Source organism: Aplidium turbinatum, chromosome 3 (genome assembly GCF_918807975.1).
Source record: "Aplidium turbinatum chromosome 3, kaAplTurb1.1, whole genome shotgun sequence".
Classification (NCBI taxonomy): Eukaryota; Metazoa; Chordata; class Ascidiacea; order Aplousobranchia; family Polyclinidae; genus Aplidium; species Aplidium turbinatum.
In genome coordinates this window covers 3,049,391-3,121,479 of record NC_137474.1, presented here as the reverse complement: position 1 = coordinate 3,121,479, position 72,089 = coordinate 3,049,391, and the positions used below count along the sequence as shown (strand labels likewise).

Genomic DNA, 72,089 nt, shown 5'->3' with positions numbered 1-72,089 from the left:
TACAACTATCCTCACTGTGGCGAAAAAAGGCTTGGCTAATCGTAGACCCAACGTTGATGCACTGTTGGCCAACCCTTTCCCGACCATTTGCCACCTGCGACCAACCTGACGACCAAACGCTTTCGTCGGTTCGACGTGGAATCCACGACGCAATTTACAACTATCCTCACTGTGGCGAAAAAAGGCTTGGCTAATCGTAGACCCAACGTTGATGCACTGTTGGCCAATCCTTTCCCGACCATTTGCCACCTATGATCAAACGCTTTCGTCGGTTCGACGTGGAATCCATGACGCAATTTACAACTATCCTCACTGTGGCAAAAAAAATGCTTGGCTAATCGTAGACCCAACTTTGGTGCACTGTTGGCCAACCTGACGACCAAACGCTTTCGTTGGTTCGACGTGGGATCCACGACGCAATTTAGCCTACAACTATCCTCACTGTGGCAAAAAAGAGTTGTTTAATCGTAGAACCAACGTTAGTGCACTGTTGGCCAACCTACGACAAAACGCTTTCGTTGGGTCGACGTGGAAGACGCAATTTACAATCATCCTCTCTGTGGCGAAAACAATTTGGTTACTCGTGGGCCTAGCGTTGGCCATCATTTGCTCACCAAACCGAAAACGTTTCTTAACTTTGACCACATGATGGCGTGTTGTTAACTCACTTTTTTCGAGTTAATCTATGCTGAAAATGATGACCACGAAGACGTGGGATCGAGGCCTCAATTCGCAGTAAACCTTATCACCTACCATACTAGCATTCCACTCGGTACAACATTGCTAGAAAAGGCACTTATACAAGCAAAAAGTAGGACAGATGGCAGTTAAGTTTGTTTTTATTTCTAACCATCACAGCAAAAACAAAAAAACATGCTAAATATAACAGCGGTCTAGAAAAGGGCATGAGGCAAATTAAATCAAATTTCCTGTCTTCCTCTTCTCAAACTTCTCAATCCCTATCTCTTGCGTATTTCAGCCAGTCTGAAATAGCGGCATGGATATTTCAATTTGTTGCTGTGGACAAGTTATGCGTTCTTCGTACTCCATCTAAAAATAATAATGTCATTGGGATAAATTGCCAATAGCTGGTCCAAACCAATATGTCTAGTGGAAAAGGTTGGTTGCTGAAGCCACGTAACTAACTCTAACAAGCAACTTTTTCCCATAAACAATGAACTAATCACACAGAAAAAGCTCTGAAAGTATCTCTCATGGATAAACTCAGAATTACATTGATTACAACAGTCTGGAAAAAGAAAATGAGAATTATCCTGCTACAAATAAACTTTGAAACCATTTCTTCAAAGATTTTGCGAATTACTTCTATTACAAATACAAAATTATGATTTTTCGTCTGTAGTTATTATTCATTAAAAACTGAGAGTTTGTTGAAAAAGAAACATAAGGTAAAGGGGTAAATGCTTAAGCTGACCATGCTTGTGCTTGGAGTGAAAAAGGATTATCGAAATCTGATGTAGCCTCATCATCATCCGCATCACCATCATCCATCATCATCAGCCTATTTCTCACAAATAGAGCAAGTTTTCATCGACCTGAATATTCAAAACAATTTACTTTAAAATGTGAAAATGACCTTAATGACCTAACAAAAACTTGACCAAATAATTTAGTGTTTTTTTAGATTTTATGTTAAAACTAATTGCTTTTAATCAATTAGATCGTACCAAAATTGCAAAATTGCGATACAACACAGTGGTCTGAGCCACACAACTGGCGACATAAAAATAAACAAATTATTGAGGGTTAGATTTTTTTATCAATGTAGGAGGAAACACTTTGCTTTACCAGTGTCCATTTAAAACAAACTGACTTGAAATAAGTAATGGTATTGAATTGACTTTTCATTGATCTATTAAATAAGCATCTGGAACCTTTTCCTTACTTTCAGAATCCTTACAAAAAACGCACCGCGCAAGCTTGCTACAAAAAGTTGACTTCATTGAAAAAACAGGAGATAAGCTATTTAGTATAATCAAAACTAACACAAAAATCAATGCACTGCACAGTACACACCCACGTGTGTCCTAAAATTTAAATTTATGAATAATTATGTATCGGTATTGCATTATAATTAATTATAGTAGGCTACTACATTAAACTGATTGAACCATCTCATGCTTTATCAAAAATGCTAACAACAATAAAAACAGCGATATGCAGCACCTAGTAGGCTATACACTCACCAATGCTTTTCCAGGCGACTAATGATATTATTCGAGGCTGGAGCTTGTAGGCTTAAAATCTTTCGCAATTTCATTGGTTGGACCTTGCTGACATACCAAAGCACCGCAATATTATCTTTGTAATTCGTACAAGCCCTCAAGCCGTCACAACTCACTGTGAATAAATTTAAAAGCGGGGCAGCATGGGAAAAAAATAAAAAAAGAAGAGGATGACCTAATTAACACCAATGCATGACCTAATTAACAAAGAGCTGTTTATTGCCAGCCAGCAAAGCATGCTTTTGTATCAACATCTGTGAACGTTGAATCAATGAAAATCAATTTCTGCTCTGTTGTCCGGGTGAATCTAGTAGTTAAACTTAATTCAATTCAATCAAACTTTGGATTTAATTAAACCACAATTCTATTTGGGTTAAATCACTGGCGAAGAAAATCAGGCATTTTACATTGATTCAACATCTTCAAACATTGGATGAATGTGAAAAAATTGGACTTTGCTTTTCAAAAGAAACTTTTAGGTCGAAACGAAATACTTCGAAAATTCGAAGCAAACGAGATGAGAACAACAAGTTTTGTGGCTAAAGGAAGTAATTTGTATTGAACGCTCGAAAGTCTGAATGGTTGAGAAATAGTTTTTGCCCACCACAAACATTTATATGATCATTTGTAGGCTACTTTATGGGGGATATTTGCAGTTATTGTAAAAACATGATGAAATCATTTTTTTGGTCCAAATTAAATTATTTTATTTTGATGTAGTTAATTCTAGTCAAACGTTAAATACGGCAGATGTAGGCTAATGAAAATCCTTATCCTCAAACAAGACAAAATTTTTGCATTTTGAGTTTTCTTGGTTATATTTTCAACAAAATATTATTTTTATATGAATTTTTGGCGACGGCTTATATTTCATTTCCAAAAATTTCCGATATCCAACCGATTTACTGACTTTTAAACTATTGAAAAGCTGTAAAAACGTTTATCAAAAGAAGATGAATTTCTTTAATCAAATTTATGCAGCATTTGGTCATGCAACATTTTAATATAGGCTATTTGTATGAGTGATTGTAACACTTTGTTTCGTGAGACTTGTGTTTTCTCTAATTGAAAACTATTTGATTTAATTGCATAGGCTAAGCATTTTGAATTCTATGGACTTTGAGTCTGATTGCAAATAAATAAATAAAATTAAGATTTTTTGGCAAAAGGTTTGCTCACAACCGAATGCCCACGACGACGAACGCGCTGTGGGGCCCACCATTGGCTCAACGTCGCTTCAACAAACTATTTTTATATAGCGTTTTTGTTAGAATAAACCTTTGTTCACTTTAATTTCGTCAAATTGTAAAATATACTGGCCAATGCTTTGAATTATTTTGTTGTGAATACGAAAAATGATATTTGTTGTAGAAAGGTTGATTCACAACCGAATGCCCACGGCGACGAACGCGCTGTGGGGCCCACCATTGGCTCAACGTCGCTTCAACAAACTATTTTTTATATAGCGTTTTTGTTAGAATAAACCTTTGTTCACTTTAATTTCGTCAAATTGTAAAATATACTGGCCAATGCTTCGAATTATTTTGTTGTGAATACGAAAAATGATATTTGTTGTAGAAAGGTTGATTCACAACCGAATGCCCACGGCGACGAACGCGCTGTGGGGCCCACCATTGGCTCAACGTCGCTTCAACAAACTATTTTTTATATAGCGTTTTTGTTAGAATAAACCTTTGTTCACTTTAATTTTGTCAAATTGTAACATATACTGGCCAATGCTTCGAATTATTTTGTTGTGAATACGAAAAATGATATTTGTTGTAGAAAGGTTGGTTCACAACCGAATGCCCAAGGCGACGAACGCGCTGTGGGGCCCACCATTGGCTCAACGTCGCTTCAACAAACTATTTTTTATATAGCGTTTTTGTTAGAATAAACCTTTGTTCACTTTAATTTCGTCAAATTGTAAAATATACTGGCCAATGCTTCGAATTATTTTGTTGTGAATACGAAAAATGATATTTGTTGTAGAAAGGTTGATTCACAACCGAATGCCCACGGCGACGAACGCGCTGTGGGGCCCACCATTGGCTCAACGTCGCTTCAACAAACTATTTTTTATATAGCGTTTTTGTTAGAATAAACCTTTGTTCACTTTAATTTTGTCAAATTGTAACATATACTGGCCAATGCTTCGAATTATTTTGTTGTGAATACGAAAAATGATATTTGTTGTAGAAAGGTTGATTCACAACCGAATGCCCACGGCGACGAACGCGCTGTGGGGCCCACCATTGGCTCAACGTCGCTTCAACAAACTATTTTTTATACAGCGTTTTTGTTAGAATAAACCTTTGTGCACTTTAATTTCGTCAAATTGTAACATATACTGGCCAATGCTTTGAATTATTTTGTTGTGAATACGAAAAATGATATTTGTTGTAGAAAGGTTGGTTCACAACCGAATGCCCAAGGCGACGAACGCGCTGTGAGGCCCACCATTGGCTCAACGTCGCTTCAACAAACTATTTTTTATATAGCGTTTTTGTTAGAATAAACCTTTGTTCACTTTAATTTTGTCAAATTGTAACATATACTGGCCAATGCTTTGAATTATTTTGTTGTGAATACGAAAAATGATATTTGTTGTAGAAAGGTTGATTCACAACCGAATGCCCACGGCGACGAACGCGCTGTGGGGCCCACCATTGGCTCAACGTCGCTTCAACAAACTATTTTTTATATAGCGTTTTTGTTAGAATAAACCTTTGTTCACTTTAATTTTGTCAAATTGTAACATATACTGGCCAATGCTTCGAATTATTTTGTTGTGAATACGAAAAATGATATTTGTTGTAGAAAGGCCGAATGCCCAAGGCGACGAACGCGCTGTGGGGCCCACCATTGGCTCAACGTCGCTTCAACAAACTATTTTTTACATAGCGTTTTTGTTAGAATAAACCTTTGTTCACTTTAATTTCGTCAAATTGTAACATATACTGGCCAATGCTTCGAATTATTTTGTTGTGAATACGAAAAATGATATTTGTTGTAGAAAGGTTGGTTCATAACCGAATGCCCACGGCGACGAACGCGCTGTGGGGTCCACCATTGGCACAACGTCGCGTCAACAACTATATTAGTCATATTAAATTTTTGTTGAAATAAACTTTAAAAATTCTTCATTTCACAGAATTATAATACATACTTGCCATATTTCTTAATTCGTTTGTCAGAAACACCAAAATTGAGATTTATTCTCAAAAGGTTGGCTGACAACCGAATGCCCACGGTGACGTACGTGACGTTGGTTCTTCGTTGGTTCAACGTTGTGTTAACAACCTATTTATGATATTGACGTTTGTTGAAATAAAAATTTATAAAAGCTTCAATTCACAGAATTGTAATGGGTACTTTTCATTATGTAAGATTATTTCACCCGGAATATCAAAATAAACAATCGGTGGCTGGAGGTTGGTTTTCAACTGAATGCCCACGACGACAAATGCGACGTTGGCCCACCATTGTCTTAGCATTGTGTCCACAACCAAGTTTTACACAATATATATTTGGTAAAAAAAATGTTTTATGTGGTTTATATCACCAAATTATAACATGTTGTACCCTTTTTTACTGATTCTTTGTTCAGTTAAAGAAATAATGTTAGTTGGCAAATGGTTGTTTGGCGGCAAAAAGCCGACCGCGACGTTCGCGACCGTTGGCCAACCATCAGGCGACATTGTTTGCTGTGCGGGTAGTACAATGCCCCTATTATAGTGACGTCCACGAAACAACTGCAACAACAATGGCGAATTGCATTCCTTTTGGTTCTGTTGCTTACACTTGTAGGCCTACTACTGGTACCGTACCAGGGCCAGCTTCAATTGTGTCTGTTACAACTTGCTTTGCTCAACATCATTTGACGTTTTCTTATTCGAAATAAACTTTTCAGTTAACAATGTAAAACGATTAATTTGAAATCTAAATAGCCTTTCTACAATGGACTTTCTCAACAAACATTGCAAGATAAATTCTTTGTTTGAATGAAGAAGTAATTCTAAATTTTTTACACTCAAGGCTCACCCACTGGTACAATAGAATAAGTTTCAGGGAATGCTGGAGTAGCTGACATTGTATAGGTTCCTGTATTTTTACTGATAATATCATATTAAATAATTCAAAAAGAAGAAAATATTGAAATATTTGAACTGCAACATGACTACTGAGGACAAGGCAAAGATGGATGAGATACTGAAAGGAATGGCAGAGATTATGGAAAGTCAAAAAAGGTATGAGAAAAAGTATGATAATGTCCAAACCACTGCTGCACCCCCTGCTGCTGCTGTGTCTTCATCTTTTACAGATGGACTTCAGCAGGCCCAACGCTCGGAGCTGACGGAGCTATCAAAACAAGTTTATGCTCTGCAAGAACAAGTTTGGGAACTCCAGCACTCTGTATACAGAACAGAGCGCAAGCTGGATGACTTGGAGCAGTATGGGCGAAGCAATTGCCTCATACTTCATGGATGTACTGACAGCCCAAACAAGGGAAGTAATGTTGATTACTCTAAATATGTGGTAAATAAAATTAATCAAGTAGTTAAACCAACTAACTGCCTTGCTTTGAGTGACATAGATGCATGCCACCCCCTGCCATCTAAAAAACTAAACAAACCAATAATTATTAAATTTGTTAGAAGGATGACAAGGGATGAAATTTTTTATTCAAAAAGCAAGTTAAAAACTGATGATGGTCCTAAACTATCGATTACAGAGTCCTTGACCAAACGACGTCTGTCATTACTTCGTCAAGCGAGAGATGCTTTTGGTTTCAAGGACGTCTGGACATCCAAAGGAATAGTGTGGTGCTTCTGGAATAACAAAAGGCAAGTGATAGATGATTTTTCAGATATTCCAAAAATTTTAAACCATAAGGCATAAAAATTTTAAACCTAACTGCTTAACTTATTTTGTTAGGCTGTAACATTATGCAGTTTTCATTTATCCTTTTGAAGCTAAACAAACCATCTCACATGATATATTATTACCGATGACAAAAAAAAAAAAAAACTCAGGAACCTTTTTACTTTATCCATTCTCTTAATCCTTAGCTTAGCTTTCAACCAACCCTATTTTATACATACCTTTTTGTTTTTCAATTCTACGTTTAAATAATACATGTTATTAAAACCAAAATGTAACTATTGCATGAAAACAATCAGAAAAAATCAAAAATTTATTAAATGTTTAACTTGTCCCATTGAAGTTCATGTTAAATGTTGTAAAAAAAGTGCAAATTATCATGACACACAAAATTGGACATGTACCTTGTGCAGTGACTGGATTCCCCCTTTTGTCCATCTATCCAACACCGAATTAGCTACACTGGTTGGAAGCCACAGTGTATCAAATCTTACCTTCAAGCCTGACTATCTGAATGATATGTTTGCTAGCACATCTTACACAAGCAACAATGACATAGATGACCTTTTTATGCCTAATATATCTGAAACATATGTAGACTCAACAACTGTCAATAAACTAAAAATGGACTGCTCACTAGGGCCAGTCTTCACTTCATTATGTATCAATGCTCGGTCTATTGTTAATGTAAAAAATTTCACCAAACTTGAGGCCCTGTTGATGTCTATAAATATCAGTCCTGATTTAATTTCTGTAGTTGAAACATGGGTTCAGCCTAATTCAAAAGGTCCTTACTTAAACCTACCGGGCTATACATTCATATCAAATGCTCGAATTAACAGTCGCGGTGGAGGAGTAGGAATATACTTAAAAAGTGATATTATGTATACCAAGCGTGATGACCTAACCATTATGAAAGAAAAAGTATTTGAGTCTATTTTTATTGATATTTTTGTTGGTGGTAAACAAGTGACCTGTGGTAGCATTTATCGAGCACCTGCATTGGATGCTAAGTCAAATTTGGAATTTCTTGATATGCTTAGTGAGTGCATGAATAACATAGGTACATCAAAACAATGCTACATAATGGGAGATTTTAATTATAATTTATTGGATTATGAAAACATCAATGTAGGCAATTTTACAGACTTGATGTTCTCAAATTCTTTTTACCCACTAATTAATAAACCTACTAGAATAACTGACACCAGTGCAACAGTCTTAGATCAAATATGGTCCAATGTGCAAACAGGTAATGAAAGTCGGTGTGGAATTCTAATTAATGCAATCTCAGACCACTTTCCAGTTATGCATTGTACAAATATTGGAAAACCCTCAGTTACATGTCATCAATATACCAGATCATTTAATCTCTCAAACATACAAAATTTCTCAAATGCTCTGGAAAATATGGACATCACTTGTTGCTTAAATCAAACTGATGCTGATGAAGCTTATGAGTCATTCATAGGAGAATATACTAGTCAATTTAATAAGCATTTTCCTTTACAAAAAACACCTTTAAAAAAGAATAATTCTTGGTTTGATAGAGAACTACTACATCTATTACGAAGAAAAGAGCGTTTGTTTAAAAAGTACATAGCAAATAAAACTGTTCACTCCAAAAAGAACTACACCTCTGCAAGAAACTTATACTTCCATACAGTTCAACAAAAAAAGAAGGAATTTTATAAATCTAAATTTGAAAAGCAAAAGTTTAATATGAAAGCTACTTGGCAAACAATCAACAATCTATTAGGTAAATCCCAGTCTAAGACTAACCATGGCATTAAAATAAATGATAGTACAGTCATTGACAGATTAACTATTGCAAATCACTTTAATGATCACTTTTCCTGTGCTGCCCATTCCCTTACAAAAAAAATTCCCAAATCAAATACAATATTTTCAACATATCTCGATTCTCCATGCTCTGAGACAATTTATATTTATCAAACTACTTTGAATGAAATTAACAATATTATTCATGCTATGCCAGCAAAAACTAGCAGTGGCATCGATGAAATACCATCCATAGTTGTAAAGTCAACCCCAAACAATATACTGCATGCTTTAACTCATATATTTAACTTATCTTTAACGAGTGGAAAATTCATAAATACATTTAAGTTGGGGAAGGTGATACCTATCTTTAAAAAGGGTAGCTGCAAAGATTCAAACAACTACAGACCAGTCAGCCTACTTCCTGTCTTTTCAAAGATATTAGAAAGAATCATGTACAACAGATTATACTCGTTTTTAATTAGACATAAATTTTTCTATAACAATCAATTTGGTTTCAGAAAAAATCATTCCACAAGCCATGCTGCTTCAATGCTAATAGAAAGTATCACCAGTATACTAAACGACAACCATCTTGCATTAGGAATCTTTCTTGATTTATCTAAAGCATTTGACACCATCGACCATAAAATATTGCTAGCTAAATTATATCATTTCGGAATAAGAGGCGTGGCCTATGATTGGTTCATGAGTTACCTGAGTAATAGAAAACAAAGAGTTGTTTTCAATGGCACACTATCTTCTAACGTTAACAACATATCTTTGGGTGTCCCACAAGGGTCTATCTTAGGCCCTCTTCTATTCCTGATTTATGTAAATGACTTCCCTAACTGCCTTCAACACGGAACTGCAATTATGTTTGCAGATGACACCACCATTATATATAAAAATAAAACCGTTTCTGCTGTATATGATATTGCAAATCAAGAGCTGTGTATGATATTGCAAATCAAGAGCAATGTCACCAAAACCAAACATATATTATTTTCAAGTCAAGGAAGCAAGACACTATCAAACAACCCACCCTTAAATATTCGAAAAAACAACATAGAACAAGTTGCCTCAATAAAGTTTCTGGGAATAATTGTAAACGAGCATTTGTCATGGAAATCTCATATGGAAATCTTGCTTCAAAAAATAAGATCAACACTCTGCGTGACAAAAAAAATTAAGCCTTTCCTAAACAAACAAGCACTTCTCTCCATTTACCATTCCTTAGTTGAGAGCCAGATATTATATTGTATCTCAACATGGTGTCATGAAAACAAAACTACATTGCAAAAGCTACAACGTACATGCAATAACTTTCTTCGTACTGTATTTAACATTGACCGCAGAGAAAGCGTAAAAGGTGTGATGGAACTCAATAATTTAAAATCAATTAACCACATGAAAACTACAGAGATTGCAACTTTCATGTTTAAATATTCAAAAAGGCTACTTCCCACAACATTCAATGATATACTTATGTGTAAACAATCAAGTAGCCTAACAACAAGAAGTAATTCTCCTTATATTCCGATATATTGTAGAATTAACACTTGCAAACAATCAATACGGTACATGGGGCCAACAGTTTGGAACAAGCTTCCCCCCACTATAAGAAATGAATGTAAAACTGTAAAAGGCTTTAAATCAAAAATGAACAAGTTAAATCTTTCTTAAAATGATCCTATCTAAGTATTACTTGCACCAAACATACTAATATTTTTTTTTGCCCAGAAATGATAGGCCAATGTGTGTAGATTCATTAGCAAAATAGTATGGTTGTAAGTACTCCTACTGGCCTTCTGGTTCTTGTGTTTTTTGTCCACAGAAGTTCTACAGAGTCTTCAGAAGTTTTTCCATCCTCTTCGACCAATCGCCATCTTTCGGTGAAGCGGTGGCCATGTGCTCCAACCAGTTGCTTTTATATATATCAATATCTTGGACTGGATCGTCATGCTATTGTCTGATTATTTATCTATTTTTCTAACATGCCAAATTGGATTTCTTTATCACTTTTGTTATGGTTTAACGTGTAAAACATATACACGGTAACCCAAATTTATCATATTACTGTGACATGCCACTACTACATCCCAGCTGGCGATCCCTGACGTTTTTGCATTAATTCAACGTTTGCTAACGTTGGATCAGTGTGGAAGTGACGAGTTTAGCTGACTGGGGTTTAAAATTATCGCTTTATCAACGCAACTTTTATCAAAGCACGCTTGATATCTGCAAGACATAACTTCCTTGGGTAAAATTGAATTTCCGCAAGATGATGATGTTGTTTTTGCTAGTTTGTTTTATTTGTTTTTGTCATTGTTTTCAGTGTCGTCAAGTTATAGCCTATCTATTTTGTGAGTCGTGCAAGGCCTATGGTGCGTTGCGCTTGAAATGGCTTTGCCCGTGGTAGGATTTCTTTGTGGGGTTTTCTTTGCCTGCCTTGCTCTTCTTGCTATGAGCTAAACGCATCAAGACGTGTTTCCCTTAAGACCATCAGCACTCTTGATAACGCACCATGGCCGATCTTCATAGCAACTGTCCATACTGATCTTAAATATATCAGCTAAAGCCATGTGGGCTAATAAAGCTATAGCCTAAATTTATTTGTTTTTGTTTTTTTAACATTTTCTTTTTTTTTTATTTTCTTTGTATATCTTAAATTTTTCTGAAGGTGTTGCGACCGTGCCAAATTTTTTTTCAACTCAATAACTTACTTCGGTCACAAGCACGTTTTTAACGTTCGCGTTTTGTCGCTTCTACCTTTTTCTCGACCTTTGCTATGTTGACGTGTATTGTTTTGATATGATGGTCAGAAATAAAAAAACAACTGAACTGAACTGAACTGAAGTGCTTCATATTTGAGTAATTAATAATAATTCGTAGTAAATAGTAATAATTAATAAATAGTAATATTAGTTACAGTAGTAAATAATAATTATGTCGTCATAACAGTTTTTTTGATGATTGTACTTTTATCGTACACAAACAATTACTGTTTATCAATAGGCTTTCAATTGGAACAAAAAAGTTTAAAAAATCTTCGCGGCACCCTTGAGCAGTAGCTTGTAAACAGCACCGCGATGGCTAAGCACTAATTTAGAGTATTTGACTATCCATCAGCAACCCGTGTATTATTATTGTAGAACGGTTGACGTTATGAGGACTGTAATCCGCTTAGTGGCCGAGTGGTTATCGCTTTCGGCTCTGGTGCTGGTAGATCGAAGATCGATTCCAGGTCGGGTCAAACCAAAAACTTTAAAAACGGTACCGATTGCATTTTATCTTGTATAACGCAGTGATAACAAGTCGGGTAATAATGTGATGACATTGTAAAGCTGATATAAAATTAAAAAATTAGCCTTTTCGCTGAAAGACTTTGGCTGTTGCTCAGCGGTTGGTTGGTTTTGAATCTTTATCCTCGGACTGACAAAGCCTTGATTGGTTATTCCTGGTAGTTTCGTATACTTGTAGAGGCTTTTGACACAGGGCAGGTTAACGATATTGACAGAGTGAAGTTTTCCGATTGTTGAAGTGTTGTTGCCGGGGAATTATTCCATTCACTAGGTGCCGCTGAATGGAGAGCAGTCCTGGAATGCGTTGCTCAAGCGCACACCCCTAGAGTCGAACTTGCACCAGCGACAATAAATGAAACCATAACATTATTATCATGTAGATTGTGGACACTAGCGGTGACGAAAACCTGCGATATAAAATTTGTTTCAATGCAGTTTTGTTCTGGGAGTGTAAAAATAAACGTAAATATATTAAATCTGGCAACCTTACGCGGCGTTGTATGCTTATGGTGCAACAACACAAACTCTCTGCCAAAGTTCTATTGCGAAAAAAAATCAACAAAAGCGATTTCGTAGGCTCACTAACCCAAACTTACGTATTGAATTTAATTAATTCTTGCAGAGAAAATAGGCCTAGGCTACTGCCGATCAAAATTTATAAATAGCTAAGTAAAAAAAAATCTGACATTTAACCTTTGTCGGGCGGCATGCAGTAGATACAATATTGTAACTTTTAGGTTTTTAAATTGTGATAAACCGGCTTGGTGGCTTAGTGGTTACTGCGTCCGTGTCTGAATCGAAAGGCATGGGTTCGATACCCTGTCCGGTTATACCAAACACTTTTTAAAAATAGTACTGAATCTAATTCCTGCTTGGCACTGTGGAATGAATTCGGGTAACAATGTACTCAGTTGCCCCTCTATACGGCTGCATTGACACTGTCTGCTTTGTAAAGAGGTGTGGAGCAACGCATTCTGCAATGGATAGAGCGCTATATAAAAACAAGCGAGGGGAGGCACGTTGTGTTTACACTTTTAACAGGTGGCATAGGTTTCATTGTACTTTCGCATGTTTTGTATGGAATTAATGCAAGAGAAAAAAACATATTCTTTCGTTTTGAAGGAATTGTTTTTGTTATAACGAAAGCATACAAAACACCTTATGTACACTTTTAAAGATAATTTAAGAAGCTTTTTTATTCATTTTCACAAATAACACACGTTGTTTTTGCATGTGAATGTTTATCGCAAACAGGTTGGACGCAAACCACACAGCTTGTTCTAGTTTTATGTTGTTACTGCTTATGGTCTGGGCAAACACAGCAACTGCCAACAATTATAATAGGATATGTCTGAGTAGTGCATTGCAACGTTCGGACCAATAAGAACTATAGAAAGTATGTCTGCGCTGATTTTCATGGATCATATTATATGAAGATACAATTTGTATGCCTGACAGCGTTGTAAATTATGCTGCCTGACAGCGTTGTAAATTATGCCTTCGGACGAAGATTAAGCACTGTTTGACATTTCTCTCTAACGCAGGCACTAAACTTGCATAGTGTCAGGAAAGCATGAACAGATCAAAGGAAATCTTGACGTGTGGCAACTGTAATATATGCCAAATTAAAACACTCTGAATAAAAAAGAACTCTACAAATCAAAGATCAATAGAAGAAAATATTTTTAAATCAATTGTTATTCATTCTGTTCGTCAGGATGTGACGAATAGAATCAGAGCCGTGTTACTTTATTTCCGTTTTACATGGATGTTGCCTTAGCAAACCAGGAGTCTCCAATACAAGCCAGTGTTGTAGTATTGTATTGTATGCAGCAATACTACGACTTATTATCACTGTATTACTGCATACAATACTTAATTCGTCTGATACGATTAGCAAGCTTAAATGCAAGTGATAGCTTATTTTGTAAATTCAATAACACGATATGTTCTTCTTGTGTAAACTAAGCTAAACTATCACAAGGTGTTTCAGATAATGATCTGCATTTGTTCACATTAAACACCTTGTGTTAATTTAGCTTAGTTTACACCAGATGAACGTATCATGTTATCGAACTAAATGCCTGGTGAACAGTCTCATTTGACTTTTGTTTTGTAAATATTTATGCTGGCTTAACGTTGCAAGCTAGGTTGCTGAGAACAATATCAAGCTTTGAGATGTAATCCCAACTTCACTATTCTATCGTGTCATGCATTATCGTAGCTTAACATACAGGTTCAGATAGCTTTGTTAAAGCTAAAACATTTGGCTTCTATGTTATGTTGAAAGTAAGCAAAACAATAGAAAAAGATTTTAGCCACAATTGCTGCATCGCCTAGTGGTGAGGGCCCTGGAACGACGTACGAAAGGGCGCCGGTTCGACACCGCTCAAGAGCATGCGACTGTGTCTTTGGCAAGACATTTAAAGGCATGCCTGATGGTGGTCACGAAGATTGGCTTCCTTGCCTTCCCGTCCATTTAATCTAAATCTTCAATCACCAGGTGTAAGTCTGGATACGACAAACAAACAATAACACAACGTCTCTGATAGAAACGCTTGATTGCCAAAGCTAGTCAAGACTAAGTAATTTACAAGCAGTAGCAGAGAGAGAGAAAGAATTTGAAAACTTGGTACTCGATGCAATAAACGTCAAGAATTGTAGGCTACTGTTTGTTAAATGTTTTGGTTTGCGCCTCAAAATGGTTTAGCCGCATACCTGTGTATATTGTTGATTACAAGTTAGTTTGATATAATTTGCATATTTTCCATTCAATAAAATTTGCATCCCCAGATAGTCGTAAAGTAAAACAGTAATTGTTAGTTAAAACAGACCTGAATTGTAAAACCACTTACGTCACATTTCGTGGAATTGGAGTTATCACCAAAAACATGTTACATGATGGTCAATGCATATCCTCGCCCGATATTTCATTGAAAAAAAAACGACCTAATTTCGCTATAACATACGCTGGTGTTTGCATTGAAATAAAGTATAAACAGCGTTGAAAGAACTTTAACTTGCTTTATCTCAAACGTCGTATGTTTGACTTAAGTAGTTCTTTAACAAATCTTCGAAATGAATTTTTACGTGTAAAAAGGGCCCAATGAAACATTTTACTAGGTTTGTTTAAAAACATAAATTAGTTTCAAATCCTCAAAAGTTTTGATCAGATTTAAAAACCAGGTAGTTTGTTTTATAAAATGTTCTTCTCCCGGTTATTATTATATTTTAATATGTTGTTTTAACGGTCAATATTTCTAACATGTTAGTTTTCAGAGATTTGTTGATAAAAAACATCCTTGTACCATCATTGCAATGAGGTTATGTGTTATCTCTCTGGTTGTCTTGTTCACTGTTGCTAGTGTCTCCTCCCAAACACAAAGACGTAAGTAAACTAAACAATTGACACTAGTTCAATACGAATCTTTTATTGTTCGTGCACGAGCATTAAGTTTTTACTGCATTCCTAATTAGAACGTTCATTTATGTTGTGATAATGCAATTTTAATTTGATTACAAAACAATATGAAAACCACTAACCATGTGAATAACTTCTTTGACAATAACTTGTCATTTTTACCTCCATATGGCGCTTGGAAATTTTCATGATATTCGTTATTTTATGTAGAAACTAAATTTCAGCAGGGTTTAATAACTTTTGTAGGGTAAAAAGGGGTGAATTGGCCAGGGGGTGATTTGGCCATTTCTATGTCATAAGTTCTAGTAAAGGTTTCATCCAGATTGATTTCAGCAACGGTTTGAATTTTCACATATTCAAGGACTACTATGTTGCCAACATTACTACGTCACCACATGTCATAAATGTGTTTTGTCAGGGATTAGAACGTCTTCAGAAAGTTAAGGTAAAAAAGTTACAATTTGAGTGACTTTGTCCAAGAAGGATCGTTTAGAAGTAAGTTTTATTGAAATTTGGATTGCCTTCCTACAATTTACAGCAAGACTGGTTTCTAACAGAAAATAAAGTAAGACAGTCGTACTTTATTCACCGTTTATGAAAACTTGGTATTTGGCACCAAAGAAGTATTGGGGGTGAATTGGCCAACAAAAATAAAAATTGAAATCTTGCCAACAATTTGGACGTACGCTCACAAATCGATATAAATGTTTTGATATTGTTTGTAGTATTCGGTATTTATGTGGCTGTAAAAAAAATGTTGCTTTTTTGTCGTTTTTAAAAAAATGGCCAATTCACCCCCTACGCAGCCATAAGTGCTTAGGCTGCCAGTGAGCGATAACATGAAAGCAAGAAGATAATAATTAGTTCAACAAAAGTTTTATAGCTTAAGTATAAGCAATTCTATAACATATCTATGTTTAGACATGCCAAGAACGTACAGAACCAAGCATAAATATCAGCAATATGATTGAAAGTCTTGAGGGTGCAATATCAGCAATCAAGGCAGGCGATCAAACGCCAAGTTCAGCAGCAAGAGTATTTGGAATTCCTAGAAAAACATTAGTAAATAGAATGCGTAGGCCAAATATTTCATGTCCAGGTGGGTCTACCGTGTTCACTTCACATCAAGATCAGCAAATTGTAAGCAGGCTGCAATATCTAGAAAACCGTGGATTTCCCTTAACAGTTGATGGTCTTCTTCAACTTGCCTACGAATATGCTGTAAAATTAAATCGAAAAAACGAACTGAATGCAAAGCTCCCTCTCAACTGGATAAGCAACAAAAAGTGTTCCAGAGATTGGTGGTTTTCTTTTAAACGACGACATCCCACTCTTAGCATAAGGACACCGGAAGGTTTAAGCATTTCTCGTGCAAACGCTTTCAACAGGCAACGGGTTGCATCATTTTTTGACCAGCTTAAACACATCTACGAAGGAAATCATCTCATTGATTTTCCCCAGCTCATATATAACATAGATGAGACTGGATTATCGACAGTTCCGAACAATGCCAGAAGAGTTATTGCTACTAAAGGAGCTCGTAAAGTCCAGTCTATTCAAGTTGGAGAAAGAGGGACGCTTACAACAATTATACCTGCAATCAGTGCTTCTGGAGAATGTTTGCCGCCTTTTGTAATACTGAAAGGAAAGAAACCTTCTGATGAGATAGTGGAAGGGTTGTCAAAGCAAGACATCACAGTGGTGTCAACTAAAAGCGGCTACATCGATTCGCAAGTATTCTTGGAATTTTTACACCACTTTCAAAAATACCGAACAAAAATTTATGGAAAGAAGTGCATTCTGGTTTTGAATGGTCACACTTCTCATTTGACAATTGAGGCCATAACGTACGCCATTTCTCACAATATAGAACTAGTTTGCTTGCCACCACATAGTTCACACCGCCTGCAACCTTTAGACAACCATCTCAATAAGTCTTTAAAATCTGTCTGGTCGAATTCAGTTTCTGAGTTTCTTCGCATCAGTTCTAGTTCTTCGCTGACAAGACGCGATTTCTTTGAGTTGTTCATTCGAGTTTGGGAAGAGATGAAGCAAAAACGTGGCCTCATTGTCAATTCTTTTGCTCATTGCGGTCTTTATCCTCTCAACAAGCAAGTTGTGCACGACGAAGAGTTTTCTAAATCCGAATCTTTTGTGTCCATTGATCAAACCTCACCTTCAACAAGATTTAAAAAGGATGACTCATCTTCTTCGATCAACCACCCACACCATCTTATTCGGTCATCATCATCATCATAATCCATCGTGGGTTTAGCTAACCTTACACACACAAAACCACACATTGCGTCAGGACTCAAGAAACTTCAAACAAAGGACAAAACCTTCAAAGTTAAGTTAAGTTTCCATCGTACAACACAACCAACAGCAATGCCATTTCCATTGCCATCAACGTGCGTTGGTGAAAACATGAACAGTTTTGAAAAAATAAAACCACAAAAGAAAAAGAGCTGTTTATGCTGCGTGTGTGGAGATGATTATTATGCAGCAAGTTCTACAAAAGAAGACTGGCTCAAGTGTCCACACTGTCAGTTTTGGGCATGTGAGATTTGTTTTGGCATCGATTGTTGTTACAATTGCGAAGACAATTAAGGTTGGAGAGGCTGGCGATGCTCCCGTAGATCGTTTTGCTGTGTTATATTTTGTTTGTTACTTGTTTGGTTTCCATTGCGACATTTTATCGCTTTTAGGGTTTGTATGACATTTAAATAATTTAAGGTAATACATTGCAAATTTTTGTTAAATTAGGCAAAACAGTTTGTACTTTGTCCAGTCGATAAAATACGTTGGCCAATTCACCCCCAAAAGTATTTTGGTGGCTGATTTGTTTGTAGAACTTTATCCAACGAGTTTAATTCCAAATCATGTTGCTGTTGGTCATAGTACCATATAGTTTGAAAAACAAATGTATTTTTTATTTTATTTTTTAAATTTCAGCTAAATAATTTGCAGGTGTAGATTTTTAACCACGATATATTGAAAATATGGCCAATTCACCCCCTTCTACCCTAATTGCTTTTTGAGGTCGTAAATTTTGATTACATAGATTGTAAATTCATCTCTCCAGTAGCAATGAAAGATAAAGAAATAGGGGAATTAAGCAAAAAAGTATGCAAAATAAAGTGACCTACCAAATGAAAAGTAACCTGAAAGCACAAAAAGTGACTTTTGGTAACTTATAACTTCTGACCCCACAACCATAAAATTTTGGTTCTACATTTCTTTTGTCAATTGGTACAACTAAAAAAAAGTAACTTTAGTGACAAAAAATCGCCCTAATAATAATGCAAAATACGGCCTTTTAGAAAAAGAAGGTTGTCCCGAATAATACAAATACATTCTTTCTTAGCCGCTGATAACTCTGGAACTTCTTTTGCTACTAAAATTAAAAATTCAGCCAAAATCTCTTAGTATCAAATTTCGCTGTTGTTTGCAATTTTCATTTTTTTATTTTGTTCATTTCAATAACTAAAATTTAAGGTTACAATGATTATTCTACTCTGACGACATGTCTACCCAACATTGGGCAATGCCTAATGATACAATTAACTAAAATTAGTAAACAATTTTTCAGCCTCAGTGAGTATATTTCTGATTAGTATGAATTATTTCGCTACCCAGAGTGAAACGTTTCGCAACCCACACTTGGGTGGTAGCCCATTATTTGCGGACCCTTGTATTAGCTTAATGTCTAATCTAAAGCATAGACAAAATGATTGAAACAGTGAAGCGTCATTTTAAGAATTGAATTTCTGGTCAGTATGTTTAAATTATGGTTTAAATAGTTCATTGTTTAGCTGCACGGCTGATAAGCGAGAGCGCTCGATATTCAAAAACGCAGTTTGGCATTAGCACGACACGTCTTTGTGTGTCACACCGACGCCGCCAGAGCGTCACGCAATTTTTTGCTCCATCGTTAAACTTGAAGAAGGTAGGAAAGTTGCTTTCCTGTCCATGCACGGACGGAATAGTAACCACCACACAAAGCCCATATACGACAAAGCAAATTCAAAAATTTCCTCTACCATCTCGTAACTTTTACTTGCAAAACCAAAGGGACACATGAGACAGTCCACTAAGTAGGCCTATTAATAAAAAGTTATATAACACGTAGGCAGTGGCGGCTCGTCCGAACAGACTGCAACCTACTTTCGTGAAATTGGCAAACGTAACTGTAGTGTAAAACATTTTTGCAGCCTATCCATTAAAACTACCCACGAGCCGCCACTGCACATAGGAACAGCCAATGTCAACTTACAGAGAAGTTCTATACCTAATAACGCATAATCAAGCAATAAAGTAGAAAGTGGAAAATTCTCATTATAGTCGTTAACCTCATAAAACCTCTCTTCGGTTGGATACCATTGCACTAGACTAGACTAATCGTTGTTGTAAGAAGCTAACATGAAACTGTCTTGTTAAGTGACCAATCATTATCCCTTTGATGGCCAGATATGAAATATTGTACAACGGAACCGAATTAAACCAATACAATGCCATTGTTAATGCAAGAGAAAGCACAAATTGTCATGATAACCTTGAATTTATCACAAGTTAGAAAAATAGTTTAACGTTTGAATATGTTGAATCAACGTGAAAAAGGCAGATTTAGCTAGATGGATTGTGCTTTTCAGGGTATTTTGGATGTCGAGATGATCACACTTCTTACGGGTTCAACACTTCTTACGATTCACTGGGCGATTGCTACAATAATTGTGCAATGAATGATTTCAAATTTGCTGGCGCAGCAGCTGCTGCTTGGGTAAATAACTATATAACATTTTGCTTGACACTGTCATTTTTCACTTTCATTACATGTTGTATTATTATAGACAGATAATACCTAGCTACGACTCGGCATTTAACATTATACAATAAAATGAATATAAACTACAAATTACGATTGTTTTCGGCCATCTATACATGTTAGCCTTTGTCAAATAACGTGGCCGAAAACGTTCGTAATTTATAGTTTATTTTCACTTAATGTATTATGTTAAACACCGTGTCGTAGCTAGGTTTTGTCTGCTTTATTGTTCAAAAAAATTACCTCTTTATCAAAATTTTTTTTATTATTCATACTTACAAATAAAAATTTTGAAACACAGATGTCTATTCATTCTACAACCGCGTGTGGGAAAACGTTTTGTTTTTAAATTAAGAAATAAAACGTCTGTCACGTCACAGATGACGTCAAAACTCAATTGGTAAGAGATGGTGATATTACAAAATAACAATATCTTCAACAGGATACTGTACGGCCGTGCTTCCCAACCAGTGGATCACGAGGCTATTTTAGGTTGGCCGCCCCGCGACACATTTTTAAATGTCACAAGTCACGATTAAATAATACGTATTGAGGTATTACATTGCTATCCAAGCTTTTACATTGGTGGTAATGTTGTTGAAAATGTAAGTAATTTCTGCTATCTTGGCAGTGTCATAACAGACACTTATGATGATAGCACGGAAATTAGAAGGCGAATTGTTATGGCAAAAACAGCTGAGACATCACTTACAACGGTGTGGAAACAGAGGTCGATTGGTAAAAACACAAAATTAAGATTGCTGCGAACTCTCGTTTTCCCAATTGCCACATATGGATGTGAAATTTGGACATGCAAAAAACGTGACATTAAAAAGTTTTGAAATGTGGTGTCACAGAAGACTGTTACGCATCAGCTGGATGGAAAGAAAAACAAATGAATTTGTTTCCCAAAAAATAGACGATAAATGGAGTCTGATTAACAACATCAACCTCAGAAAATTGAAATACTTCGGACCATGGCTTACGTAATACAGGCCTTGCCATCGTGCGAGCTGGAGTCCAAGCTGGAGGCGAACAAAAACTCATGTCTATGACTTGCTAAACACACTTTTCAAGGCTTGTTTGCCCATTTTGTTAAATCCTGCTCGGTTGATACCATATTAGCAAATAATAATCTTTTTTTTTTAAATTTAATTGATAAGTTATATGCATTCCATGTTTGATTTCAATTCTATGTTTGATTCCAATGAATGACACATTTAAATCAAGCACATAGATTGTAAATTCATCTCTCCAGTAGCAATGAAAGATAAAGAAATAGGGGAATTAAGCAAAAAAGTATGCAAAATAAAGTGACCTACCAAATGAAAAGTAACCTGAAAGCACAAAAAGTGACTTGAACCAATAAGGATCCCACAATACACAATGAATATAAGCAATTTCGTAACAAACTAACTCGCATAAAAACAAAAGCGAAAAAGGCTTATTACAAAGAAATATTCAAATTAGGTAGAAGTTCCTCAGATACTTGGAAGACTATCAACAAGATAATACGTAAACAAAATAAAACTAATGAATTACCATCCAAAATCTCGCTTAACAATCACACAACTACAGAAAGACCAGAAGAAATCTGCGAGGAAATGAATAACTATTTTGTGAATATTGGTCATAAACTAGCCAAAGGTAAACAAATAAGCACAAATTACAGAAATACTCTAAAAAATGGACGGTCTAGCCCTGTTACTTCCGTCAGCCTGCAACCAACAGATAATAACGAAGTAATAAATATAATTGATGACCTCAAGCATAACAAGTCCCCAGGATACGACGACATTCCCTTGACTATTATAAAGAGCTCCAAGTTCTTAATAGCTCCTTATCTTACCCGAGTCTTTAATAACTGTATGATTAGTGGACACTATCCTGAAGCTTTGAAAATAGCAAAAGTCATAGCCTACCTATCTATAAATCAGGCTCCAAGCAGGAACCTCAGAATTACAGACTGATATCGATTTTATCGCCTTTCAACAAAATATTTGAGACAATCATTCACAAACGCTTGGCTAATTTCTGGGACAAATATAAACTCTTCTCCCCTTTGCAATTTGGATTTCGCAAAAACTACTCAACCAATTTAGCAATTACTCACTTCCATGAAGATATCATAAATGAACTAAACAACAATCACATTGTGTGCTCAGTATTTATAGATCTCAAAAAAGCATTTGATACAGTTAATCACGAAATCTTAATCGACAAGTTGAATCATTATGGCGTAAGGGGAAACGTCAAAAGCCTTATTCATTCATATCTAACCAATAGGCAGCAATATGTAGGCTACATGGCGGGGAAATCAACTCTTCTCGCTCAAATATCACTATTGGAGTTCCTCAGGGCAGTGTACTTGGCCCCTTTTTGTTTTCAGTTTACATAAACGATCTTCCCGATGCAACTAATTTGAAAACTCTACTCTATGCTGATGACACAGTTCTCTATTTGGCTCAAAAAACTACCAGCAACCTCCAGCCGATAATGAATAAAGAATTATGTAAACTCTACACTTGGCTTGATAACAATCAGTTGACACTCAACTTGAGTAAAACTAACTACATACTCTTTAACAATAAAAAGACTACACTCTCCGATATGCAAATAAAATTAAGTGATACAATAATTAAAGAAGTTGACCACACGCGCTACTTAGGAATCACAATAGATAACAAACTCAACTGGAATAAACACATTGATAGCCTCTCGAAAAAAATATCCTCTTCTTCAGGCGTACTGAGCAAACTTAGAAAATTCACTACTAGAAAAGTTCTAATCAATATTTATTATAGCATTGTACACTCGCACCTACAATATGGAATTATCAACTGGGGATGCGCACCCACAAAATACTTGAATAGAATTCAGGTTAGACAAAATAAGATAATTAAAATCGTTACAGGAGCATTTGAAATAAAAACTAAATTACTGCCACTCTATCAAGAAAATAAAATACTAACTGTTAAGTCTACTTATAAACTAGAAATAAGCAAATTTATGTACAAATTTTATAATAATAAACTACCGGAAAACTTCAAAACTTTCTTTACACATGTATCATCTATTCATTCGTATAACACCCGACGTTCAAGTTCCAATTCACTTTATACTACACTGGCAAATACCCAATTATTTCAAAAAAGTTTAAAATGCATGGGAATCAAGGTATGGGACTGTTTACCTCAAAATATGAAAAAAAACATGAACAAAGGCTTCAAATATTTCAGTAAAATGTGCAAAAAACACTTCTTCAATAATCAAGAGCTATAAAAACGACATCCACTACCTGACTATGTTAATTGTTATTATTGTTTGTAGTAGGCCTATCTATATTTGTTTTGTTTTTTTCTGTTCTTCCTTCCTTCTTTTTTGTGTCAATTTGCAACAATATTAACAACGCAATACTTTCTTTCGTATAACTATTTGAATGAGAGAGTGCAGACTCGACGACCTCCTACGCCTTCAGGGCTACGGTCTTTCGCACTCTCTCATTGGATGCACACTGTCAGTTTTTGTTTTATGTATGTTTCGGCGTTTCGCATCCAAACAAAAATAAAATGACCATCCATCCATCCATAGTGGAATAAAAGGTGTTAAATAAAACGGTACAAATGCACACAAGAAAACAATATTTCTTTTCAAGCATAATCTGCTATTATTAACATTGGTTTAACGTCAGTAACGCAAATACAAGCACAACACAAAAGCACAATGAAAGACAATATGTAATATGTATAGGTCATTCTATTATAATACAGTCCAAATTTTGTAACCCATCCTCTCAGAATTTCTTCATTTTTTAATATGTTAGAGATAATGGGAAAAGATGAAGATTGGCATTTGCACTGTCTAAATCCATCAAGCGGGTTTCGAGATATCGGAGATTACATTTTTGCCACTAGAAGTGCTATTTTCATATCACAAAAACAAAAATAACTTAGACTTCTTATTTTTTATGATACAGAAATAATAAAAATATGTCTTCTTATAGTTTTTGGGGCAAGGAATTCAAACATGTTACTGTATTACATTTGTGAAAAAAGCAAAGGAAAACACTTTTTTTTTATTGTACAAAAGTTTTGGGGTACTCCATTTCAATGCCCCATATCTCAAATCTACAAAAAGATCCCCCCCCCCCAAATAATGCATGCTCAACTGTCAAGAAAAGCTACCTGCTTCATGTAGAAAAGTATGACAGGCACGTTTTGTTGCAAGCTTCTGCAATTGACATGAATTTTTCATTGCTATATTCATAATGTTTTCAATCGATAGACTTGAAGTGTCATACAATTAAGGCACTAATGATGCTCTACAGTAGTAGAGCGAAATGCATATGCCATAAATAGGGCACTGCTGATTATTGATTTTTTAATAAAAAATACATGATCACACAGCATATGCATCGATGCCATAGTAAATGTTCAATTTGATTGGTGACAGATTTTGATTTAAAAGACTTTCATTAAGTGCATCAAGTGCACCTTCGTTATCTGTAATTGCAAATTCTGATCTGTCTGTTTCAGATGTACTTGAAGATTAGCATGCATCATCACACTCATCCGTGTCAGACGGGTTGCCCTTGGCTAGAATATCAAGCTCTTATTTTGCTTGTCTTTGGCAAGTGATGCATAATTTCAGTCTGGGTGAAATTGCATTGTGGGTTTTTATCAAACTTCTTGACATGGGTATTTAATGTAATTGATTGGCGTGCTTTGGGAAGCTTAACTCCATAATGGAGTTGTAAGAGATTGCAGCATCTCATTTGTCTCTTTTCAAATCGTGCAATATGTATACTTAATAATGATAAAGGCATATCTTTGCACTTGCGTCGTAAATGTAATCCTCCACTTTGACTCCCGTTCTCCATTATGCAAGTTCTAGTTCATTTCGTTTCAACTGTGCAATGGGTAACAATTCTTGTCGTTTGGTATATCACGTTTTATAACATTCATCAGACTCCTTTAATTTTCCAATAAAGCACTTCTCCAGCTCCATAACTTTGACACGTAAATTGTAGCAATAATGTTGTGTATTGTGCAGTATGTTCTACAATAAGTTATTTGCCTATTAAATTCCTAAACGTCATGTAACACACAACACATTGAGCACTCTGAAAGCATTGATCACTATCATAATACAGTAGTAGTAGTAGTCAAAGTCTCATTAACAACCAAAATTAAAGCAAATAGCCTTGCCATTTTGTTGTTGATGATTTCGCTAGCTTTCTGTATTTCTTAATAGGAAGTGGCTATTTTTCCACACTTAATGCCATTGTTACAATCAGGTGTTGCCAGAGTTAGGATTAAAGTTAGGAAGTGTTAAGGTAGGGTTTAGAGTAAGGAATGAGATTAGGGTTTTGATCTTTGCCCAGGACTAAAAAAAATTCCAAACTACAAGTTTTTGTTTTGAACAGCTTTAATTTTTTCTCAAATTAGGGCAGAATTCCTTATCTGGCAACACTATTGAGGCTATTATTATACCATATTAGTGTAAATATAACCACAGCCTTCTTAATAACTGAATAACTATTGCTGAATTGATTTAACAAATTCAGTCAAGCTTCACAAGTCATTCCGTTCATTGTATGAAAAAACTGATAAATTCTTGCAATGAACAATAGACATTCATACCAAGTAACCAACTGCAAAAGTTTTCAAGACTACACATTTATCATATCTTTGGCAAGAAACAAGTAATAATTGCAATTCATCACACAACATTTACGCTCCATTATGAATTAATTGTTATTAAGTTACCTAAATATAACAGGGGGAGGGGAGTAGTTAATTATATGATTTTATTCAAGCATAGGCTTACCTTTTAGGTTCCTTATAGGCTATTAACCTATTTTAACCTATTCCTGATCAGTATTATAATATATAAAAAAACTAAAGTTTTAATCTCTTGCTTTGACCTAGCCCTGCGCAGATACTCTCTTGGTAAAATTCTCTGTCAAAAACAAACATGCATTAAGAGTAACTTCTACTCTGGAATTTGTTTATTAACATTTTTATCAAATCTTGATTGCTGAGAACCTGGCTGTACCTGTACCTATAGTAGGGAAGTCTTCTTTGATGTTTTGACTGTTCAAGGTTCAGCTATAATGAAAAAACTACACCTATCTAGCAACTTAATGATTGTGAGAAATCTAATATACAACAGTTAGTGACTATTCACCAGCTACAACATTAGCTTATAACATTAATAACTTGTATTAGTAGACTATGCTTTGCTGCTGTCAAAAATCCACATCTTCTTGCTTGCAGCAGCATAGATTTCTGTTTTCCTAATCATTATCTTCACAAAGACCGATTCAACATGTGGCATGGCTGTTGAGAACTCGAACAAATGGCTACTTCATCTGTACAAATTATGCTTCTAAAAGTTACACATACAGATACAGTAATAAATAAAAAAATTGTTCAAAATAAAAAAAAATCAACACTACATTGCTATTTCGTAACCAAAATAAGAGAAATGCCCCCTTCTAGTTAGTTGGCTATTTTCGTAAAATATTTTCTGAATCAATCGTTGTGACGATGCAAGCCAGAAATACTACGAAATCGCGGAGGAGCAATTTTTTTCTTTCTCTTTATTATCTTATCGAATCTGAGAGAACTCTTTACTGCAAACAGTGTAGAAGCAAGCTTCGCCTCCAGCTTGGACTCCAGCTCGCACGATGGCAAGGCCTGTATTACGTAAGCCATGCTTCGGACACATAGCAAGAAACAACTCGTTGGAAAATTCAATGTTGACTGGGATGGTGCAAGGCAAACGAACAAAAGGACGACAAAAAATGAAATATTTTGACAACACCAAGCAAATTACGGGAATAAAAAGCATGCTGGAAGCACTAATAAAAACAAAAGACAGAACAATATGGAGGCAGTTCATATGGGAGATCACAGCTGATCAAACATGATCAATCTGTTGAAGAAGAAGATTGAGGTATTATTACTTACCAATTACGCAAAATGTAACAACGACTCAAATTATCTGTTGTGTCGTGTCGACCAATTCAGTACATCCTTCCTTATTGCAAAGTGTAGGTAGGTTCAGGGCCATGTGATTGCACTGGTTCAGGTGAGATGATGATTAAGCCGAACGTTGAACAATAATCGAAGTCAGAGAGTCCATTTGTATTCTTGCCACGTGTTGAAACATGCCAAGCGAGGAGTGTCACAGCCTTCCCTCAGAAGTTAACTGATCGAAAAGAATAATTTAGGGTACGCGAATAAATTTATATCAGTTCAAACGATAGTGACGTCAGAATGGCTATGAGTGAGACTTACTAATGACTTAAGAAGCACTAATGAAACATTAATGAGATTATGAGAAGCACTGATGTACTGTAGAGTGAAGACTTAAGATATGGCCAGTAGGTCTACTCCAGTCACAATGAAGATAAATTAAAACTTGAAGGTAAAAAGTTATATACGTAAGTGAGGGAACAGGACTGCGTTAAAGAATATGACAAAAGTGTTGTAATGTGAAACCGCAGTCGGTACATGATCACCACCTCAGCTCCCTTCCCCCATGTCATGCATTATTCCTTTTAGTACGGTAATATATCAAATCTAGACCTAACTACACTTAATAATGATAAACCTTACAAGGTAGGCTAAATGAAATTTTGCATCATCAAAGCCAAAGTTATTGTAAAATCAAGGATCTATCTTTAAAGATAAATGTCTATGAAAATTATCAACTGTTATTACTCCATGTGAACATAAGAAGCTTAGTTGCTAATCTTGCAAAACTAGAATCATTGCTCACTGAAATGCCAAGGCTACCAGATAGGGCCTACAATTGCCGTATCAGAAACCTGGCTTAATGAGAATCGTATTAAGTTTATCTAGTTGCAAGGATACAATTTTATTTGTTCTCACAGTACACATGCAGACACTAAATCAGTAGCAGGTGGTGTGGGAATGTACATAACCATTCAATAACATATAATCAATTGGACAGTTTTGGTTTAAACATGAAAGGTTGTGAAGAATTGTGGGTAAACATACCAGCAACAAATAATAAGCACTGTTTAATTGGTGTTCTTTACAGACATCCTCAACATAAACTTGATGAATTTCAAATGAAACTCCGTGAATGTATTGACACAATAAATACCCTAAACAGGAACTATTATACAGTATATGTGGTGACATTAACATTGATCTTTCAAAAAAAGATGTTAACTCATCTGTCAAAGGCTACTCCGATACACTTCTCAGTTGTTGCTGTCAGCAACAAGTGGAGACTCCTACCCGAGTAACCGCTAAAAGCTCAACTTTAATTGATCATGTTTACACAAATGACTTAAAAAATAAAATTATGTGCCATACTTTGTAACATGACATTTCTGATCATTTTCCAATTACAATATTGCAATACAGTCAATGAAACCCAATGTATTAATCTTCTTCTTCGTTTGAACCTTCTTCGCCACTCCAAGGGTCGAGGGGCTCTGCCTTTTACCACCCTTGGGCAGTGGCGGCGACGCGGTCTAGATGTTTGGGCAGGTGTCGAGCAGCCATTCAATTGATTTGTCATCCTGGTGAATATCCTGACATCCTAAATATTGCTAAAGTAACTCCTATATAGCCTACATAAAAATGGATCTAAAAAAGCTGCAGCAACTACAGACCAATATCAATCCTGTCACAGTTTACAAAAGTATTTGAAAAAGGCCTGTTTGGCTAAATGCACAAATATCTAGCAAAAAAGGACCTCATTACACCTCACCAATTTGGTTTTAAGCCAGAGTATTTCACTTCACTTCTGTTTCAAACGTTTGTGATGACATTTTAGCAAACCTTGACAACAACAAAAAACACCTGTTCAGTATTTCTTGATCGTGCTAAGGCTTTTAATACAGTCGACCATACTGTTCTCATAAAAAAAATTAGAAAAGTGTGGATTTCGAGGCCATCCCAACAGTTGTTAAAAAGTTACATCAGCAACCGTCAACAATACACAGTTGTAAATAGTGTTCCGTCCACTTTTAGAAAAGTTACGTGTGAAGTTCCCCAAGGTTCAACATTAGGACCGCTTCTCTTTTTGTTGTATATAAATGATCTGCCTAACTCAACAAAAATGAATGTTAAATTATTTGCTGATGACACTAATCTAATGATGGCAGACAAATGTGAGAATGACTTACAACAAAATGTGAACACAGAACTTGAAAAAGTTTTCACTTGGATGAAACTTAACAGGCTATCAATAAATGTTACAAAAACAGAATACATGCTTACTACAAACAAAATACAAATAAATGATTATTAACATTAAGATTGGGAGTAAACCAATTCAGCAAAAATATCAAATCAAGTAGCCTGCTTGGTGTCTATATTGATAATAAGTTAACGTGGATACACCACATAGAACAAGTTCGTGGGAAGGTTGCAAAGGGTTCTTGGGCACTCTTAAAACTGAGAAATTATGTGAATTCAGATACATTGACAATCGCTTATTAAACTTCAATTTACTCCCACCATCAATATTGCGTTACTAGCTTGGGTAAAGCTTGCAACAAAGTTCTAGACCCTCTCAAAAAAATGCAAAAAAAAAAAAATAATAATAATTACAAAAAGCGATTATAAAGCCCATACCAGTCCATTAGTTTTCTAAATGAATATCTTAAAGCTGGAAGATATATGTACACTAGAAATAAGAAAACACATGTTCAGAGTCTGCATGAACCTGTACCCTTCTGCCTACTGTGCATTGTTCACAAGTTCTCCACTCATCCACAACCATAACACTGGATATCAATCAAACAATAATTATTTTGTGAATCGCACTAATACATAATTTGGCACAAAATCCATACAAGTATTTGGACCAGTGGTGTGGTCAGAGATTCCAAGCAATATCAAAAAGTTATCTTTTTATGATTTCAAAAAACATAGCAAAGCATCAGCTTTGCAAAGTAATGATACTTCATAAGTGGTGGTGTCCAATTGTCCATCTGTGATTTTCATCATTGATGTTCGTTGGAAAATCTCGTATAGGCTATAAATTATTCTATGAAGCTGACAATTAATTGCAAGTTACAAATCGAAGAATTAGTCTTGTTTGTGTTTTCTTTTTTGATTGTAACCGATTTGGTTAAATTTTTGATTAGTTTCATAACTGAAATTATTCATTCCAGGGTGGCAACTGACTAATAGACCGTATGGTCGTTTCGTTGTCTCCCTATCAATAACAAAACCAAAACATTGTATGTATTATTTTTTATGTCACTTTTGTGTTTTGTTTTTTGATAAATAAAAAATGGATTGATTGATGGATAGAAATCCACTAGTGAGCCCTCATATTTAATGTTGCTGCTTAAAAATAAGACAAGAAAGCATTTAAATTCGTAAACTCTTTCAATGTCGGAAAATATTTACATTCATCATTTTAGCAAAGAGTCGACAACTCTTAAGACTTTCTACAAAAAAAAAGAGTTAGTCCTAATAAGCTATGCTGACAATGCAGTAGCGAATGTAGAAAAAAGTCGGGGAAATTAAAAAAAGAATTAAAGGTTTCTGGGGGGCTTGCCCTCCATAAATTTTGGCAATATAATCTTGTTTCGGTTATTTGTTAGGCACTTTTAGAAACAAAAATGTTTTTTTTATCAAAACGCACCCTTAGTATGTAACCAAACTTATTAAATAAAAATTGGATTGGGATAGAAGGTTTGGTTTAAAATGTAAGTTAACTTACCATTTTAATAAAATTCATTCACGATCACAAAAGGATTTCAATAATTTATTTCTTGAAAGTTTATAGACTATAGCCCAGTGTGGTGTAGTCTTTCAGCAGTCTAGAACTTAGAATATCTATGAATAAAATGTGGTTGAACGGGCGAAGCGAGCGAGAAAATTTTACAGAAATGGAAAATAAATTACGTATTTAATGTTACCGGTACCGTACATGTAAAGTTACAACCAAAAAAGGCTGCACAAACTAAATATGAGTAGATTCTTAGGCAGACGTGGGCTCTTACGCAGAAGTAGGCCCCCAGCAGAAGGTATGGGAAGCAGTAAATACGGCCTTGCATGATTAAGCTATTAAATATCTAGCTTCTGTAGCCGCTTTTTTATTTTTTAAACAGACTAAAATGAGTAGGCCCCTAATCAGCCGTGGACCCCCTGGCCGGGGGGTACGGGGGGCGGTTAACACGGGCCTGGGTAGGCTACTGGGCAGATTAGAAGCTTGCAGTATCAAAGACTCACTTCGTTTAATTTTTAATATTATATCAAATGAGTTGCATTTTAAATAGTTCTACTGGCTTCATGGTTGTGTTTCTGCCTGAAAAACTTAAGAATATACTGTACAGTAGAGATGCAGCGAACCCAAAATTTTTATCCGCACACCGCACCGCAACTGACTCATCTATCCGCGCACCGCACCGCACACCGCAATTTATCTGGAACTTTGACACTGCACCGCACCGCACACCGCAAATTACAAAATTAAAAAAAAATATTTTAACGAGTTATTGTTTAGAAAGTCAATTGTAGGAAAAAGCATCCATGGCATATAACTGGTAACCTAGTACCAATACAGTTGTGCACTAATTGGCCAGGCTAACCAGATCATATTCTCTTATCAGCAATGCATCTAAGTTCTAAGACATAATACAAACTAAGACAAATAGAATGTTCCTGGATCCAGTATCAGGACTTTTGAACACTTTTTGTAAGCAATAATGCAATTATAATGCCAGTGGCTATATGAACTACACACACAAGAGTAAAACTTATAGCCTGAACTCACTGGGCTAACTGATATAGTAAATAATGCGGTAGTTGCGCTAGGCCTATAGCCTGGTAACTGAGCTTATCAGCTAGGCTACTAACCAAAAACATTCGTACAGCTTCCCTGACAAGCAAGCCCTAAAACCCTGTCAACTGCAAGCCATTTGCAATTTGCATTTGCATAGCTTTCCATCTTAGGGTTTCCGAAGGGAAAAATAACTGATCCGTGTTTCCAATTTAAATTTGAAGTTTCATAGCTGATTCTTGAAAAGTTGAAAGTTTACGTTTACGAAAAATTAATTTCTTGAAAGTTTACGCGGCAAGCGGCGCGGCGCGGCTTTGTCATTTCAACCTTCCACGCGGCGCGGCGCGGCACGCGGCGAAAAAGTCAAAAGCGGCCGCGTACGCGGCGCGGCGCGGCGCGGCTTGCATCACTACTGTACAGTACAATAGCTACTCATCGAACTTTTTAAAGACAACAATCTCAAGTTTACATAATCAAGAAGTGGGTCTTATCTTTTTAGTATTCGTGAAGCAAGGAATATCCATCACTATCAGAGTGCCCTACCAAATTTTTCTTTGTTGTAGCTGTAACCAGGGGCGTAGTCAGGGGGGAAAAAGGGGCAATTCTCCCTCTCCACCCAAAATTTTTTACATAAAAATTTTGCACTCTTTTACATCATCATTTAACAAAGTATTACTTTTGATTTAGGCTGAAATTGCTCTCAAATTGCACAATTTTAAAGTAATTTTTTCAAACATTTTTGGGAGAGGCCCCCCAATAACCCCTATGAGCGCTCCGTCTTCAGTAACTCATTGCCGGCCTCACTCACATCTGCAAAAATACTTATTTGCTGCCTTGAAATTCTGTGCTGGCTGTAACTAAATCAAAACCAAAGAACAGCCTGAAAGCGGACCCTCTTAATACTTTATTGAGTGTAGGCTACTGGTCTACAAAAGAAGATTGTTTTTTTTTGCGGTTTGGACTGTGACAACTGATTTCAGGTAATTTTGGGGTGCTGAATCCGAATCTGAACTCAGATGTTTACTATCACATCAAATTTTTGAGATATGATAACAAAAATACTTTATTTTTGCCAAAAGTGAAAGATTTGGCGTTGCGTTTACTACCAACATATGTAGTGATATAGCGAAAGGTTACTGTTAGACAGGCCAAAACAGCTTGAAATCGTGTAGACCAGTGAATATACAATGTGCAAGCTCAACTTTTGCATTAACAGTAACTTGTGGCTTGTGGATACGTTGTTTTTTTTATATGTTGATTCGTTTGGTCACTCATAACATCTCATTGTGAGTAGCATAAAAAAATGACTATAAAAGTGGTTCGCGAACTGAAAAAGGTTGAGAAGCACTGATGTAGGCTACTGTAGAGTAACGTTGTTTACAATGGTAACTCATTTAAAACTAGAAATGAAATCATAAAACGGTTAAATCCATGTGGAAAAGAATAACTTGCCGACAGGCTAAATATTAACTCTTTATCTTGCAGACTGGAACGCCGCCGCAAGTTGCATGCTACTGTTACGATCCCGTATCTACGCCGAATATAAACGATTCATTTTGTGACGCAAGCTGTCCAGTAGAAACAAGCTTAACTTGTGGATCAGGGGACTCCGTTTATGCATCTGTTTACGTTGGTGGTAAGTTTGTATCTTTCGACTGTTTTAGATTTTATTGAATTGTAGCCTGCACAAACATATTGACGATAAAGCAGCAGATAAGGTGCTTGCTTTCTAACCGTGCAATCCTGGTTCAATTCCAAGCTCTAGCAGGTTGTTGAAAAAAAGCACTGCTTACCTCTATCCAGGGTGTAATAAGTTGGGAAGGGTTATTTTCTGAGGGAAGGGCAGTCGGAAGAAAAATTTAATCACTCTCGACTAAACTGGTTTAAACTCTAAACTAAAACTGCTGTTGAAAAAACTTTAACTCTGAAACTCTCTAAAACTAATTCTACTAAAACTGAACTAACTCTAAACTAATTAAAACTTATCTGAACTATTCTAAAACTCTCTCTAGCCTACTTTAAAACTTCAAGAACTCTCGAACTCTCGAAAAAACTGGTCAATCTATTAATTATTATCTATAGCAGCGGTTCTCATCCGGGGGTCGGCGGACCTTCAATAGATCCCCAAAGCATATATTTCTGGGGGTTTGTGAAAGTTCTGAGTTTCCAGCATGATTGATAAATTATGACATTTAGAAATTGGCTGAGCTATGTTTGTGTATTTCAGTTGTTGTTGTTGTATCCAGGCTTACGCCCACTGGTTAAAGAATTAGAAAGCAAGGAGGCCAATCTTCGTGTCTACCTTCAGACAAGGCTTTGAGTGTCCTACGAAAAAGACAGCGTCGAAACTTATGAAACATTAGGAGACTTTAGACATTTCCATTAGGAGACGCAATATACCAAAAAGTCAGATTAAATTTTTTAGGGGCCGCGACCGCTTCGAAGGTACCAAAAAGAGTCCGCCAAAAAGGATTAATAATCACCGTTCTTTTATTTAGAAGTAATGTAATGTAAGAAGCTTAATGCAATCAGTGGTGCCGAAGTAGGGGAGGATGGGGGGATATATCCCCCCCAATATTTTGGCAGCATCCCCCCCCAATAATTCAGAAAAAAATATTGACTATGAAGTTGTAGGCCTACTTCGATTTAGTTGTTTGCAAGAATCTCGAGTTGCTGTTGTTTTTCTTTTATTGACGTTTGATCACAGTTCTAAATTGTCTTTGATTTGACGCTAGACATTGAAGGACCTTCATTGAAGGTATTAAGGACGAGTTGAACCAGGCCACTGCACTGCAGTAATGAAGAAACTGCAGAAACATATTTGGGACTTGTGCTGATTTTGAAGCCTTAGGCACTTATAGAGCAATTTAGTATCACGTTGCAAGGAGAAAAGCTTGACATTGACTCCTGTGAAGAGCTGTTTCAGACCCTGAAAATCACTCGAGAGAAATATCGTGATTTGGAGTTTGAGAACAATTACAAAAATGCAGTTTCACTTCCGGAAAAATTTGCTGCTAATTTTATCACGCCTTTGCAAGCACCACGACAAAGAAGAGTCCCTGAAAGATTGGGTGGAAGCTCGATGGCAGCTACTGCAGACACTCAACTGCACTATAAAATACTTTACAATCAGTTTATGGACAGAGTTATCTCTGAGCTGACCGAACGGTTTGAAAGCAGCCTGAATTCCGATTCGACAAAGTGTAAAGAACTTGCACGAATTTTCAAGACCGGCTTAGTTCCTGAAATGGTCAAAAATTATCCAGAGCTGCAGTCTTCGAAATTAGCATATTTTTACTTGGGCAAAAACGTTGCCGAGGCTAAACGGCAAAAATTGAAATTGTCTCGGCAATTACTGTGAACATTTATTACGAAAAGATTGTACCAAAACATGTAAAACGAGAAGCGAAAAATAGACTAGAGTAGTCTATCACGACCGCATTGTTTGATTTGTTGCGATGCAATAATACCAAAAGTAGCGATGAAGCGACCAACGCGATACCCACGCTGTTACGGTAATTCACGTTAAATAACTCTCGAGGGGGGGAGTAAGTTAATTTTGGGTTGATGCAACGTTCGAGTCAGCACAAATCGATTTAATTTTCCCGACGGGTTATATTGCATAACAATAACAACAATGCCCAATAAAAAAATACGTTTGTTTTACATTAATTCGACATCTAGCGACGTTGAATTATCATAAAATAACGTTAATTGCGCAACCAGGTACCGGTAATAAATTAATAGCTCTCTGCGAGAAGATTGCCTCGATTTACGTATAAGCTAACATAATTTCGGCACAATTGAGACACGGGAGCAACACAAAGCCTGTTTGATAAAGAACTAGTCAGAATCGGTATCATCAGATGCTGTATCAGCTGGACGAGATAACAGAAAGCGAGGCGCAATAAGGAGTAGATGCTTACAATAACTTGACGTCTACCGGCGTTAAATCAATGCAAATAGGATGATATTTCTATAAAAGATTCAATTTTACCAGCTGGGCATGCGACTAAGCGCGCCGGCGAAGTAGGAAGTAAGTAACCCAAATAAAACATCCAGCAATAGTAAGATGGAATCAACATCCTAGTCTGGTTTAGTCTAAGAAAATTAGTTTTTTTTGTAATCTTGTGGTCCTTACAAGCGCTCGTGTGGCTTCAGCATTTTTATTGCCGACGCTAATGCGCCATTCATGCATCTGCGTCGGCAATCACCTCGGCAATTGCCGATTGCCGACGCTAATTTCGAAGACTGGAGCTGAATAGACAATCGATGAGTTATCAAATTGATTCATTCCACAAGGCAACAGGAGCAAAATATCTGTACGATGCTAAAAGAGCTTACCAGGCATTGTCCGAGTTGGTAAAACCTCTCTATTCTCAAATACTCCAGCTGATTAAGATCCTCTTTATTTGCCCGGTAAGCTCTGCTGCTTGTGAGAGGTCGTTTTCCAATCTTCGTAGATTGAAAACCTGCCTGAGAAATACTTTGGGACAAGAAAGGTTACATGCTAGCATTGTTTGCAACATTCACCAAAATATTCTTTTAATGACATCAGCATAAATGACATTGCTAATGAGTTTTCAATGCGCAGCGCGCACTACCGTAAGACGCAATATGTTCGGTTGTAACAAGTTCTTGTGATGTGTTTGAAAGCTAGTATTTTTGTCATAAATTTGCAGATGTTCTTCTGTTGCTTCGATTGTTTTCAGTCTCCTGACTAGTGACTTCGTCCTATAGTGCGCACTAAGTGTAGTGATTCTAGTGAAGGAGAGCGCAAGAAGAAAAGTATAACTTCTGTTTTTTATAAAAACTAAGTGTTTATTGGATGGTCAACAATTGGTCATAGGTTCGAATCCCGCTGGAGGTACCAATTTTTATTTGCTTGTTTCTTAATCTTGCAGCAGTCATTCACAAGAGCTCTGGTAGCGTTTTTATCTCCATGATTTCTTGTCTGTATATTATGCTGTTAGCAGCTAATTTACCGAGGTCCGGTGATTGTTTAATAAACTTAAAACCAGTACCACTAAAATTGTATATAAAAGTATGCATCCCCACAATGTTCAAAATCGTCTAAAATTTGATAAAATTTTGATTTATCCCCCCAATCCTCAACTAACTTCGGCACCACTGAATGCGATGAGGAACTTATTTTCTCATCTTTTGATGCTTGGTAGGCTATCAATTGTTCACCCTATGTACTCATGAAACAGTTATAGCCTATCCCACAAACATTACACACCAAGTACAAAAAGGCAACATTCGTCAGATTCGGATTCTTTTTATTTGGTTTAGCACTACATCATGTATACATCAATTGATCTATAGCTACATAGATAAATACATTAAATGTGGTAGGCCTACTGGTATTAGGACGACAGCAAAAGACTACAGGGTTAACGAAGTCAGCTGTCATCCAGTCTATAATCTAAATGTATGAACAGCTTTTTCTGGACTGTCATTCTGACTTCAAAACCTAATAAGGAGAGCTTTTTGGTTTAGTACTTTGACTTTTGTTAAGTAGTTTTGCTTCGACCAATCCCAATCAGTAATAGCGTAATAGGCAAGTGTAATTGTGTATGTATGATAATGACATCATCATGTTTCTTGTTCTAATTTCAGCGACATTGTTGGGAAATGCCGCAGTATCCGGCTGCCATGACTTGACTTACGTCAGTGAGCTTGAAGCATGTCGAACCAGCATGGCTGCACAGATTGGTGCCATTGAAAACATGCGGCCTATAATCCTCAACGAAACTCTAATGATGTTCTTCTACATGGAGGCCGTTTGTACGTATTATGTTGTAATCTTTTTATGCATTGGATCAGGGCCGTTGCAATGATAGTTTGGAACCGGTAGCCTGCTATTGAGATCCTCGGGTCCCAAAACAAGACACTACTAGAAAACGCAGTAATCTCAAACCAAGTGATGGTTTCTTTAAGTTCCGGCCCCCCTGGAAAGGTTATGAGCCCCTAAAATTGTCTCGGTTTCGGATCCAAAAACTCCTTGAACCCCTTGTCAACGCTATTGCATTGAATGACTATCCTTACAAGAAGAAACAGTCTGTTACTGTTGTCATTCAGAAAATGATATGGTAGTGTTGTACCATAACTGTAAAACCTAAAATTAATTAAAATTTCAAGCCTTCAAAATTAAGTTTTGTAGCTTTTGTGGCTGATGATACGACTTTTCCTCTGGAAATTAGTCACAGATTGTTACAGTACTTAGTAAAAACTATCTGATAAAGTTAAATAGTAATGCTTACAATAATAACTAATGTTTACAAAATCAGCAAAACATTATTACTGAAAAGTCGGTTTGATATCAAACTTAAATATTAGCCCACAAAGACAAGGTGGTTTAGAACTCAAAGATTTTTATCTGATACGCTTCAGAATTTGGTCTTCAGAATTTGGTCTTCAGAATCTTGAACATCTGCCTGATGAAAGTTTCCTCAAAAGCGTAAGACTGAAAGCTTCGATTTACGAGCCGTTTACTTATCCATGTAGCACTAGTATTATTACAAAACAATATTCGTAGTAAAAGCTGTAGCCTGTTTGTATCTCTGTTCAGTTCAGCAGACCATAGACCTAGGAAGGGCTGTAGACATTGCTATCTAGAGCAGTGTAACCTCCTGTTCATCACCAGAGAAATTGAAGGCCATAGTCGAAGGGGCGCGGCTACACAATCGCCGACATGCCTTTAAGTGTTTCGCTAAAGACAATACATCTCTGTAGGCCTAATGACTAGAAACTGGAATCTAATAGATTTGGATTCTTTTTATTTGGTTTAGCACTACATTGAACGTGGTGCTGGTCATAGCATCTTTTGTTGGGAAACGCCGCAGTATCTGACTGTCACAACTTAACATACGTCAGTGAACTTGAGAAGTGTCGAGCCGGCCTTGCCCCGCAGTTTGATGTCATTGAGAGAATGACAATCCTCAACGAAACTCAAATGATGTTCTACTACATGACGCCTATTTGTACGTATGACGTAGTGGATCATTATTAATACATTAGATGCTCATTGGCGCGGTGGGATGGCGCAGCGGGTAAGGCGCTCGCTTTCCAATCATGCAATCCTGGTTCGACTCCCCGCTTATGCTGGTTGTTGAAAAAACACCGCTCACCTCTACCCAGGGTGTTCATCCCCGATTGCTTGGATGCAAGTATGGGACTCACCAGATGCTTATTCTTACAAGAATACAAGAACACAAGTTTGTTGCTACTGTCCGTAAAAACTTGAACATTGTCATAGATTTAACAAAAATAAATAAAACATAACCGGTAAGAAAAAAAGAACGACTGTGTTTTACGAAAAAGGGAAAATAAGAAGACCATTTTCATTGTTGTCTCTCTTTTTACTCTTTCGTTGTCGTTTTTTTCCTACTCTTTTTTAGATAAACTTTTATCCTTTCTTTTTGTTAAATCTGCGCCCATGTTTGAGTTTTCACCGACAATAGCAACAAATTGTCTAAGATCTAGTGTAGATAATGTACTGTCAAGGTGCTACCTACCTTAAAAACTCAATTTTGTTGCCTTTTTTGATGACTAAGCGACTTTTATCAGTTGAAATATCTGATGAAATTTTATAGTAACCAATTATTATAGTTCTAAAATTGAATTCGTAATAATAATCACCAGGAGCGTATCCGGCAAAAAATTTTGGGTGGAGAGGCAAATAAGTATTATTGCACATGTCAGTGAACCCTACAAAGAGTTGGCGAAAGCAAAGCATCCAGAGGGGGTCTGGTCAAAACATTAAATTTTTTTTTTATAATTGCGCATTCTGAAAGTAATTTTGGCCTAAATCGTAAAACTACGTCAAATTATGCCGCAACACAAGGTAAATTGTTTATTCAAAATATTAAAAAAAAGGGGAATTGCCTCCCTTGCTCCCCTTGACTACGCCCTTGCAATCACATATGTTTTTAGTGGTTCAACGTTTGGTGGCCTACTATATTTGCCAATAGATTTTCAAATACAGAGGGATGAAAGATTTTCCATTTGATAAAAACGTTCATTTTTATACAAAGCAGATATGTAAAATATCGCATCTCTAAAATCGGATCTATTTTGTAAGCCGGTCTGTAGTTGGACAAAAATACTGCTCTAAACACATTAAAGACTTGCAGTACCTTTTCTATCAAGATATAGCGAAACAATACGTAGGCTACCCTTGACAGACCAAAATCAGACTTTAAACACACCGAGATATTATCTATTCTCATAGCCGTTGGGGGGGGGACAAAATTTACCCAAATTTTTACTTTGCAACTATATTTTATCAACTCAGCAATTTACAATTCTTTACACTTTGCCCAAATTCGTGATGTTTTTTATTGTAGCGGGGAGCGAACGCCTCTCTCCCTGCACCCCCATCTCCTACGGCTATGTCTGTTCTCGTCGAACCAATAATCTCCCGATTTAAAACTTCTGACGTCATAGTTATGTGTATGTGATTGACGGCTCTAAAGTCGTAGTGCACGCGTAAGTAGACCAAGCTAGCTTACCAATTGGTGATAGTCATACAATAAATATATTTATGTGAATGTCCATGTGAATTTATCCATGTGAAAGGACATTTTCATGAAATTGTTTAAATTCCAAGTGCAATTTCCTGTGTTGTTCCACCGAGGCGTAGATACAAAATGCCGCATAGCATCACAAAAGTCATGAATTCTCTGTTTCTACGCCATCTTGGTCGGCTCAAACGAAAGATGACTTACAGCGTGAATACATACTCCTAGAGTTCAATGTAACTTACAGTGTCTCATTATATTGACACATATTTGCTTAAAATTGATTGCCCTCATTTGTAGATGCGCCTGATCAGTGTACAGTGACACCTAGCGGTTGTTGGATGAACCCAGACAACCCGCTTGTTAATGCTACATGCTCGTTCAACAGCACCAACGGACATCGCACATGTGATTGTCCAGTTGGCTATGAAGATGCAGTGCCAGTGAATGCTTCGCTCACATACATACCCGGAACCAACTGCACAGGTGTGTAACCCGATGATAAAATAAAATTTCATCTCAAACAGTATCCTAAAGTAAGAAGTTTTTGTCTTAAAAAAAATTGTTTGATTTGGTTGTTTGTTTTGTTTATTTTGTTGATAAAATTGTTATGATCTCCAGTATGAATATAACGTTTTTCCAGAGTTAGTTTAACCTGCCTTTGATCCATGCAAAAAAACTATGCAACATTTTTCTATATTGTGCAGTGTGCACCATGGTGTGTTTCATATGGCTTTGCAGTGCGGTTGAGATGATGTTTTAGGTCCAGTGCCAACGAGAGGCCAGAACCCCATAAACAAGCCATTTTTAATCAAATTAATAGAGCACTAAAGAATAGGCTGTGATTTTTTGTTTCCAGACCCACTGGAAAGATTTTGTGGCCATCAAATGATGTCAAACCTAGGTCCAAAACTACCTTCTGGACCCACTATCACCGCTAGGGCCTTTGTTGACATAAAATGAAATAATAGACTATAATACAATTTTGTGTTAGTTTTTCATGTATATTTGCAGTCAGTTATTAACACATAAACAGACATAACTCAGCAACACCTTTACAACAACAAAGTTATAAACACTTCAGTGAAATAAGACAGTGAGGACGGTTAAGCTAGATTTTCAGTCAGCTCATAAAGGTTTAACGTTGCTAAATTATGGTGACATAGAAAACGAAGGAAATTCGTAGCAAGAAGGCATGTCCTGACAGCATTATGGCAGATAACAAACAATTCTTACTTTAAAAGCTTTTATTAAAGAGCTCTACTCTATGCTCAAGTTGTTGGTTATATATTAGCAATCAAGCCAGCAATCAAGCCTAGTCAGTTTTTAAGCAGGGCTGCCAGACAAGTCTGGATCAATCGCACTTAGCCTAAATCGACAAAAATGCTTTTTTTTCTTGCTTTTATTTCAATGCGAAGTGTTTGATTTTTTTAATTGAATTTAAATTTTGTTGCTTTATGTCAGTGGAAAAGTGACAAAAACTGTCATAAATTGTTATTTTAGGCTCAAACTTTGTAATGATACGTCGTCTGGATTTGATTTTTGTTAAATTTCGTCTGAAGAAAACATTATTGACCTATTGTGTTATTCGGTTACACTCAATTATTTCTCATTTACCTTCTATTCAATTTGTTTGTCAAATTATATGGTCACATTGCGCTAGTTTCATGCAGCCTAACAGGTACCACTGAGAGTCACTCAGCCATTTCTTTTATGACAGAACAATAGGCCTAGGCTATACCTTTTTTTTAAATTGTGATTATTTTGTATTGTAATACTGTTACTGAAAATGTTTTTACTTGTAGCCTTGAACTATTTATTGGCTTGAACTTTTCTTGGTTGCACTGAAGTTTAAACGTCCTTGTTACAAGAGTTTATTGATTTCAAAAGTTTTTCCTATTTTTAATCACCCGGAATAAAGTTTATATTTGAATAAAACGACAGGACTTCACTTAAGGATCGCAGCAGCACATGATTTTTTTTTCTTTCATTAATATTACTGAACATCAGCCTATCTTGTTTCAACGTAATTTGCCGATGCTTGACATTTGTCACATTAAGAACTGGGAAGCAGCTGACTCGATGACTGATATAGTCTTTCGCTGCTTCCTGTCTGTTGTGGTATTTAGATAGCTATGGTACTATTTTATTCGTATTGTTTATAATTGTACCGTACTATTGTCGCAACAGACGAAATAAAAGGTTTCTCTCTCTCTCTCTCTCTATTATCAACATGCATTATTGCAAAGTAACATACTGATGATGAATATTTTTTTTAATTATTATTTTTAGCATTATTATTATCATTACAGCATTGTGACTCAATTTCCAATAAAGTAATAATAATAACATTTATTTTTAATTTACAGACATCGATGAATGCATCGACAACACCACATGCACAGCCTACGAGTCAACCTGTGAAAACACGGCGGGAAGCTTCAAGTGCGTTTGTAACTTTGGATTCATTGACGTCAATAGCGACGGCAGTTTCTGTAACGCGTCAATAGACGAATGTCTTCTGCCAATTGATCCTATTTGCGATAAAAACGCTCTGTGCACTAGGCTTGGTAAGTTTTTGAAGAGTATGTATTTTAAGTTTTCAGCCACACATCGAAGGCTTGTCAATGCTACAGAGTCATTCGAGTTTTATGGAACTTGAAATTCTCGAAGTGTTTTCATTACTTTCTACAAATTCGGTGTTTTAATTTTCTGTCGTCTTTATTTTTGTATTCAGCAAAACGCAAAGTCTGTCTTCTAAATTCTTGGACTTCCATGACAATAACTAGCAGATCTTCAAAGTTTTGCTGTCACTAGTAACTTATGATATTGCTGCTACAGCAGAAAAAAAAATCTAAGTGTGTTTTCAAAAAAAATAGTCAATTCTATAATCAAGGTTTGAATGTTTTCAAAGTTTAAGATTTTTCGTAACATTAATTTTGAATATAATAATAGCAGGAATACTTATTCATCCGAGGCCGTCGTTTGGTTTAGGCAAGGAAATTGAAGACGAAAAAGAAGTATTAATTTCATTTTTAGCGGAGTATAAGTTAAGAACTAGGTTATAAATGTACAAACTCATAAGATGAATCGCAGACTTTAATTAATTGCCATAAACAAGTTAATGTGACACAAACAAAAATGCATCATTAAATGACAGCCTTTTAATTTCACTATCAGGATTTTAAGTATGGTGATTACTGATTAGTCTTTAGCGTGTGGTCACCACCAGCTATTAAGCTCTTAACTCGAGATTATCATTCTCCTTACTTTAGTACAAATACTGAAATTTAGACGTAAAAGTTTTCGGTACTCTGAAACTAAAATGTTTTATTTTCTCTTCTTTTATGGATTTTGTTTTTATTTGGATTGTTGTCGACGGTGCAGATGTTAGTCCCCCACATCACTCTGTCAGCAACACCTTCTTCCTTATCTCCTTCTATTTTTAGATCTTCTGCCACACAGACTCTCCATCTTCATTTCGGCTTTTCTCGCTTTCTTTTGCCAACTTTCAATTATTTCATTCTTTTTCTGCCATAATTTCTGCATCTCTTTATGACATGACCCAACCATTTAAGGCTTGTCTCTCAGCTTATCTTTCACCCCTCCGGCTTGCTTTTGTTTGCTGATATTTTTTGGTCCTGCTTTGTCTACCCCACAGGCCATGTTCCTTATTATAGTCATGAAAATCAGCAACAGAATGGAAGATTGTAGGCGATTGTTACAGATTCTTTTCTTTTCGATTCCTCCACCAAACAGTGCAAAACAACTTCATTCTTGCTCGTGCAAACCGGGCTACGGTGGTTCCAAAGAAAAGCAAATGATCCCGAATAAAAAAATTTAATGTGCACAGCGTTGAAATACATTTGAAGTTTGTCACGATCAGCTAGTTAAACTTACAATTGGTGTCATTAGATAAACTTAATCGCCTGTTGCTTCCACCAGACAGTGGAGAACCCCGCCATACTTGCACTTGTAATTCGGGCTTCAGTGGTTCGGGAGAAACTTGTACCGATGTCAACGAATGTATGGACCCCACACCACCTTGTGGGGATAATGCAACTTGTGTTAACACCGTAGGAAGTTTTGATTGTTTTTGTGATGACGGCACAATTATGGAAATGAATGGTGCTTGTGTTACACCCCAAGGTAGGCTAATAAAGTCATAATAATTGATGGTGTTGATTTGACAGCCTAAAGTTTAAGTGCAGATTACATCGAAAAATGATGCATTTGTTCGAACCGCATCTGAATTAGAATCAAGGGAATTACAGAAAGCAAAATTGTGATATTTGCATTGTTATTATGTCACTGAGTAGCTTAATTAGATTGTGTTTGAAATTGACAGTTGGCGGGTGTTTTGAGTTTTCATTTAATAATTTCCAATAATGCAAATATAATACACACTAAAACAAATGCAATAATAGGCTACAAACTAAAACTTCTTAAATAAAATTAAAGTTTATTTCAAGATGGCGTATTATCCGTATTGCAGTGTTTAGTCATTTCCTGCAGTCAATATTATTGAAGGCTACTCTAAAATCAAAGAGTTGCCTCAGTAGCACTTCGACTACAAGCAAAGTGCTTGCTTTCCAAACTTTTTGCGATAAAAACTTCAAAATTACTTTTTTTGTCCAAATAATTTCTTTACTTTCTTTGTCCAAATTTTCTTATATTTAATCCATCATAATTATATACCTGGTGCGACTGACTTATTCTTTTTTGCAGTAATTGTACCTTGCCAAGGAGTAGATCCAACTAACTACGACAGAAAAGTACTATGGGGGACATCTTGCTCTGTGGCCATCCTTCTTAATTGCACGGACAACAGTATGTGATTATCAATATGCTTAGCAGCATTTTAAAGTAAATAAGTATTTTCAAGGTTTCTAGTAATACATTAGTTCTGTAGAGAGCTGTGGAGTCGAACAGTCGGAAGGATCTTATTTGGTTGACATTGCAACAAAGAAACTAGATTCTCTATCTTTCCAAATTGTTAAAACTAAGCCTTATTTTGAATGTGAAGCAAAATCCTGGAGGCATTGCAAGTTAATAGTCGATATTCTGAGCTACATAGACAGTTCTATGCCAGCGGTTTCTCCTGCCTTGTTCCTTTTTCTTGAATGTTTTTGGTATTGAAACTGTCTTTCACTGATTAATTACCTTTTAAACTTAAAGCAATACGTTTTTAGAAATTAGAAATTTTTTTTGGTTTTAATTTGTCTGACACTGCCAATGAAAGTTAAAACTATGCTTGTAACATGTTTTTGTTGTTGCAAAATTAAAACATTTTTTCTATTATGACATTTTTCTTTTGGATTTTTAAGCCGGTTATGCTCTATATACAATCAGTTTAGATTTTTAGATGATTTTCAAGTGGTTGAATTTATGAAAATGAAATCTAAAACATGATAAACATCCAATTCTGGGATTGTTATATTGCTGCAAATTTCTAGGCGGCAGTAACAGTAAGCCTAAAAGACCGTCAACTAAATATCGCTTATAATATTCATCATCATTTAAAGGTGGCACCTTCGATGGAGAGAGAGTGGAGGTTGAAAGCATGACCAACGCTGCTTGCGTTAACGACCAATTGGTGACAACTTTGACTTCTTCCTTTCTTATGCAAAACCTAGGTGCCTTAGACAGGGATGGAGGAAGGTCTTTGTTGAACTCTCAAGTAGAATGCACAGGCGAAGAATTCAACATTAAGTAATGTTATAATTACAACAAGCATAAAGTTTGGAAACTTTTATGGCAAAAATGCAATAAGTGACATGCTAGAAATAAGTTAAGCTAAACTAGCAGCTGTGTGTTGGTTAACTCGAAGGTAGCTTACATATGGACCAGGGCACTGCTACTCTCACTAAAAACCTAATACTTTTTGACATCATAGCCTACCATGTATTGGCTAAACAGATTTTCTTTCTAATCTACATACTTTCTTGTTGTTAATAGTATGGAGTGCTAAAGAAAGCATAAAATTATGTCCACCTTGCATAAGTGGCAAAATTTGCAAAGTTTGCAAGGCGATAAATTATTCAACAACAGTATGTTAGAAAGAATCACAGCGACCGAAGATTGACTTGTTCACTTTTGCTCTAGGTTTGATCGAAGCGTTGCCAATTTTGCAAGATTCAACTTAGGAAACCTTTTCTTGGGAGGATACGGAGATTTTGCAGCAGCAAAAGCTGCTTATGGAGATAAAAGCGAATGCAAGGGGCAACCATGGTACCAAGATGGCATCCAATACAAGTTTGGGGTGGCAGACGATTCCTCTGCATGTGGAACCCGACATATTGAAACCGTATATAATGAATTCTGAATTATTTTTTTTATATAAATCTAAAGACATTTTATTGCTGCTTTGAGTTTGAAGTTATTTAAATTTTAGAATGTTTAGTAGAAATGTTGTGTCGGTATGATAAAAATTCTTTTATCGTGATTTTGATTTGATAAAAAGGATTTGATAAAAAGGTGGAAGAAATATTTGTAAACAATTAAAATGTCATATGATCCCAATAGGTAACTCAGGACCAGGAAAAAATGGTATCTGCTGTTTGAGATTACAGTAAACTTCATAGGTTAGGGTGATGTCCAAATTGGGATTCGCCTTATATCTAATGCATCAACTTTCTTTAAACTATTAGGCTATTTGAAAACAAACTGCAGTTTAATCAACAAAGTAGCCTACCAAAGTGTGCTGTTTCAGATTATGCATTGAGCCCATGGTGTTCCGTAAACGATAGTCGGATGTTCAGCAAGAGATTTAGCAAGGACTAGAGAGGATTAATTGAAATTATTTTATTTATTTTTAAATATGTAACCTATACTCTCTCAGTCATGTAACTCTCAATTTTGTTGTTGTTGTATATGTTCAACATAGGGCGCTACAGGGTTAATTTAACTAGTGTTCTATAAAACACCAGTCGAAAATCAGAATCACAAGAGGTTTCCATTTTACTTTCTGCATTCCTATCCAAATATCAAGTTTGTGCTCAACCAAACAGGCCCAAATATCGCACTGAGAAAAACTGAAAGTGAATGCATTGTTTGTTTCTCTGCAGATGTCTTTACATACGCCTCACGTCGCATTTAGACTGTATAAATGCATGAGCAATCTAGTTTAATGCGTCAGCTTTAACATAAAACGATATGGTTTCTGACTTCGTAATGAAAGAAGCTTGATGGCACGAAGCATTTTGACTAGAAAGTGCTGCCAGACCTTTCTAGTGCAAACTTTTGTCTATTATTTTGTATTCCAGTCAGTGTTTTGATTTGGCCGATTTGTGTAAACAGTGTTCAAAAAATACAAAAGTTCTTAATCAACTTTTTCGAGTGGACTTAATATAATCACCGCACACAGAGTTGCCAGACGTGACTAATTTTAGTCCAAGCGAACCGGTTGCTAACTAGATTGAGTCTCACCAAGGATCCAATCTTTGCTTATTTGAAAGGAAAAATATAAACATCTCACTCATATCAAAGGTGCAATCCGTTCCAGAGAAGTATTGCTGCAAACTAAATATTTTATTAACTGTTCTAGGAGACTGAAATAACCTACACAAACGCCGTGCGAGGCCAATTGGATACTGGTGGCACCACAGTCGTTTCCCGACTTCTTGATTTTTTTATTGGCTTTTCCTGCGTTTACAACAGAAGGAGCAACGTTGCTACAAATAGTTTCTTCGTGTATTCTGCACGACGTAAGAGGTATTCCACTCACAAGAATAAAACTTTATGGCCTTTTAATATTTTATTTTACAACAGTTTAACAAAAAAATTAGTTAATATTAACATAAAAAAGTAAGTTTATTTCGAAGGGTTGTGCTCAATTTCCTTCTTAAAATTCTAATCATGCGAACATAGTTCGACTCCCGGCTTAAGCTAGACTAATTGTTGATAAACCTTGTTCAAATCTACTCATGGTGCAACAAAGTTGGTAGACGTAATTGCTAAGCTAAAGGCCAAGAAGTAGCCCCCTACTCTGGTTAGTGCTAACAGTTGTCTGCTGTGAGAACCTTATCTTCTCATTCTTCAAAGTTCAATTACTGAGTATCGAACCTTGAGCTTCCTGTGTCGGCTAATGTCAATTTACACATATCAATAGTCAATTTTTTGCTTTACTTTATTATAAAGGGACGTTGAAATGTCTGCTTCAATCGTCCTTCCCGACAAACAAGTTGAAATAGAAATGGCGCTTTACAAAGACCGAGGCCTCTCAGAGCCTTACTCACCAACTATGCAGCTGAACGCAGGAGAGCTCATCTATGTCGACGTCAGCTTGCCAACTGATTATGGAGGAAGGTTTGAAGTTCAGATTTTGCGTTGCTGGCAGACAGCAACTCGCGACGGGCGAGGAGACGTGTTCAATAACATTATATCAAATGGGTGAGTAACAAAGCAAGGGTCTGGAAAAAGGTAAAAGCGACAAAACGCGAACTATAAAACATGTTGGAGACCGATATGATTCATTAAAAGTCATGTTGTACGTAACAATAAATTATCACGTCACAACAAACGAACCATTGTTCTTGTATAGATGTGAAAAAGATCAATTTACTCAAAATGGAAACGTCCTTCTTCCAAGTCCAGATGGTTCATCAGTGAGATTTGGCTTCCCAGTAAAATCCATAGAAGGCAACAGTGAGAATATTTACGTCTCCTGCATGCTGGACGTGTTGGACAAGCAAACCTACGCGAACTTTAACCAGGTGGGTTGGTTTACCTGGGTACGACTTCATCATAGGCTTGTTAAAAAAAAAACACAGCTTAATTTAAATCAAGGCTGCCAACTCAAATTCAAAAAATGGATTTTTTTAAATTTGATCATCAAACATCAATGAACTGAAATCGGAGAATTCGATTCAGTTTGAGTTCACTAATTAAAACTGAAGAAAACAATTTTGAAAAGTTAAAAATAGAGATTTCAATTATTCTACCCTTGTAAAATATGCTTTGTGAACATAAATCTGGATATATTCATAAATTGGTTAAGTTCTATACCCTGGTAGAGACACAGCTGTACCAGAAGCGTTCGTTTTCTTAAAACCAACGCTTTAAAGTTTTTAGGATCAACCAAACCAAGTTTTTTAATTGGATTATGAGGATGTCTGTGTATTTGCGTTGTTGTTGTTGTCACTTTGTTTTTGTTTTTGAGGAAGTATTTGTCTGATGCAATATGTTCTTTGTGTTTCGACTCATGTACAATACATAGCTTAGAGTCATGATAGTATGTGATAGTCATGACAGAGTCATGACAGTCATGGGTTTCTTTCATGTCCGCTTTTCTTTCTCCATCCTATTATTATTATTATGACTGCTCATCCCCATCAATATTGGAACTGGCAAATTCAATCCACAACACTTTTCATTAGGCTGTCATTCATTACTACAGGTGTGCTTTTCTCTGTTTTTGGTTTATTTTTTGCTATTTGTTTTTTGGGCTTTGTGGCCGAGCTAACTACTGACATATAACCTACTACATGATTTTCCATTCAGGCACGTTTTAAACCTTTCAAGGTTTTGCCACCTTTTCCCATTCATTAACGTGCTGGTAGGTCTATATCGATTTTTGTAGTTAGTATCTTTTTCGTTCCGGACGCGTTAATGACGAAAAATAAAATGATTGATGATTGATTGATTGATGATAGTATCAAAATGTGACATTTTTTCCCACAGAGATGCAACGCATTGACTCCAAACCCGTCCACATTTCGAGCTGACATCTTTATGAAGGTTGTCACCGTTGGTCCCGTTTCTGTGCGTGATGTTTGTGGAGGAACCCACAACGGAGGATGTCAACAATCCTGTTCTGTGACGCCACAACAGACACCACTTTGTTATTGTTTATCTGGCTTCGAAGTTGACTCAGCAGACCCCACACAATGTCGATGTAAGCACGATATCATGTTTTGTTTCAATCTTTTTGTGCTTGGCTCCAGTATTTGAACAGCGAATCAAACTTGCAGGAAAATTAAAAAAATCTCCGCAGAAGATTTGACTTTTTATGGCAATTTTCTTGATATACTTTGACACCCACCCAACACAACCACCTAACAAATATTTAAACCTGAAAATGTAGTTTTCTTATATCTTCAATTGTATCGTTATTATTAATTATGTCACCATAACCAACTTTCTTACAATACCGGTACAGTACAAATTTAAATTGTAATTTTATCGTTAATGATAATGTATATAGGCCTAAGCTATAATTATATTAGCATACAGTATAATACATTACCATGCTATTATTACTATTATTATGATTAATATATTATGAATTATATTATTATATTAACCTTATATTAGCTTATACAGCTTATATTATTATAATTTTGCAGTGTCAAATCCTGTATCTCCAACCTTCCCTTCACAAATCTATTGGTACTACTATGTGATCCCAATCCTCATCTTGTTCTTACTGATCGCTCTCATCGGGCTAGCCATCTATAAGGTGAAGAAATCCCGGAGCTCCCACTCAGGAAAATATGTCTTGACGGAGGCGGAGGAAGCTTCAACATCCTAGGAACCAAATAGCTTTCTTCAATAAATAGACACACTGAGAATAGCAATAAACTGTTTGATGTATTTGAATGTTCAAGTATGTTCATAGTATACAGTAGTTATCTTTGTTGACTACGTTGCTATAGTTTGAGAAGGTATAATCTATAATAACTTGCAGTTGTTGTCAGAAGACTGTTCTCGTTTGTTTCTGATATTTCAATTATCACTTCACAATCGCTAACAGACAATACTAAAAGCCTAACAAGAAAAACGGTGATAACCTATTTAGTAACCAAAGAGAAATATCTATTCTGCAATACAAGGTTCCCACACAGACGAATATGCCTTGACAGAGGCGGGCGCAACTTCAACATCCGAATAACTCTACAACGTTCTTCATTAAACTAACAAAATGATATTGAAAATGAATTGTTATACGTATTAATATAATCAGAACTTACCATGTAAACTATGCTTTGGTTTATTATATTTATCAAGATGCTTTGTTTCCTAATAATACATTGTGTTATTGCTTATCATACACATTTATTGCAGAATAAAATTATAGCTGTCAGCGGTAGAACAGAAAAGGGTCTAAAATTCTATTGGAGCCCGATTTTCCTTAGTTTTATGTTGGTGATTATTTGAAGAATTAGTCAATCAAATGTTTGTTTTGGAATAATTAATTAAACTTTTTAAAATACAAACTTCATTCTGCCTTTTCCCTGAAGAAATGCTTCATGCATTTTTGTCAAATGTTTCTACTGCCTAACAACTTGAATTCTAAAAACATTTATGCTGCTACGTTGCTACCACATTCGACGTGCATTGTACTTGTAGTTATGAATTTCTGTGGTATTACAAGAAGGTTCTATCTCACAGTTTTTAAATGAACTCTTTTAAGCTTTTAAAGAAACCCTTTTCAGTCCAACGGGTAAGATCATCCCCCGATCTGGCAAAACCCAATATCAAACCCTGTGGCTGTCTCAGCAGATTTATGAGAAGTAAATGTGGATATACAGCCAGAATACGAAAGTTAATTTTGGAAAAAAAAATTCGGAAGGAAATGTTCTTGTTGCAGTAAAGGTAAGTCCCGTGCTTGATCTAAGCATAGGGGAATGAAAAGATAAGGTTCTCTTTGGAATAAGCTATTGGTACTAAGAAGAGTAGGGTGGCCAGTTCCTTTCTCTCGGCCGCCAATCCTTCAGCAATTATGCCCATCTAATTGATTACACCCTAGGTAGAGAGGTAAGCGGTGTTTTTCAACAGCCAGCTTGAGCCGGGAGTCGAACCAGGATTATATGACTGGAAAACGAGCGTCTGATCCACTGAACCATCACGCTACTGTAAATTGTTGCTATTATCACGGGTTTGAGCAAACAAGTTCCCGAACAAACTCATCTCCTGGAATCACTTGTGAGAAATAAAATTGAAAAATATAATTTTGATAAAAAGTCGGTTTAAATAAATTGGTATCAAATTGGTATGTTGGAAACAAAGTTAACAATAATGAAGATTTTCTTGATTGAAAAACTCGTGTCAAGACGGCACAAAAACCAAGAAAATTTTCACCGGACGTCATAAAATTTTACTTTTTTTGTTACATTCTCAAACGTTTTGTTACAAAATCTTTTTTTCATCAGATTTTAAAGATTTAAAGAGGACAATAAGTTTTTCAATTTTAATTGCAAATCTATTGATGCCAAATGTTTGTGAAGATATTACAGTTTTGGAGCAACTACAAATAAAGCAGTCTTTCAATCGAATACACAGGAAACAAAACGATTTACTAATAAAGTGACATATGTGTCACTAAAAGAAGTCAAAACGGAGTTTGGCTTCTGGTTGTACGGTCATTTAAAGGCAAAGTTGTATCACATGCCATTATTACGCACAACGATGACGAAGTGTGACTAAAGTCTCGATTCAAAAGGCGGGTGTCAACAAGCAGAAAAATAATGTTATTTTAAGTTTAGTAGCAAAGAAGTGAAATTAATGACGTAACAATGTATATAGTATCCGTCATGATTGATCGGGTGAAAACGTGTAGAATCAACCACAAACCAAAATATGCTAAAAGTAATTCTGCGTGAATGTGCGTGCCACAGTGCGTTTATGTGCGTGCTAACGTGTTGGTGGGCTGATTCCGGGCAAATGCACTTTTAAGTAAGTTTTCTTATGATAATTAAGTAATCGACAAATCTTTGTTTTTTCTTAGAAATGATGGCTTTTATTTTTCTGTACCGTTGAAGCAAACCTCTCCAAGGCAGTACACTTCCTTGTAAGGGTTTGAATTCAATTGTACTCTCACGCCAACATTGCAAACAACAATTAACATCAAATTTGATTACCAAATCTCAAGACTGTTATTGACATTTTGAAGCAAGCCAAGATATATAAAAAAACAAAAAACGCACCAGACATTAATTTCAACTGAAAGTATTATATGTCTTTTTCGCAAATTAAAGCTTTGTCAATGGTTATATAGGCTACTATCTCTGGCTTTTCCACCTCAGAGCCTGTAAACGCAGCTTTGATACTTCATTAGATCATATCAAAGATTTTCTAAAAATTTCATTGATTTATAATGGTGCATTGCTGAACATTCTTTAGGTTGAAAAATTTGTCTGTATTCTGATTCTCCGAGAACATTTCGCATCAGCCAGGCTTGGGAAAAATAAAAACACATTATCACCTAGATGGTAAATCAGTCGTTTATTTACATTGATTTATTGTCTGCAGACGTTGACACAATGCAAAAAATCGCTGATATGCTGTCTGAGTATAAAGCAATTTATATTCGAAATACGTAACGGAAACATATCATTTTGAAATTTTTTTGGCCGCTTAAAATTATAAGAGTCGGGAGCGTTCCTCTAAGATACTTTGCCTGACTTCATCAATTGTACTAACAACGTTTTAACCATTGATGTTGGAATATCAAGGTTGTTTGATCATTACTCACTTCCCAAATGCGTGGTTGGAACAGTGTGCACTCCAGACACAAAAGTCCGTCATTTTTGCATTGATTTAACTTCTACAGACGTTAAATCAATGTACAAATGATGGATTTTGCTGTCTGGGACTCTACCAGCAATTAGCGCAAAAGATTCTCACTCATCCACCATTTGTAATAAATGCTCAGATGAAGACGAACAGCCATAACATCTCTACTTTTGTCTAGTGATCTACAAAACAATCATCATGTGCCGCCTCCAAGCCGAAGGTTGGTTGTCATTTACTTCCACACGTCACGTTCTTCTGCTACTCCTTCTACTTGATGCTTGACAAGTCAGCCCACTTACGTCATCTCCCCAAGATCGTATCCTTCTTGCCCTGAATCTTTTTCCTGCCACCATATAAAACGATACAACAATAATTTAATTTTTTATAAAAACAAATCACATCTGTAGCAGAAAAATTTAAAATTAAGTTACTGAAAGTTGGTGAATTGAGAGTTTTGAAATCGATGACGTCAAACATTTATTGAAAGCTTATTGGCTCAAGTACAGTAGTTGCTTTGGAAAAGTTAGTTTCTTTCTTAATGACAAATAAATAATACATTTAAAGGAATCATACAACGTAAAACATATCTAATTATTAAAATTAAACAGTCAAGCCATAATTAAAGTTTAATCAGAGGTTGTTTTAAGAAAATGAAAGATTGCTTAAATATCGTGCTTGTATCAGTTCTTGTGATGTTTGCTGTGGTAAAGACATGTGAGGATGAGAGGAGCAAATAGAAGCTTCAAAGATTAATCGCCTACAAAAATATGTTTCTTCCCAGTTGAGACTGTGAGCAGTAGAGTTATTGCAAGTTTGTGTTAAGGGGCTAGTTAAGTCGTAAAAAGTCCTCAGACGGATATATACTATTCTAGATATTTAAAAAATGCGTTTGAAGGCTAACCGGAACCGGATCAAGGAAATATTGCTGACACAAAAGTTTATTTGATTTTGAAAGTTAAACTTATTATAAAATATATGAATTGCTTGCTCAGTCTTCTCACAATGAAGGCTGCGATTAAAATGTTGCAAAATCACCGCCATATATATTTTTGAAGGTATTTTGTAGTTTATCAAAATAGCTTATGATCCCTTAATGGGTCTAGTGGACCATGGTCCTACTTTAAAGACCAATAGACTAACTAACTTTACACATTTTAAGCGACGGCAAAATCTTTATAAATTTGGCTAAACGTTTAAGTCCAAGATGCAAATAAAGAAAAACCTAAAAAAATTTGATAAAAAATGGTTCTTTGTCACAAGGTTCATTGTTATTTAACAATTAGAATTGCTGTCTGTTGCTCGATTTCTGTGTATGTAGAACATTAAAAAAATGCAAGTTTGCTATATTTTAAGTGGAAACGTGCGATGGTTTGAAGTATGGTGTAAAGAGCATGTTGTTTATTTTTCAAAATGTCAACTGTATTGTTTGTTGGCTTTGTGACAAGTGGGTGGATGTAATTACACTTAATAGTTGTTTATTACACTTCAGAAGACTTAAATTGTGACATCATCTATAAAGAGACATTTGACGATTAATTGCTATATCCAAGTGATTCACTAGTCATCAGTTTATTTGAACAGATAATTACTTTTTCAAGAATTACTGACGTCATATTCACAAGCAACATTAAAGTTAATTACTGTGTGTGAGAACAAATATTGAAACACCACCGGAAATACATCCTCTTTTTCAAGTATACCAACAACTACTCAAGGGATACGTTTATACTCAAATTTGGCAGGCAGATACAACTCTTAGGTGTAAACTACAGTACGAACTTGCAAACATCAGTATTTGCTACAGAATGTAGGCATATAAGCATGCAAAGTTTGAAAAAGGAAGAAGAAGAAGGTGCTAAAATCATGTTTTAAAAACTTAAACCTGTTCTAATTGCTATAAGGGGATTGAGGAAAAGTAGTTTTAACAGTTTTAGCTTGTCGCTATGTCTTGACAGGAAACATCGAATGTCTAGTTGGCAGTGGCAAACAAATTGACTACCTTGTATTTTTGTTAACTCCATACATATATTCAACAACCCCGCTTCACTTTAAATAGGACACTAAATTGTCAATTTGTACCTAGAGAGTAATACAAGAAAGTTGAGGAAAGGATTGATTATTCAGTTCAGTTCAGCAGGCCATAGCTCTAAAAAGCCCTATGCATTTTTCTTTAGTGCAGAGTAGCCTACTAGCCTACTCATAATCATGAGATAAGTCAAAGGCTAATGCAAAAAAATTTATTTACAATGACTCGTGTGAAAATAAATTTCTTTGCATTACAATACATGTAACCGAGTCGTTCATATCAAGCATTGTTGTGGGTTTGACACCTGTCAGAAGATACTTCATTTTCTTGAAATCAAAAGCACTAGTTGAAGGGATGCCAATCCAGAATCGACAACATGCCTTCACGTGTCTTGTCATAGACACAGCCACATACTTTTTCTTCTTTGTCGTATGAGCCTTTGGGGCGGAGGGTCTATCTTTCTACCACCTCAGATTCACAAAGTTCCCGGACTAAACTGGTAGGCTGCTAAAGAGCAGACAGTCTTTGGTTTCATTATCAAGCCACATGCTCTTGAGCGGGGTTGAACTGGTGCCCTATTGAACGTCGAACCAGGGATCTCAACTCCGCTATGCAGCAGAAATGGTGAGAGCTCTGTTCAAGCCTCAGTTTTTCAATTGATCTAGAAATATAGTTTTGTGAGAGAATTTATTTTCAGATGCCATAGACATGCAAGGCACGAAACCTGTTGTGTTGTTGTGCCTTGTCTGTCTGTGATCCAGAAATGTCATGTGAAACTGTAGCGATTGGCTGATGTGTAGCAAAAAATTTGTAAAACGGAAGCAAGTCAAGACGAAGAGTTATTAGCACATGAGACTTTGATTCAAGACAACCTGTTCTTGAATGCATTGCATTTGACTAGTCAAATTCACCTTATTTGTTTTGTTGGCGAAGAAAGAAAATAATACAAAACACAACATACTGTACAGTATATTCAATCGCCCTCTCTGCTTGAAGCAGATTGCGCATCAACATGGGTTATCTGTTTCCATGAGCCAAAACACAATAACGCAAATAATTCGCACAACAAGAATGGCAACAAAAGACCAAAAGGTCATCAAAGTCAGACCAGTAAAAAACAACAAACGAAACCCAGTTCTCACAACTTAGCTTGCTAGAAGATGAAATATGTCCTTTCGCCAGGTCCCAAATAGGGCATTGGTTGGTTCCAGTAGGTTGGATTTGGAACAAAGTCTGACTGTTTTAAAAGTAACTTTCCGAGTTGATTTCGCTTCTACATAGATGGAATTAATTATTTTTACACTGTAACCTCAAAAGCGTTTCACTTCCTTAAATACATTTTAACATTCTAAGGTTTGTCACGACGCAGACAAAAAACTCTATAAGTTTATTTATAGACAATACGGTAGAACCAGGGGTTAAGTGTGACCAATGCGTGAGGCTAATATGCTGATTCGAAGCCAACTTTTGTATAAAAGTGAAAGGTAAAAGCTAGAGAATTGCAGAAGTCGAAGAAAAACAAGATGGCGCTGTAGAACTTATACTAATCATTTTTTCGAAATACAGAATATATTTTGTAGAGTTTTCATATAGTTTTCAGTTTTTCTGGTTAGCTTGACTGAGAAAGACAGGTTCAGGGAAAAACAATTTAAAAAAAATTGTATTTTTTTACAAATTTAAAAGTTATAAAAATCTAACCGGTGGCGTTGACAGGGTGGGCTAGCGGGCGCTTTGGACCCGGGCCTGAGATAATTTTAGAGGCCCGAAACTTTTTCAAGGGGCCCAGTAACATGAAGAAGCCACAGCGTATTGTTTGGATACAGCGCGTTTTTCTTAATTGGAGACCAAGGTTCTTAATTGGTACCAGGCCCAAAGTATCGTCTCAACGGCCGTAGGTCTAACAGAAGATGTTTATACAAGTTAGGCTACTTTGGTCCCAGATGTAGAAGTCGATGATATGCTTATATACCGCATAAACTTTAGTATTGTTTTTATATATGAGTGACGTCTTTATTTCTCAACTTTCAATTGTCGCAAGCCCTGACAGTGATTTTGCTTTGTCATAAATTTCTTGCTCCTTGTTTTTAACCTTTGAACTTCTTACGAATGCTCACTAATGGTATTAATGTCCTCGCAAAGTTTTTCGTTTGAAAGTCTTTTATCTTGTTCTATCCAGGCTCACACCGGTAGTTGAAGATTTAGACCAAGTAGCGGGCAAAGCAAGGAATCATGTCAACCTTCACGCATCTTTGTATTCACAGTAAATATTCTGTTAATATTACAGTAGGTTGCTGTAATGTTACTGTACAATATTACAGTATGATAGTAATATTACTTTAGTTTAGAAAATGTCAACATTTAGAAATATGGAGCAAGTAAGAAATAACTGGCTACCTGCATGGGCATCAAAGTTAACCTTCGAAAGTTATTTATCCTGTAATACGAGGTCACAATGCTTGTCGACAAGACGTTTAGTGTCAATCCAATTTTAAGGTACCGGTAGCCTATTCAACAAGTTACATTTGGATTCCAACATGTTTTTACTAAACATTCTCAAAAACGTCATGCTTTTGTAGAATCTGTAACAATTCTTCTCAATAAGTAAGTTTCAACTTATCATGTGTTGTGTAATATCGAGCCAAATAAGTGACCGTGTTGATCTCAAAATCACCCTCTTTCAAGTGGTGGGAAATATGCCAGGCAACCTCTTTTACAAGAACTCACATTTTCGTTTGTGCAATTGCTTTTGATAGTAGAATGTCTTCTAACTTTTAACGTTCAACCTTTGACACTGTTTTTTTTTGTAACAAAACGAACTGAAACCGCAGACACACACAAACAAGGAGCCTTCAGTAATGCACAAACAAAACTTTTATAATTGCTTTGTTCATGCTTTGTCGTTTTTTATCTTCTTTCTAGTTATTCCAGGGAATTCGAAAACGGAAACTGAATGCTGTTACCGAAAACGCTGTCTCATTGTTCCATCATAATGTCAGTAAGATGATTTCTTGTAAATTAAACGAAAAAAGTTTCTTTTTAACAATGAGGAGGTTCTTTTGCAAGACAGATTTCATTCTTGGACAACACAAGGCGACTGGAGGCAGCGAAATATTTTACAAAGGTTTCTCGAATTGTCTTGAGTTAGATTTAGATTTGGACATGGACCAAACATTCCGTATCGGATTTAGACTATAAAACTGAAGCTGTTAAGGCGTACTAAGCCATTTCAAGGTACTGTAGTTGGGCTAACGGCAAGCAAGGAGAGAACTGCTTTATAACTTTAACTTTCAAGCTTTTTCTTCAATATTGGAATGGTAGAAAAGTAAAAGGAGCCATGAAAGTCGGCTGAGAATAAATTATTTACTGTTTAAAACAAGAATTATTTTAAGAAGTTTGCTTTACAAATTTTTAAAATTTTAGTTTGTCAAAATCACTTTTCGTTGCCGGCTGTAAACACTTTGAAGTTCCCACTGTTTTCCCTGAGTAAAGAATAAAACAAAACACATGGCTTTCAGCAATCCATGCTGCTACGTGTATTTAAAGTGTCATAAAAAAATTAATTTAATTTAAAAAATTTAAAAAATCTAATTTAAAGATTTAATTCAAACAAACATTTATACAATAATTGCAAAGAATAAAAGATCAAGTCAACCGCTTCTTGCTGACGGCGTGCCAGGGTTAGGTCTCGGTGTCTCAGATGACATTCACTTTATCATAAAAGTGAACTAAGGTTTTAAATTTTTCTCACACAAAAAAAAAGTGAAAATTTTATTTGAAATGAAACAAATTAAAACTACACTTCAAATGACCTGACTAAGATTATTTCTCGTGAACGTGAAGGAAGCCCTATACTCTATTCAGAACGCCAATGGTAAAAGTCCTACGTAAGGTTTCTGCTGTGATGAGCTTGTAGCAGCAGGGTTGAAAATAGGAAAAGGAAGTTGTATGATAGGAAGCCAAGCATTTGCGTAGTTGGGAATCCTAAAGTGAAAGATTTTAAATATTTGTGGTTTTATAATGATAAGTTGTATTTACAGAATGGAAGTTATGGCCATTCTTGTACACGTGCATTCAAGCAATTGTATTATATTAAGTAAGAAAAGCATTTTAATTGGTGTGAATTAATTTGCAGCTAGGTTTTAGGATCACTTTTTACCAATACTTGTAATATAAATTCCACAATGGTTTCCAAATTGGCTTTACTGCTAGGATTGTGTTGTTTTCTCTTCAGTATACGTTTCAACAATGGTAAGTTACATAGAAATAACGTATTGCAAAATTACAATTCTTGTGACCAAAACAGCAACAAACCAGTACGTTTGCCTTTGGAAAATACCTATAATTTCAAAGCAATTTAAATTACCCAAATCAAGAAATAATTGCGCTGCTCCCAAGTCAACGCTTGCAAGCAATTGGCACAATGGGCTATTGTAGGAACAAGCTGCAATTGTCCATGCTCTACTATTACAAAACTATTTGCTCGTGATAAATTGAGAACAGTAAATTGCAGTTCTTGATTTTGTAAGTACACACATTCGTTTGGGAACCACTGTAGACATATTATTATTGAAACGTTTATTACTCTGTGCGTGCAAGCATGATATAAAGAAAGTTAGAAATAACCTTTCAAGTTGTAAATTTGATGCCGATAAGATGAAAATATAAGTTTTTGCACCTGTGCCACCAAATTCAATTTACTCGCTAGACTTCCTTCAAGTAGAAAATGTGACCTAAGCTTAAGCTTTAAGCGTTTATACTCTTCCGACTTATTACGCAAGTTAATCTAACATAATTATTTTAAAACGGCGTCTAGTTTTTCAATTTTTAAATTTATCGTATCTTTAATAATAATTTTCGATGGGTCATATCTCTGAGGACTAAAAGCAATTGAACGGCTGAGCACTGAAAGAGACTAAAATTGTGCCGGTTTTTGAACAATCCTAAGACGCACTAGTTCAACTGATTGATACAGCATCAAGACAAAGGCTTGGAGTATCAAGCTTTAAAATGTAACAGGTTGCCAGATGTTTTTGTGAGACAATGCAATAATAATTGTCATCAAAAAATGATAGAACAAACTATTTATTTATCAATCAATATCATCTTACTCAGGGATGTTGATGTCAAAACTGTGATGTGTTAATTTTCTCAGCTTGTCAAAACTTTCGTACAACCGACGAACTGGAAATTGAAGAAGTCGAAGAAGTTGAGGAGGTTGGAGACCGGCGTAGACGAGGACGCAGTAAAACCGAGAAAACAGTTCCAATTCGAGATTATTTCACTTCCTGCATGGCAACACTGGTAAGTGTTCATAAGCATTTTGTGTTATTTTGACTTATGGCCAGGGCTGTAATATTTAGATTTAAATTAACGGAAAGAAAAGTAACTACCTTTAAAAGTAAAAAGTGAACCAAGCAAAACAATTTGAACTTTTTAAAGTTATTTTTATCACTTTTTAAGACCGCGCCATATTTTAAACTGAGTATCCTGTTTCGGTATCACACACGTATTGCTTCTACCTTCCCTCAAGACCTCTGTTATGTCTGGAATATATATATTTTTTTGTGATGGTCAGAAATAAAAACAAACCTAACTAGACACAATCTGTTGAGGGCATTATAGAACCTGCAGGCATCACATGTGTTCAATTGACTGTTTGAGATGATATGTGGATGCGGGTTTGCAGCGATCAGAAGGTTGCTAGTTCGATCCTTATCAAACCCACGGTTGTGACGTGTCTTGACACGACGTTTATTCAATTAGAAAACTTTTCCTTTCCTTTGTCTTTAGATTTACTGAAGGAATTCGTTACAAGAACAGCCGACCAGAAAACTGCAACTGATTAGTATTTTGCAGCTTTGTCTCTGTTAGCAATACTCATCTTCTATTTCACAATCACGTTGTGGACTATGTTCACATTGTACAACTGTTTATCTCAGCAAATATAAATAAAGTTATTACTTTTTCAGAGATTTTATCAATAAATCATTAACATAAGTTCAAACAAAAACTGAATTTTCTTGTATTTTTTTTTCAGCTTGTTGGAGCAACTTATGATTGGCGATCTTGTGTTGATTTCACCATCTTGGATTCGCTTTGGTATCTCAACACTGAGCAAACCTACTGCAGGTACTTTAGCGTCACCATCTGGACAGGTTTCTAGAGCTGTTATATCCGCATGAAAAGTTCCCAAGATAGAAAATTATTCAATAAATAATCGTACGAGATGCTGCGTTAATTCATTGCGCTTTGCCCTATCTAGGCGTACCCCCGGTAGTTTAAGATTTAGATTAGGTGAACGCGAAGGCAGGAAGTCAATCTTCGTGCCCACCTTCAGGCATGTCTTTAATTGTTTTCGAAGAAACTTTAGCATCAAGCGGCGCTGGTTCGACTCGGGGTGTGCGCTTGCGCAACGCACGTTAAGGACTGCTCTCCATTCAGCGGCATCTAATGGATGGAATAATTTCTCGGCAGCAAAACTTCAACAATAGGAAACTTGACTATGTTAAGCTCGGTGACCGGGCCTGCGTCAGTGGTTCAAAGCCTCTACAAGTATGCGAAACTACCGGCATTAATCTCTGCAGTCTGCAAGAAGCTTTCCCAGTCCGAGGATAAAGATTCAATCAATCAATTCTACCAAAGAAACAGCTGCATGCTCTTAAGAGATGTCGAACAAGCGCATCTAGGATTTTTTCCATTCGGCTATGCAGCCACCAAATTGCTCTCTTGTGGTTAAATTTCAAAGCTCATTTATTACTTTGCAGCCCCGGTGGCGATGGCGATACTTTGGAATGCTGGCAGGAAGAGATTACAAACTTCTTGAAGAAAAGTCCTAACCGCGTATTGGAAACAGCACAAACCTGTATCGCTCATTTCGCAGAAGATAAAAACTCACTACCACCAAGAAGTAAGAAAAAGTTTTTATTAAATTTTAAAATTATTAAGGCTAAGTTTAACTGCAAAACAATATACTTTTTACTACTGTAGTTTCAATAATAACTATTATTTGCTTCATTTATTGTAGCTCTAAATACCTGCGATGTTCTCACACCATAATGCTGAACATGTCACCTAATAAAAACAAACTTGCTACTTTTCATCTGCTAGCCCAATAATTACATTCTCATTATTTCTAACGCGTAGCTAGATAAGAGTACGGTAAGTAAGTTTATTAAAAAAAAAACATGATACGTTTTACTAGCTGTTGTAAAGATTAATTACTTTTATGTCCACAGACCGATATAAACGAAGGAAACAACTTAGAGGCAGACGTACAACCGCATCATCAGGGTCATACATAGTTCCATCTTCGGGCAATTACTTTTCATCATCATATTCGTACGCTTCTTCAATGTACGGATATAATTACCTTCCTACCTACACAACCTGCTTAACAACGCTTACCTTTGATGATAGAAGAGCTCCCTTGAACTTTCGTAATCTCTCCTTGTTCATCGATGAAAACACTGTAGACGGGTAAGTGAAATGATATAAGTATGAAATATAAGAAAATAATGATACTTATAATAAAATTCATCGTTATCATTTCCAGCCTGTGGCAGCCCACTGCAAAGCAAAAGCTTTCTCTTTTCTTATTAAATGGGATACAGCAGTTTGAGCACTCTAGCAAGATGGATGAAAGTAACCAAATGTGGTTCCTTGTGTACTACAAATTGAAAAATCCCACGCTGCATTACTTACAGTATATAATAATAAGGCTTTCCTGTCTAGTGTACGATTTACTGCACTGAGGAGATCTTAAGGTCGAAACAGTGACATCCAGTCTGCAGTTTAATATCGATGTAAATATTGTACAAATCATACGTATAAGTATAATATAAGAATAATATATGATAAATAAATAATACTATTATAGATGAAGATAATGCAAAGCATTTTTTATGTTTTAAAAAGGTAGTAGATGCATTTCTTGAAATACAGTAACTACACACAGAGTTCTGATGAGTTCGTTCGACCTTCTAGAACCCATCAGTGCAGTGACCGTTAGCCAGCAAATACACGTTATTAATTTGGATCGTTTGTTTTACCTTCATCGTTGTTTAATGAGGTCACAGAGTAACAAACAGCTTTGTCCTTTAGATGCAGCATGAGGAACAGGCCGAGACGTGGGAACGGTCCCAGTTGGCCATATCGCTTTGTTTCCCTTACAAGACCCGACTCTGCTCTTCGCAACGAGTTGGAATTGTGCGCAAAAAGAGTTTACCCGCCAAGTAAGAATAATTTCCACAGACAATTTTTTTTTGTTAGATTAACTTTATGCATTTTTGGATTGCAATGTTTTTTTGCTTCTTTTCGCTACATTGGATGTGTTTTGAAGACCAAATTTTCACTGGTTATAATGAAACAATCCAATGAAATTGATTCCAATCTAAACAACAATTTACAACAAATGCAGTTACGAGTCTCTAAAAACCTTTCCAAGCTGATTCACTCTTATTGGGATCATCAGAAGGTTCTTATTCAAAGAGTTTATTAATTTCTATGAAAGATTGCTTTTTGCATTAAATATTTTATAGATTGTAATATTTGTGTTGTATCTCCCATAGGCCCATATTGGACATCATGGGGCGCGTTTGGGTCTTGCTCAGTCACTTGTGGCAAAGGTCGTCAAATCAAAAGAAGGTCTTGTCGTTCGGGGGTTAACCCCCGAGAGTTATCGAGTGGATGTCGCGGGAGCAGTCGCGATGTTAAAGAATGTAACAAGAAAGCTTGCTCGAAGTTTTCCTGGGGAAGATGGGGCTCGTTTTCGAAGTGCTCCAAATCGTGTGGAAGAGGCTTTCAGTTGCGACGACGACCCTGCCGCAGGAACGGGAAAAGAGTAGATGTGCAAAAGTGCAAGAATATAAATGGTGTTCGACTGGAAAGAAGAATTTGCAATTCTAAAATATGTGAGTGATTTGTTTTAGTTAGTTTTTAACCTCTTGTTTGGTCCACGGCTCTTCTCTCTTCCACACTTCTTCATCTTCAGCTTTTTCTTCATCTAACAATAACTAATCGTTTTGATCACAGCTTTTTTTCTTTTTCTTCCTCTTTTATCTTTCATGTAATTTTCGATTTCAACTTTCTTCATCTTTTGCTAATCCTCAGTACCAAACAGTTTGTCTGGTTCATTGATGTTCTTTTCGTGTTGTTTTCATAAACAAAGCTTCTTTGCTCCCCAATCTAACCACTAAGCACTTGCTTGTTCACAACACGTCCCTTCCAGTTAACATTATCTGTTTTCACTTGCAACTTGTCCGCCCCGATAGATCAGTTGGTTAGCGCGTGACTTCATGAAAGAAGAATCTTCAAGATCAAGCTGCGCTGGTTCGACTCTCGGGGTGTGCGCTTGAGCAACGCATTCCAAGGACTGCTCTCCATTCAGCGGCACCTAGTGAATGGAATAATTCCCAGGCAACAACACTTCAACAATCGGAAACTTTACTTTGTCAATCTCGGTGACCGCCCTGCGTCAAGGGCCTCTACAAGTATGCGATACTACCAGGAATAACCAATCAAGGCTTTGTCAGTCCGAGGATAAAGATTCAAAACCAGCCAACTTTATTTTGCAATCAAAACGAGTTTGTAACACTAAGAAACCAGACCACTTTTCCAAATGTTTAGAGAAATTGTTGTACGTAAAAAACGCATTGAAATCACATTCTACTCATAGCAACTGCACATCCTCATTTTCTTTTTTGGTTGTCTGAATTTTGGTGCTGGTCCAGACCAAGATAAAGATTCAAAACCAAACCAAGGCACTATTTTGTAGCATAGAGCGCCTGATGCAATGACATTGGTAATAATGTCTGTTAACAATACAAATTGTTTGTGTAGGTCAGGAGAAGTTCTCTTGGACATCATGGTCTCCTTATAGTCGCTGTAAAAAGTCTCAAAGAACGAATAGTTGCCGCAAAGGAATACAAACAAGATCGAGGCGTTGTCTAAAAGGAAAGAGACAGGTAAGATTTTAGAACCCTTCGCTCTTCGAAAGTAACTATAGGTCTCCAGTATTGAGTTTTATATCATTTAAGTAGGCTATACAACTTGAGTATCCTTATTTTAACAGAATATCAATAATGTTCTTTTCGGTATTGTGAGATCCATCAGTGGAACACTCTTTCGCGACCACGGACGTATACACACGTCTTGAGATTTTAACCATGATGACCAAGGACGTATCCATACGTCCAACTTTAAAAGGTGTTTCAAGCAAAAAAAAATGTAAATGATGGCAGATCCATCCATAGTCTTTACCTGTCCTTATTCATTCTGCTGTATCTCCTAAAGCAGGGTTTCCCAAAGTGGGGTCCGCGGACCCCTGGGGGTCCGCAAAGACTGCACAGGGGGTCCCTGACGATATGACAAAATGGCGAAAACAGGCTTGACATTGTACGGTACCGTACTTCCATTGTCGCAGATGAATGCCGCCGTGATTTGTAACTAAAATGAATTATTTAATGAATGTTAGGCCGTGTCAATCTTAAATATTTGAAATGAATTAGTACGTCTTGGTAATTGCTCTACCTTAAAAATTGCATTCGGCGTCTATGATGCAACAATTAAACGTACGGTGTATAGCAGTCGGGAATGTTTGCTATATAGCTACAAGGCTAAACTGTTTTTCGGTTAGCTACCTGTAGGTCTATGCAGTCCGAGCATTAAAATAGATAACCCCATAGGTGGTAAGGTTATGAAGTTCTGAAGTTTCAATTTTTGTTCGAATTGGCCTTAGGCCTAGCTTAATAATTCAAAATAAAATAAAAATAATAAATAAAAACATAGAAATAACTCAATGCGAAGGAGCGGTGTTTAGGTATAAGAGTAGCAGTAGCGAAGGGACGATAGAATAGTAACGAATCGAAGTTATCAGATGATTCATTTGTGTTAACTTTTAGTAGAATGGCAAAGGTGGCACTGCAGCTGACAACATTTTTTACAAATATATTTCTGCGCAGCTTTTTCTCCGGTAGTCTACAAAGTCAGTAGGCCTACAACAATTTTCAGCTCTTACAAATATGAAGACAAAATACCGGTCCAGACTTATCGTAGACTCTGAATTGCGAGTTTGCTTGTCACAAATTGCTCCAAGAATTGACAAGTTGTGCAGTAAGAAGCAATCACATCCATCCCATTGATGTTGTCATTTCGATTAATAAACATGATTCAGTGTTACTTATTTTTAATTTGTATTAACATTTATCACTGGTTAGGCGGAAAATTAACATAAAAAAACATAAGATTGGGGTCCGCGAAAAAACACTTTGACAAATAGGGGTCCATTGCCCAAAAAGTTTGGGAAACCCTGTCCTAAAGCATTGCGCGCAGAAACGAAGTAAAATTTTTCTCATGTGCAAAATTGTTTTGGCATTCCATTAAACTACATATATTTTCATATTATTGTATCATGCTTGGGTAGTAAAGATTATAATGAAGTATACTTTTCTGCCAATTTTTAATTTTTTTACAAAATAGAAAAAATACCGTTTGGAAAGTTGCTAGTTGTACATTGAATGTTTTAAATTTTATTGCAAAACATTTCATCTTCGGGTAGCTGAAGATGTATGCTTTCATTTGATGTCAAGATTGTGCGTCTACGTCGATGACATGAGATATTATTACGGCGTAAATACAACAGGTTTTTGTGAAAAATGTCTAGTTATTTAGATTAAAACGTCGTGACCTCAGTGGTTGCGAAAGAGTTAACACGGTAGCTATTACAGAGAGGTTTTTCTAAAAACTTTTTATATTCATTTGCATATTGCTGAAAGTATAATCACTGTTGATTACCTCGTGGAGACTTTACTAGCGGCCGATAAAAAAAAATGGTTTCAAAGTTCCAAATGCAATTGAGCACCAAATAGAACACACCTCTTGGAGATTGACAGCACGTCTATTGACCCAAAATATTGTCAATCGCCCCATATTTCTCGGCTTATTGCATATAGGCGTAATTATTATACAATTTCATACAATTTATGATTTCTCTTTAGGCCTACACTCAGGCATCATCTCGAAAATGCAATGGCGTGGACACTGAACATCGACCGTGCAGCCTCAATTGTTCCACAAGATCATCATCTTCTCTTGGGTTGATATCCCGCTTCCCATTCGGATAAGAGTTATTGCAACACTGTTTCTGCGGGAACTTATAGTATTGATTGCAACTCGAATGAGCGAGAAACAAGCTTTTCTTTAAGAACTCATCCTGCGGTTTCTTCGGCCATGTCTACAAATTATTTGTTTTTTCTTGGATGGAGAAATCCTTTTTAGACTTCTTGCAAAGCAAAAGATTTATGTTTTTGAGTATAATATTTATGCGTGTTTTTATTATGACTGCAATTAAATGTTTATAAATATGCTACTACATGTCGTGATTTTACATTTAGCAGGCCAGGTTATGATCTCGTATTAGTCAATAGACTTTTCATGTAGGCTCTCATAAATTGTGATTCTAAATTCAGCAGAGTTTTATAAAAATATTTGCAAGGCGTTGTGTGTTGCCCCGATGCTACACCTTATTGACAATTTGATTAGTTAAGTTGATTAGATATACATTATATTCAATCGCCATCTCCGCTTGAAGCAGATTAGGCATGGCCACCTAAAGATACGGCCTGATTTGTCACATTTTGTAGAAATTTCCAGGTTTTTCTAACTTTGGGCGAACGTTTAAATGAATTTTTCTAAAAATTAGATTTTTACGCTTTCTTTATTCTTTTCCCCAGATGACACAATAGGTTTTAACATTCTCACATGTTGAAAAACAAAGAAAATTCGATTTCGAAGATTTTAGTCAGACTGTTAATTTTCAATAACAGTCTGATTTTGCGTTTTTCAACTTACATTTTCTCATTCGCTATTGCTTCCCCAAGGCAACAAAAAAGTTTTATGTCATTAGGAAACCGCAAAAAGTAAAAACATCTCAAAAAATGTCAGTCAAGCACTAGCAGTAGCTGTAATCAAAATCTGCAAAATGGGACAAATCAGGCCGCATCTCCAGGTGGCCATGGATTAGGCTACGCATCAACATGGGTTATCTGTTTCCATGAGTCACAGTTTTTAGCTAGCTCGCTCAGTATCGTCAAATTAAGTTATGTCCATGCCTGGATGTTGTCGTGCCATCACCTTAGTAGTCTGCCTCTTTTTCTCTTTCCGGTAACTTTGCCTTCCATGCAAGTTTTGCTAACTCCGTATTTTGATTTGTTAGTATGACCGAACAGTTTTAAAATTTTTGATTTTATTTTATGAAATTAGATATAACAAGTTAAGCCTACATAGTTCAGTGGTAAAAGCTCTAGTATGTTCAATGGATCGTCACACCACTCGGCATGCGACAACTCAGCAAGTGCTTCAACTCAGCAAGACATTTAGGCTACTCTCAAGTCAGCAAATAAGATTTATGTGCTCAAGTCGGATTTGCTTGATCATCGTTTGCTAAACTGAAATTCCTGACTTGTGACATGCTAAGTTTCGGCTTGCTCAGTTATTACTTTCTCAATTTCATTATTTACCAATTTCAACCACTTGCTGAAATGTTGCTAGCTCAGTTGACACTTGCTCAGTTATCGCTTTCTCAGTTCACAACTGCTGAATTATAGGAGACTTCTCACAAAAGAGAACAGGTTCGATTCCGAGAAGCTTGTGAGTGTGACTTTGGCAAGAAACTTAGGTTAGTGATATGCCTGAAGTAGACACTGAGTTTGCCTTCCTTGCCGCTTAATCTCAGTCTTCAGTCTCGGAAGGTAAGTCAGGATACGACAATAGACTATCGTGTAGGGAACATAGGTGATATCACCAGACGTGTTGACACTTAACAGGGTAGGGCAGGGGGTTCTTTTAGACCCAGGGCCAGGGATGATTTCAAGGGCAAGTAACCTTTCGAAGGGGCCCGACAATTTAAAAATATTACCTCGTATTCTTTGTATTCAGTACGTTTTTCTTAGAAAGGTCTTGATTCGGAGAACAAAGATCTCATTGGTACCTTTCCCAAATCATTCCCTCTACCGGCCCTGGACACCACTATAAGCGGATACGTAATAGCTTGTTTTCCAAGGCTTACAGCTTTCCATGTGTAAACGCTTTACTTCTACAAAAGAGAGCGAGCGTTCTTTGTTTTTTATGCTACAGATACACAAGTTTTACGTTTCTGTACTGCACATGTGCATTATTCCCTTGCCTGACTGTTTTTGTGAGCGAACAAGAGCAAACTATGATTTTGTGACATCATAAACACATGGTTACCTCAATCAAAGCAGACGTCTTAAATCAAAATTAAGACAAATAAGAATTGTGTCTTCAGTACAACCTTTAGTTAAGGCGTAAATCTGTGGTAGGTATGCCATGTGTTGGTGTTTGATGTAAACCACAAGTAAAATAATAATTTGTATTTTTTAGTGACGGTTGTTAATGAACACCTTACCGCATGACGGCGGGCATGGGTTGATTTCATCAAACGTGCATCTCGCCTACGTCATTGCGCAGGCTAAAATCTTTCCTCTGTTACAATTTTTTCATATTCAATACTTGCAATAGCTACTGAAAATTACCATAATTGCAGAAAAAAAAAACTCATCATACTGTAATGCAACAAACTTGGCATATTAAGAGAAATTGCAGAGGTACATTGAGAATGTAGGTTTTAAGTTCCATCTTGCAAAAACACTATTTATATATTTTTCAATTAACTATGGCAAGTAGCTGCATTCAAAAGTGCCATAGATCTTTGGCTCTGACAACTTAAAACATTTACTTTTCTGGAACGACATTTTTCTGAGAAATAAACATCGCTTCACTCACGAGACGTGGCATGGGAACTTTCCACTCTATCTTTTGTCACGTAACAAACAGGGAAATCCTAATTCGCCTGTCAATCAAATGCGAGACAAACAAGTTATTAACATAAGCAAACATGTGCACAGAAAATCACTACCGTCTGCGCAGAAGCAGACAAAACTTGCGAAACGGCTATTTATTAGGGTCCAGTGTTTTTCAACGTTTGTTTAGTCTCGGGACACTTTAAGCATTAAAATAATCTTGCGACATACCGAACAAACTTTTATATTGATGCGATAAAAAAAAGAGCACAACAAAAATTTAACCTTTTCAGTTTTTTTCAGTGCAATATCTAGACCGGTATAGATGAGTACAAAGTTGATATTCGGACAGGAATTGTAGAACGACAAACGTGAAGCTTTTGTGATTTTGACTTTCGACCGGTGTTTTATATAACACCAGTCAAACAAATAAATTTCTTGGAGAGCACTTGATGATCTTTCACTGAACAGTAGTGTTCCACAGAACACTGGTTGAAATTCATTGCATTATTCGACAAAAAGCAGTGACCTTTCATTAATTCTTTAGTTGTATTGTTTGTCCATTGCTTTCACTAACGTTTTTTGATGTGCTTTTTCTTTAAAAAAATTAGTAGAAATTATATTGCACTTGATTAAAACAAACAATGACGTTTCAAAGAAATAGCAATTGGAAATGATGTTAGAAATAAATTTTGCAACAATTATTAAATTGCTCTGTTATGGACAAGACCTATTTAGGCTCATAGCCAATTATCAAAGTTTGTTTGAGTTAGAATTTCTTCATGCAACGCTCATACTATATAATTTTCATTGCACTGTATTTAAGCAAAGAAGTTGAGAAGTGCTTACGTCTGACTTATCAGACGACGTGTTTGCACATATTGTAATAACTGCAGGAATTTTTTTAAAATTTGATTGAAACAAATTGTCAAGAAAATGAAATATCTTCTGACAGGTTTC

At 36.1% G+C, this 72,089-nt stretch overlaps 2 protein-coding genes across 2 annotated transcripts; both read left to right on the top strand.

Moving 5' to 3' along the window:
* The first annotated feature begins 15,495 nt into the window (after positions 1-15,495).
* LOC145766043 (uromodulin-like) lies at positions 15,496-52,152 on the top strand. The gene is made up of 16 exons (XM_082577697.1): positions 15,496-15,605; positions 20,291-20,418; positions 33,733-33,883; positions 37,870-38,033; positions 40,599-40,704; positions 41,073-41,258; positions 43,142-43,342; positions 44,718-44,921; positions 45,501-45,602; positions 46,298-46,484; positions 46,878-47,079; positions 48,319-48,485; positions 48,912-49,163; positions 49,315-49,486; positions 50,454-50,667; positions 51,119-52,152. The coding sequence occupies exons 1-16, from the start codon at positions 15,536-15,538 to the stop codon at positions 51,301-51,303; spliced, it is 2,691 nt and encodes an 896-aa protein (XP_082433823.1). The 5' UTR covers positions 15,496-15,535; the 3' UTR covers positions 51,304-52,152.
* An 8,336-nt stretch (positions 52,153-60,488) lies between these two features.
* On the top strand, positions 60,489-68,432 carry LOC145766041 (uncharacterized). The gene is made up of 9 exons (XM_082577693.1): positions 60,489-60,561; positions 61,466-61,614; positions 62,351-62,442; positions 63,078-63,220; positions 63,549-63,789; positions 64,414-64,544; positions 64,881-65,222; positions 66,151-66,275; positions 68,307-68,432. Exons 1-9 carry the CDS (start codon positions 60,495-60,497, stop codon positions 68,430-68,432), a joined length of 1,416 nt encoding a protein of 471 aa, XP_082433819.1. The 5' UTR covers positions 60,489-60,494.
* The last annotated feature ends 3,657 nt before the right edge of the window (positions 68,433-72,089 follow it).

Excerpts from the sequence above, each read along its gene's own strand:
- LOC145766043 (XM_082577697.1), top strand. The coding sequence starts at position 15,536 with ATGAGGTTATGTGTTATCTCTCTGGTTGTCTTGTTCACTGTTGCTAGT. Across the intron at positions 38,034-40,598 it reads TGTTCTTCTACATGGAGGCC|CGGGGAGCGAACGCCTCTCT; the intron begins GTTTGTACGTAT and ends TTTTTATTGTAG. Across the intron at positions 49,164-49,314 it reads AATAACATTATATCAAATGG|ATGTGAAAAAGATCAATTTA; the intron begins GTGAGTAACAAA and ends GTTCTTGTATAG.
- LOC145766041 (XM_082577693.1), top strand. The coding sequence starts at position 60,495 with ATGGTTTCCAAATTGGCTTTACTGCTAGGATTGTGTTGTTTTCTCTTC. Across the intron at positions 62,443-63,077 it reads ACTGAGCAAACCTACTGCAG|CCCCGGTGGCGATGGCGATA; the intron begins GTACTTTAGCGT and ends ATTACTTTGCAG. Across the intron at positions 64,545-64,880 it reads AAAAAGAGTTTACCCGCCAA|GCCCATATTGGACATCATGG; the intron begins GTAAGAATAATT and ends TATCTCCCATAG.